This window comes from Lycium barbarum, chromosome 9 (assembly GCF_019175385.1).
Source record: "Lycium barbarum isolate Lr01 chromosome 9, ASM1917538v2, whole genome shotgun sequence".
In the NCBI taxonomy this organism is placed as follows: Eukaryota; Viridiplantae; Streptophyta; class Magnoliopsida; order Solanales; family Solanaceae; genus Lycium; species Lycium barbarum.
This window is the reverse complement of record NC_083345.1, coordinates 7,134,568-7,206,656: the sequence shown is the minus strand read 5'-3', so window position 1 is coordinate 7,206,656 and position 72,089 is coordinate 7,134,568. Positions and strand designations below refer to the sequence as shown.

Here is a 72,089-nt window from a genome sequence, read left to right as displayed (position 1 = left end):
CTTTTGCTTGTTCGAAATAATTATTTTTTATCAAATTGCTATCAACTGTGGTTAACCTTAAAACAAATTTAACTATTTGGATAAAATACGAATTTTGACTCAAACAACTATAATCAGTTCGTGCTTTATTAACCCCTCCCCCCTCCCCCACCACTCACACACACACCACCACCAAAGTGGGTAAATACTTAGTAGAAAATATCAATATTTAAGTTTTATAAGCATTATTTTAAGCGCAGGTTTATCTTGCTTATCTGCTTTTTTATAGGTAAAAACATAATTGTACAATATAATGTAGGCAAACAAGAGACTTAAAGACAACCATTATTTCCTTTATTGTAAATTGTAAATCATGACATATACGAATTAAAAAAGAGAGAGAGATTTCTAGTAATTTACTTATTTTCGAGGAGCTATGTTAATCGAACAAATTACTTTTCAAGTAAATTTACCCTAAACGTAATTTTAACGGAAAAGGGCCAAAATTACCTCTGAACTTTGAGAAATAGTTTATTCATACCCTTCGTTATACTATTGGGTCAATTATGCCCTTACCGTTATACTATTGGGTTAATTATGCCCTTACCCTTATATTATGATCTAAATTTACCCCTAATCTAAACGGACTGCCACGTGTCCTAATCCTAGACTCCCAACCCATTTCCCCACAATAATTTCATCCGGATCAAATAATTCTCCGGATCCGACCCGGATGAAATAATTTCCGTTTTTGGGTGCTGCGGTACTTGTTTTTAACTGCATGGGCTGATTCAGTTTTCTGGAACGTAATTGTTCATGGACACTTAGAGAGAGCTACTGCTTCTGCTTCTCGGTGAGGATTATGGTTCTTTTCTCAAGCTTAGGCCACAGGTTTTGAACCCAGCATCTCCACCTTAGTGATTTTCATTCAGACTTGTCGCAATCTTAGAGCTTTTGAGATTGGACAGGCAATTCATGGTTCTACAATTCGTGCTGGGTATTCAAGTATAACTTCCATCCAAAACTCGCTCCTCAACTTCTATGCTGAATTTGGAATGCCCAAAGTGAGGAGGAAACAATGGTTGCTCTCCAGTTTTTTCAACGAATGATTGATTTTGGGATAACGCCAGATGGGCAATCGGTGGTAAGTGTACTCAAAGCCTGCAGCAAATTGAGGGCCATTAGAATGGGCGAGTCAATTCACGGTTGGTGAAATAATTTCATCTGGGTCGGATCCGGAGGATTATTTGATCCGGATGAAATTATTGGGGCGAAATGGGTTGAGAGTCTAGGATTAGGACACGTGGCAATCCGTTTAGATTAGGGGTAAATTTGGACCATAGTATAAGGGTAAGGGCATAATTAACCCAATAATATAACGGTAAAGGCATAATTGACTCAATAGTATAACGAAGGGTATAAATAAACTATTTCTCAAAATTCAGGGGTAATTTTGGCCCTTTTCCGTAATTTTAATGATAAATAAGATTTAATGTGAAACATATGCATCAAGCAAAGGAAGTGGCAACTTTGCTAATACTTGAGATCATAGGGTCTCCTTTGTTATTCTAGTTCCGAGTTTGATCAAGGGTCCAATTTTCCTTCTATTTTTGTGTAGAAGTGATGAATTTAATCTCAGAATTTAACTTAATCAATCCATTTTATATTTGTAAGTTAAACTAGTAAATACACCCGCGATTCGCGCGGTAAAAAAATATCTTAGTGAGCTTGTTTAGGTGATCATGTAATATAAATTAGTCTATATAACAAAACGAAGAAACATGAAAAACACTTGAACTAATTTTCATCTATAAAAACATCATCTATAAAAACATGTTTAAACTCTAAGCTAATCAAATCTCCTGTTAAGTAACTTGAAGGTATTATAAATTAATAACGTCGACTAAAAGAGCTTCTAAAAATATAGTAAATCACAACAAAACACTTTTTCTGTTGTTGCTCACTAGCTAATTTGTCTCATAAATAACCTATCTAAATAAATAAAAAGATGCGAGAATCCTGAATTGCAAATCTACAGCATAAACATAATCTACTTTCCTCTCATGAGAGTGGAAAGTATCTGCAGTATATAAATGTCACTCTTCTCCATAATATCTATGTCTTCTTTTGACACCATTGTCTTTGCACTGCCATTAATGCACCAAATCTGAAAAATATTAAAGTATATATTATTAATATTTATATACTAATATTAATAATATAAAGAGCAGTCCCTCTACGACTTCCCCATTCTCTATCCACTTCAAGCAAAGAGGATTTTCTGTGAAACATGTCGGCATGGTAAATTTAAAAGGTCTAACCACGAACGACACAAAACACTTTAATTATCAGAAAATAAAATACCTGCTACGTTTTCACTTCCTACTTCAAAGACAAATGCAGATCCTGATGTCCAAGAGTCGTTTGCCCTGAATGAATAGATCCCATAACTTGAATGGATTGCATAAACATATGCATCCTTGGGTCCATTTTGGTGACTAGGATAACTATTTAGAGCACAATTAGTAAGAAATCCCAAATTGATAACAACCAATAAACAAATAGAACAACTACAAATCAAACATATGTAGGATTCACCTTAACTTGTTCCCATTTTGTGCTGGCTGTAATAGTGACTTTAGAGGAGTTTTACATCCTGATGATACGACCCTTCAACTATAGACAAAATGTTGCAAAAAGTATTAAAACAAATATCCAATTCTTTTACATCGATATAACAAAATAGGGCTTTCGATCTTGAAAATAAACTCACAATAGAAGAATGGAATAAAAAATTGTATTTCATGTATAATTTAAATCGGCATGCTTAGGATAGTTGGTGTGCAAGACAAACTTATTGATCTTATGTGTTTACAAATTAACCACGATGATCTGAGATCATTTTCTGTTATACACTAAAGAAATATAGCAGTACATGTTTCTGATGGGTTTTGCACAGTCAACCTAGTACGATCCAAACAACCTTCATAAAGCCAAGATAAGACAAGGTTGCATGATTGATTCGGTCATCAAAACATATGTAACAAAAGAAATCGGACGAAGTACAGTACATGAGCAAACCTAAGCCTACAACCACTTAAAATGTAAACACAAACAGATGCAAGCATTCTAAAACCAAAAAGTGAAACTACTAAAAGAACTAAGTCCAACACCTAGTCCAATATATTAGTTAGAATAGGTTTCAGCCTCTTGTTCCCCTTCTAACTTCAGGAAAAATTCAACTTCTGCATGGCAGCCCATTCCTAAACTTCATTTTCAGCAATAGTGATGAAAGATGAGCAAAGAAAGATGAGTTACTTGTGGTGATGACCAAAGGGGATATGTTGGCCGCCAATGCTAAACTGTGATTCTTCCCTCAGCTAAAGAAAATAGAAAACATAACATAATCATATGGAAATCAACAGAACTGCATGTCAAAGCAACTTCAATCGTTAAACTTGATAAATGTCACTCGACGCATCTCTTATGATCCAAGTAATTCAATTTAAACAGATCTTTTATGATCTAAACTACTGCACATAAAAACATAAGAACTCCAGTCTCTTTTATCTTTGGAATTTGAAAATACTATTCCCTCTGCCCAAAAAGATTTTCCTCCTTTCCTTTTTAGTCTGTCCCAAAAAGATTGTCACCTTTCTATATTTAGAAATAATTTAACTTTATGAGATAATTTACAACCACACAAATATCTAAGGCTTGTTTTGAACCACACATTTCAAAAATCTTTTTTTATTTCTTAAACTTTATGCCAAGTCAAAAGAGGACAATCTTTTTGGGACGGAGGAAGTACTAAATAATTCATTTAGTGCCAAGATTCATCATTATAGAGAACAGGAAAAAAAAACTCTGATAACGACAAAATCAAACTGTACATTCAGATCTTCCTATTCAAAAGAATAGATAAGGGGTAGACACTGCTGTTTTTAAATTCTAGCCTCAAAATAGCAGGCATTACAAGTGGAGAAAGAACTACTAAATGGGAATGCACCAGATTTAGTTTACTTTAATTCCATTTCCCTTCCATCACTATGTCAGTATTGAAAATGTTGCACTCTTTGAGATACGTAGAGACAATTAAGATATTCTTCATATAAGATATTCACGTACACATAATTAAATTTTGTAAAAATGGAGTATTAACGTTTGCTAGAAAGGAGGGAAATCTGTGGCATGCATTTGCGAAAAAATCTACCAGATCTTGCTGGTACGGTAAGAATGATTTCCTCTTATTCTTTGAACTCATTTATCTATTTCCTTTTTCGCTTGGTTCTGTCAATAAACGGCACCCGACGCCGCTGCTACTACTGCCCTTTGGCTTTAATTTTGCCGAAACATTCGACGCCTCCACTGTGTCCTTTGCTTTGCAAGTTCCATTTTTCCGGCGCCAGAAATACAATACAGAGCAAAGGAATTCCATATAGTGTAGGTTTTTTCAAGACTCCATTTTTATGTTTTGGGGTTCAGATCCGTTGGGAAAAGTTTGTTCTTGGGAGTAATACTGTTAGGATTGGAAAAGTCTTCTATTCATAACCAGAACAGAATTACAATAGGAGGAGCAACTCTCACACTCAACTATTAAAAACCAATCCTCAACTGAATACTTATATCTCACTCAAGTATTTTCCTTACTGTTTTTCTCTCTTGCTCTTGATGATGCTACAAATGATAGAAGGTTTCCCTATTTATAGGGATGAAATGAACCTATTGATGTCATTTGTGACTCAAGCAAGCACTTGACAATTTGCCAAATACAAGGAAGATATTTTCTTCCTCAAAACAAGGAAAATGTTTTCTTCCTTAAAATGAGGGAGATGTTTCCTTCCTCAAATTATGGGATGGACCCAACAAATCTCCCCCTCCAGTCCCATACACTTGAAGGAGAGTACACTGGCTTTTAGTTTGAGTGTATGCCGACAAGTTCTTTGCACAATTCGAACTTGTCTCTCGATACCACCTTGGTCAGCATGTCTGCAAGGTTGTCGTTTGTGTTGATCTTGGAGAGCTTCAGTTCATGTTGCTCGACTGCTTCTCTGAGCTAGTGATATCGAACGTCAATATGTTTTGTGCGTGAGTGGTACCTCGAGTTTTTGCTGAGATCCATAGCGCTTTGACTATCACAATGAATTGTGTATTCTTCTTGTCTGAAACCCAGTTCTTGAAGGAAACGTTTCAGCCACATAAGCTCCTTCCCAGCTTCAACTGCGGCAATGTATTCGACTTCTGTGGTTGATAGTGCTACACACTTTTGTAACTTGGATTGCCATGACACAGCTCCCCCTGCAAATGTGAATATATAACTCGAAGTTGATTTCCTGCTATCATAATCTCCTGCCATATCAGCATCAGTGTAACCTTCCAAAATCGGCTTAGCTCCCCCATAGCACAAACATAGTCTGGATGTACCCTTCAGGTACCGTAGTATCCACTTGACAACTTCCCAATGTTTTCTTCCTGGATTTGATAAGTATCTGCTCACAACACCGACAGCATGAGCAATGTCTGGCCTTGTGCACACCATTGCATACATCAAACTTCTAACTGCTGAAGAGTAGGGCACTGCTTTCATCTTCTTCTTTTCTTCTTCGGAAGAAGGACAACTTTCCTTGCTCAACTTGAAGTGATTTGCTAGTGGAGTACCAACAGGCTTGGTAGTTTTCATGTTGAACCTTTTGATCACGCGTTCAACGTATTCCTCTTGTCACAAGAACAACTTATTTGCCTTTCGATCACGAATGATTTTCATGCCCAAGATATGTTGTGCAGGGCCTAAGTCTTTCATATCAAAGAACTTAGACAAATATTTCTTCAAGTTGTTGATCATAGTTGCATCCTGGCCTACTATCAGCATATCATCCACATAGAGCAGAAGGATGATAAATTTTCCATCGCGGAACTTCTTCAAGTACACACAATGATTTGTAGTTGTTCTTTTGTATTGATGTTTCAGCATGAATGAGTCGAACTTTTTGTATCATTGCCTTGGGGCTTGTTTGAGACCGTAGAGACTCTTCCTTAACTTGCAAACGAGATGCTTTTTCTTTGGGATTCAGAAACCATCGGGCTGCTCCATGTATATTTCTTCCTCCAAATCACCATGCAGAAAAGCTGTTTTCACGTCCATCTGCTCAAGTTCAAGATCCATACTTTCCACCAATCCGAGAACCACTCGGATAGACATCATCTTCACAACCGGCGAAAAAATCTCATCAAAGTAGATTCCTTCCTTCTGTTGGAAACCTTTGACTACGAGCCTTGCCTTGTACTTTACGATATTTCCGCTAGCATCTTTCTTGAGCTTGAAGACCCATTTGTTCTTCAAGGCCTTCTTTCCCGGAGGAAGTTTCACCAACTCATATGTTTGATTATTTTGTAAAGAATTCATTTCTTCCTCCATGGCCTGTCGCCAATTGGATTTTTCACGACGAGATTAAGCTTCTTGAAAGCTCTCTGGCTCCCCTTCGCTGGTAAGAAGGATTCATTCTGTTGGCGAGTATGACCTTTGAGGGATTAACCCTCGTGCAGAACGTCGAACTTGATTATTTCCAGCTGCGTCTTGGGGTGAAGGCTCCCCCTGCTCAAGAATTTCTTCGTTTTGATCATCATCAACATCTGACGGATCAATGTTTTCTTGTTCATCATGGACATTATCATGAAGTTCCTCGTTGTTGAGAGGAATGTGTGGTGATTCAGGGACATCATCTGGAGCATGTTAACTTCGTTGCTTGTTGACTGTTGGAGCACACTCATGAAACTGGTTTTCATGGAACACGACGTCTCTACTTCGAATCACTTTTTTTCATTTCGGGATCCCACGGCCTGTATCCGAACTCTTGATCTCCATAGCCGATAAAGATACACGGAGTTGATCTGAGATCAAGCTTCTGCCTCAACTCCTTGGATACATGCACAAATGCCTTGCACCTGAACACTTTCAAGTGAGAATATGAAATATATTTCCCAGACCATATCTTTTCTGGAACTTCAAAGTTCAATGGGACTGAAGGTGACCTGTTTATAAGATAACAAGCTGTCAGAACAGCTTCGCCCCAGAATGGCTTTGGCAGTTTAGCCATACTGAGCATGCATCGGACTTTCTCAACAATAGTGCGGTTCATTCTTTCAGCTATACCGTTATGTTGTGGTGTTCGTGGCACCGTTTTCTCATGTCTGATCCCATGTTCAGCACAATATGCAAAAAACTCCCGGGAAGTATACTCGCCTCCATTGTCGGATCAGAGGCATTTCAGCTTCTTTCCAGTCTCCCTTTCTACCATAGCATGGAATGTCTTGAAAAGACCGAATACTTGATCCTTCGATTTGAGACAATAAGCCCAAACCTTCTGTGATGCTTCGTCGATGAATGTCACGAAGAATTTGCTACCACCAAGAGATTCTTCTTCAATGGGTCCACACACGTCAGAGTGGACAAGGCTCAGCAACTCGGAACTATTCTTTCTGGTGGAACTGAAAGAAACTCTATGTTGTTTCCCGAATAAACAGTGATCACAGGGATCCAAAGTTATGTCTTTATCTATTGAGATGACTTCTTTCTTTGCAAGAGTCGTCAATCCCTTCAGACTCATGTGGCCCAATCGTCCGTGCCACAAGTTTGACGATGTCTCTTCTTCAACTGCATTGAGACTCGGTCGATACAACTTTACATTGGTTTTGTAAAGAGTACCACAAATATGTCCTCTAGCAATAACCATAGAGCCTTTGGACAGCTTCCACGTACCATCCTTGAACAGATTTCCATACCCCTGTCGATCCAGAGCTACTCCTGAGATTAGATTCAATCTCAGATCCGGAACATGACGAACCTCTTTTAACACAAGTGAGCTTCTATTGCTGGTTTTTATGTGCACATCACCAATGCCAACAATGCTCGAGAAATTGGCGTTGCCCATCTTCACAACGCCGTGGTCTCCAGATTTATAAGTACTGAACAAATCCCGGTGTGGAGTGGCATGGAATGATGCAACAGTATCAATCACCCACTCAATATCATTTGTGCCCACGTGTAGGCATGCTTCCTCTCCGCATGTAACAAGCGCAATGTTTGGTGACACGGTGACCATGGTCTCACCATCTTCCTTGCTCGAACTCTGGTTAGTTTGAGGCTGCTTCCGTTTAAGCTTTCGACACTCCACCTTCTTGTGTCCATAGTTGCCACAATAGTTACAATATCCCTCGAACCAAGTGTTGGTATCGACGGAATTTCCCCGCTCTCGTGATCTCCCTCGAACTTGAGATCTTCCTCTACTTTGACCTCGACCCCTACTTTTGCCTCGGCCTCTTCCTCTACCTCCGCTTCTACCTCCGTTGCGTCCACTATTTTCAGAAACAAGGGCATATGATTGATCTACCCCGGCTTCTTTTCTTCGCGATTCCTCGTTTATTAAGGCGTCCGTGACCATCTGCATGGTCACCTCACCATTGGGGGCGGAATTACTGAGAGTGACGACAAGAGTCTCCCAGCTATCAGGTAGAGAACTTAGGAGCAAGATTGCTTGCTCCTCATCTTTGAGAACCTATTCGGCTGCACTTAGCTGGTTCACGAGATCTTGGAACTGACTTGTGTGTTCTGTGACAGAGGTACCGCTACGTAGCTTGTGATTTACCAATCGCCTCATCAACAATGTTTTATTTCAAGCCGTTTTTGCTTGGTACATGCTCCCAAGCTTTTCCCAAAGATTGTAAGCACTCGTTTCCTGCGCGACATGATGGAATACACTATGGTCAATCCACTGTCGAATTTGTGCGACCGTTTTCCTATTCATTCTTGCCCATTCTTCGTCTGTCTTCTTGTCGGGTTTGGCACCTTTATTTTCGAGCGGCTCGACTAAATCCTTCAAATTTAACAAGTCCTCCATACGAGGTTTCCACATGTTATAATTTGAGGATGTTAGCGGAATCAAGGTATCCGATGATGATTTCTCCATGATAAAGTGCACCTAATCTGCTTGTACTGGACTGTGGAAGCAGAATCAGGCAAAACGGGACTCACGGTTGAATCCGGAATGGTCGAAAACCTAGGGAATCGATCTGACCAATCTGAAAACCGGACAAAAACAGAGTGAACCGGGCTGCACTAATTCAAACCGAACCGGGCCGGTTTAACCACTGGCTGGTTGAAAAAGTCAACAAAAGGATGATGTGGCAATTGGACTTTGACTAGATCTGGTTCTCGGGTTGGTCGTATCGGGTTTCTCCGGTCGTCTTCTCCGGCGAGCTGGTGGCCGGAAGGTGGCGGAGCGGCGGCGGCGATGGTGGACAGAGAAACTTTGACTGGACTTTTGGAGGCCTTCCGGTGGTTGAAAAATTCCGAAAAATATATATTCGGAATCCTCGGAATGAGATCTTTCTAATGGTATACTCAGAGCACAATTTTGGGACAAAAAATTTTTGACTAAAAATTTTATGAAACTTTAAAAGATTGGCCTGGAAGATTAACCAAGCTCTTGATACCACTTGTTAGGATTGGAAAAGTCTTCTATTCATAACCGGAACAGAATTACAATAGGAGGAGCAACTCTCACACTCAACTATTACAAAAAACCAATCCTAAACTTAATACCTATATTTTACTCAAGTGTTTTCCTTACTGTTTTTCTCTCTTGCTCTTGGTGATGCTACAAATGATAGAAGGCTTCCCTATTTATAGGGATGAAATGAACCTATTGATGTCATTTGTGACTCAAGCAAGCATTTGACAATTTGCCAAATACAAGGAAGATGTTTTCTTCCTTAAAACAAGGAATATGTTTTCTTCCTCAAAACAAGGGAAATGTTTTCTTCCTTAAAATGAAGGAGATGTTTCCTTCCTCAAATTATGGGATAGACCCAACAAATACTAGAAGGCTGATTAAGAGAAATTAGGGAAGGGGTGCAAAGAAAATGACGGTGAAATAAGGGTGGTTTTTTTCCCTGGCCGCAGTTGTTGGGGTGCAATGGGCGAAGCGGTGTGTGAATTTGCCGTTGTTTAGTTTTTATGCGGGGAATTTGTTTTTTTTCATCAAAAATCTGTAAAAATAGATAAATACAAATTCTGTGTTTTTATGATGCCATATCAGCAGGCTATTTGCCTGCTTATATATATATATATATATATGATTAAAAAATTACTACGATCGTTCTATAAAACACGCGTTTGTTTCGCGCTAGTCAAATAAATTGAAGATGAATTCTGTTTTGGCTGGTAATTTCAATAAATGAATTCCCTTATGTTGATTTGACATCGAATCATTATCATGAAATTACTATATTATATAAGAGCAAATGTGAGGACTTTTGTAGTCCTCACAATAATTTCCCAATTTTTTAAAAAAAATTTAATTAATTACTTTTATGTCCTAATTTTATTTATTTAAGTCAATTTTTTTGTTTTTTGTTTTTAAAGTCTATTTTTCAAAAGCTATCGAACCTGGAGACTTTTGTAGTCCTCACAATAATTTTCAAATATTTTTAAAACTTTTTAATTAATTACTTTTAGGTCCTAATCTTATTTATTTAAGTCATTTTTTTTGCTTTTTGTTTTTAAAGTCTACTTTTCAAAAGCTATCGAACCTCCTATCTCATTTTTCACGTTCTTTGATTTTCTGATTGGTGCTCGATATCCGCATTTGAGCCTAATTAATCCAGAGCAAATGTGAGGACTTTTTTAGTCCTCACAATAATTTCCCAATTTTTTAAAAACTTTTTAATTAATTACTTTTATGTCCTAATTTTATTTATTTAAGTCAATTTTTTTGTTTTTTGTTTTTAAAGTCTACTTTTCAAAAGCTATCGAACCTGGGGACTTTTGTAGTCCTCACAATAATTTTCAATTTTTTTTAAAACTTTTTAATTAATTACTTTTAGGTCCTAATCTTATTTATTTAAGTCAATTTTTTTGTTTTTTGTTTTTAAAGTCTACTTTTCAAAAACTATCGAACCTCCTACCTCATTTTTCACGTTCTTTGATTTTCTGATTGGTGCTTGATATTCGCATTTGAGCCCAATTAATACAGATAATTCGCACTGTATCGCGCCTATTCGGGGGGAGCGCTTCCTCCAAAGATTTTTTTCCATATCCATGTTCGAACCCCTAATCCCTAATTAAGAGAGGAGCAGCTCCATCCGCTGCACAAGTTAAATTATGTATTTTTCTTAAAAGTTCATTAACTATGTATAGATTATTTATTTAGAACTAAAGAACTTCAGAAAATTAGAATACATAAGTTATAAATGTCAAATTCTGCCTCCACATTTGATTTGAAGTAAATAATTTCATCAAAATGGAAGTTAAAATATTAAAGGAATGGAATGAAAATTTTGCTTTCATATAACTACCCGCTTGTGGGACTATAATGGGTATATGGTTGTTGTTGTTGTTGTTGTACACTTGTACTAACACAAATTATATTTCTTTAGTTAAAATATCTACTTTTATATCTTGAGTTTGGGCCCGGGCTTAGCACGGGCCTAACATAACTAGTAATAATACATGAACTACCAAATTAATTCATTGTCAGAATTGAATTGCATCACATAAGAAGTTTTTTATCGTTTCTGTCAACATTTTAGTCATTAGGTGAATTATAACTGCACTATTTACAACTATTGATATGGAAATGCGCGTTACTACAAATGATCAATGACCTACCATAAAATCATAAATGGAAAAAATCCACCAAATCTCGCACGAACTTTTGTCATAAGTGGGATGAATCACGTATGAAGCAAGAATGTTGATCATGGGATAAAAAATATATTTATAGACATTAAATTTGAGAATATTGAATTGCTTCCCATTGCAATTTCCCTTACGAATCTGTTTATATTTATGAAATACTTTTTCCCTCTTATGAGAATTAGAAATTGTACGCTTACTGTGTACTATTTGCTTTAAATAATTTTAACAATTCTGGACTAACTTGTACACTTTTTTCATTTCGTTTAAGGAAACGGTGGTATTTTTAAGAATTTAATTTTTTTAGGTATTCTGTCCCGTTTTAAAAACCAAACCATATAAAAAGTTAACCTTATTCATATGCTTAATTTCAATGTCGTCCATTTTTCTTCAAACTAATCCATTCGGTTAAATTAAGTTGCATTAGTTACTTTGTTTTGTAAAAGTAAAGTCTATTGCTTCAAGCTTTGTCCATCTTTCGAACGAATTTTTTTTTAAATTACACATGACAAAATAACTGGATAACTCCCGATTTACATAAGTGTGAGTAATGTATAATCAGATAATACAGACCAACTCCTACAAAAAATTTAGGATGTGTTCTAGTTTTGAGAGTCACATTCTAAAGATTGTGATGATAATTGGACTAATTAAGTCCCATTGAGCCTGGCAACCATGAGCTATAGCCACCAGCAACACTTCATATTTAAAGATTTTCCTAGCTCACAAAGACAAATTAGATTTCTGAAAGCTCCAGAAATTTAATTTGAGCCATCATGATTTTCTTTTTGTTTTGTTAGTAAATTGGGCACTGTTCTATTTTTTTTTTCAAAATTTCTTGGCAGATTGTAAAGAGCTTCGGTTACCTAGGAAGATTTTTAATATTTGCATTACACAACTGACATTAGTTGTGTGCGACACATTTTCGTCTCACAAAAATGTGGATCCATGTAAGATTTGGTTCACTTCTTTGTGAGATAAAAAGGTGCATCACACAACTAACATCAGTTGTATGAGGCACATGATAAAGTTCTTCTAAAAGGAAGCTCATTAAGTGGAAGAAGGAATTTAATTTCGGAAAAGGGCCAAATATACCCCTGTACTATCAGAAAAGTAGGGGTGGGCATTCGGTTCTTCGGTTCGGTTTTATCAAACTTCAGTTTGGCTATTTCGGTTCCGGTTTTTTGAAGGTGGACACCGAACACCGAACCCAACTAATTCGGTTCGGTTCTTTCGGTTTCGATTTTTTGAAGTTTGGTTCGGTTCGGTTTTGGTTTTTTCAATTCGGTTTTTTTTATATGATATTAGAAGCGATTCCATTTACACTAATTCATATTCTCAAAAGCAACAAAACATAAAACTAACAAATTAAAATCAAATCAAACAAATAGGATACACAAGAGCAGAAAACCATAACCATAATACAGGATTACTAGATGTTATATACGTACAGTAAGAATAATTAAGAAAACACATAAAGGACATACATTAATCCTAAAGACACATCCTAGTCACCTTTCTTTGTTAAGGATATTTGATTTTCTCAACTGAAGTGGAAAATTAGGGATACAAAAGCAAAAGAAAGCTTATTAAAATTGGGTTTTTTTTGGGCTTAAACTTAATGGGTATGGACTATTTTAATTTTTTTTGGGTAATGTATAAATTTCGGTTCAGTTTCATCAAAGTTCGGTTCGGCTATTTCGGTTTCGGTTTTTTGAAGGTGAACACCAAACACCGAACCAAACTAGTTCGGTTCGATTTTTTCGGTTTCGGTTTCTTGAAGTTCAGTTCGGTCAAGGTTTTTCGATTTTCGGTATTTATGCCCAGCCCTACAGAAAAGGATCAAATATACCCCTCGTTATACTTTAGGTCCAAATGTACCTCTGCCATTATACTATAGGTTCAGATATATCCTTTCTCCGTTAAGTTTGTTCAAGTTGGACATCCAATTGTACATGGATGCCACGTGGCATGCCACCTCAATCAGAAGTAGGGGTGGACGTTCGGTTCTTCGGTTCACTTTTTTCAAAATTCGATTCGGTATTTTGGTTTTGATTTTTTGAAAGTGGACACCGAGCACCGCACCGAATTAGTTCGGTTCTGTCACGACCCAACTAGGGGCCACGACGGGTACCCGGGGCTCACCACCGAGCACCGCTCGTTCTATATCCCATCATGCTCATTTAAAGCACTTTTATCAATTTTATACTCAACTCATGAGAAAATCATCTTTCATTTGAGGACATAAAATACTTTTATATACACAAGCCCTTAGGCTATCAAAATAATATATATATATATATATATATATATATATATATATATATATATATATATATATATATATATACACAACAGCAATCTCGTGAGACCATCTAACCCACACTGCGCATCTACGAGCCTCTACTGGAGTGCTAAACATAAGGATGGGACAAGACCCCGTCATGCCCAAAAATATATGTACATAGCTATATACACAAAAGAATAATCATAAGCACCTCCGGAACAAAGGAGTGCTTTCAATCAGCTGACAGCTCCTACGAATCTGGATCAAGCTCACCTCCCTGTCTACCTGTGGGCATGAACACAGCATCCAAAGAAAACGGACGTCAGTACGAAAATTGTACTGAGTATGAGAGGCATAAACAATGAAATAGAACAATGACATAAAGGAAATATCAATATGGAACATCTATATCTGACTGTCAAGTATAAGATAATTAAGTCATGCTGTCTTACTCATACTCGTCATCATATCATGTATGCATAATGTATAAGCTGCCCGCCCATATAGGTACGATGTAGTAATATATACATTAGCCTGCGTCCGGGGTACCAACTCATGCCGCCCACTAGTGGTGTCTGCCCATGCCACTTGGCCATGGTGTGTATAGCTGCTCGCCTTAGTGGTGACTGCCCGGCCAAATAGGCGCAGTGTAATATCATCATCATAATATGCTCGTCATGATGTGCTTATAATAGTACATGTGTAATAGCTCAAGAACAACTATACTTTATCGGGGTGACGTAAGGTCGTGATTCCCCGATCTCATTATGGAACACTCGTCGATAGTCTTGTGTAGCTAATTATGGGCATAGGCTTTTAGCTTTCCGAAATATAGGAACACATGAATACAAAAGAAAATCATGCTATAAGATTCATGCCATAGAAAGAAAGGACTAGTCTCACATACCTTTAACGTTTAACTATTCTATCGCTTGCTTGTTCTCCTTCAATACCCACGTCTCTACCTTCAAGAGAATTCGCATTAACATTAGTTAATCAGCTATAAGAACGTGTTACTATTTCTAGGGAAAATTGGGCAGCATTTCCTTTGTTTCTAAAACTTTTCCCATATTCTATATCAACTCCCAAACACTCACAACAACATTCACAATATTGCAATCAACAATCATCATTTATATACATTGACCACAATCCACCATTTCTCTTCAATTTCTCCACAATTATGATTATAGCTCACTATCGCGTTTTCTCATATATAATACCTATCCCATATTCTAAATGTCATTTATAACGTTTCTACAATCACAATTCATCAATTATCATGACTCAATCCAAACCTTTACTCAACAATGTTACTATTCACACTTTCATGACCCATTTCCTATATCTTTCTACACTCCAAGTGTTTCAACTTTTCCATACCTCAAATAACATGTAAATACCATAAAACTTACCTTAGATGGTGTAGGAATAAGCCTTGAGTGGTATTACTCTTTTTGCACCAAAATCCTAGTTCACTTCTTTTGAAATTTCTTGGCTTGGATGGACTTTGATGAATTTCATACACTTGATTCACTTGAATTCTTGATATTGATCTTTGATTTCCTTTGTTTTCTTGTGAATGAAGAGTGGAGAATATTATAGAGGTTTCTAGAGAGAAGTGGTGTGGAAATGAAATGAATAAATGAACTTGAGTCTCATTTTTAATGACTTAAAATCTGGTCTGTCGGGCAATTCTGCGCCAATTTTGACGGACCGTCAAAATGGCCCGTAGAACTGCCCAGTCGAGTATGAGTCACTGTGACCATTTGACGCTGGCCTGTGTCAATTTGACGGAGCGTCAACATTGGGCCGTCAAAACTCCTACGGACCGTCAAATGGTCCGTAGAAATTCCCTGCTCAGACAGTCTGTCGTAGAATTGCCATAGATTTTGATCCCGATATCGTGTGAGGGCCCACGACCTATGGTTGGAAATATCTTTCAATTATATACAACTTTAATTCTTAGTGTTTTTCCAAATTCCAAACTTATAATGGCGTTTTGGTCCCCACAAGTCAGATCATCCGAAAATGTTTCCTTAAATCGCCCTTTTGGATGGCTTATGCCCATATTTGGCTTATGGGCCCTTCTTAGCACTTGCTCAACTTTCCATGTACTACTTATATATCTCTTCATATGTCCTTTATAAAACTTCGACGTGTGAGCCCACCTGGCTTACAGCAATGAGGCCTTTTCGGCAAATGACATATGAACCAATTCAACCCATATGGTCTCCCAAATGTCATATGTATGTCACTATTACACTCTTATACTATAATCTTTCTCCTTAATCCTCGCATAACTTTGCTCTTTCTCCGGCTCATACTAAGCTGGGTACGACCTTGGTAGCGCGAAATTTTCCAAGGTGTAACAGGTTCGGTTCGGTTTCGGTTTTCTATTTCGATTTTTTTTGGCATGGGCTAAGCAATAGTCACCCGTTAACAATATTCAAACTTTTCCAGCTAATCGAAGTCTACTGTGACCTATCCATCGACCAACAGTCCAACACCGAACCATAACTTGTACTTCAGTTCTGGGCAGCGGCATAAATGTGTCCCAACTAACAGGATTGGAACTGGACAGTAGAGACTACTCCTGTACTATATGCTTTCAAGTTTCAACGTAACATAAATAAACATACGATTAACAGCAGCAACAACAACCAGTAATAGCAGCAACAAAACCATAACAACGGCAGCAAAAAACCATTCCACAAACCAGTCCAGTCGACTCATGTCTGATATATGAGTGGAAGAAAATTCTTGTCAACATATTGCATTCATGTATTAAAATTGTAAACCTAAGTTCCCTAGCCCACTGATAAATTCAGAAAACTGTAAAATAATATTGCATTCATGTATTAAATATTCGGTTAAACCGAAAAACTGAAGATCCGAAACCGAACACCGAATTTGTTATTAAAACAAAATTGGAACCGAACCGAAAAATTGAAACACCGAAATCGAAAAACCGAATTAATTCGGTTCGGTCAGATTTTTCGATTTTCGGTGTTTATGCCCACCCCTAGTCAAAAGCGGATGGAGCACTATAACTAGGGGTTCAATTGAACCCCAAACTTTTGATGCAGAGTATAAATTTATGTGTAAAAATTTACTAAAATTACAATAAATAGTAGATAGGAACCCATAACTTTAGAAATATAATGGTTCAATGCTAAAAAATATAAAAGGTTGAAACTCTAGAGTTCAAATCTATTTGTTCTTCCACCACTAAAATTTTCTTCCCCTCTGCCACCATTGCCTCCATTACCGCCATATAGTTAAAGCTCCGAAAAAATGTTCTTCCAGTGCACTGTTCGAAGCAAAAAGCAGGGCATTTTAATTAATCATCTTCAAAATACAAACAACAGTTACATTCCCTGCACATTCTAGTTCAGTTCATCACATTTAAAGACCAGCACAAAATAGGGAACATAAGTGCCAATGAACCATTATACTTAGGGGATTGGGCCTTGTTATCGGTCCAGTGAATTGTGGGCCATGGACAGGATTCGTCAGGTTGGTCCATTAAGCCTTGGTCCGTCTCTGGAGAAGGCTTTTCTTGATATTAAATTTCAGTCCATGGGCCCTATGTTTTTTTCTTTTTTTCTTTTTTTTATTTCCCTCAATTTTGGAAGATTTATAATGTTATCACACTTCCCTTCCAGCGTGACTCGAACCCTCGACCGGAGGTGCTTTACCAACTGAGCAACCCTCATTTGTCTTATCGGCTCTATGTTAGGTACTCTTTTTGTCTCAATTTATGTGGCATCATTTCACTAGACATGGAGTTAATAAAGAAAGGAAAACTTTTGAAATTTGTGATCCAAAACCAATCTTAGTTATTTGTATAGTCGTAAATCATCTCATAAAGTTAAATTATCTTTAAATATAAGAAAGTGACATTCTTTCTGGGACAAACTAAAAAGGAAAATGTACCACATAAATTGGTACAGCGGGAGTATTGAAATTTGGGTGTTAGCACCAGCCAATTAATTCTCTGATCTTTGGATTTTAACTTCACATCATATGTATGCATTTTTCTAAGGTATGTTAAGTATTTTAATCTTCATCTACTCATCTAAATTAATTTCACACAAGGTTACTAAACTTTTATGTGTTGGATCAGTAAAGACATATAGTCTCATACTCTCATTAAAGTCATTCAATTTTAATATGCTGTACTAGTGAAGTCATTAAACTATTTTTTGGCTCATCAAAGTCAGTAAACTTTATCTATTAAACAGTAACGCACAAAATTAATTTTTCGTGTCGCTAACGTCATTGACCAATGTGTTAGTTGCTCAGATATAATATATAACTTACTGAAAATCAAATTTCGGCACAAAAAAATGACATGTTTTTCCACGTCAGCAATTTAATTATTTATTTTAATAATCCAGCTTGTAATAACTCATATATTAAATGATAAACATCATTTGGCTTGACATGACAATTTTTGGTTCCAAATTTTGATTTACGGTGAATTGTATTTTCTAGTCAACAAAAATATAGTTCAATGCCTTTAGTAAGATAAATGGTTTTATAATTTTATTAATACACAAGCTAAGTAAAGTAGTGACTTTTCTCATTGGGTAAAGTATAGAGATATGTGTGAAAACTAAATAATGATGTTTTCTGATAGAGATATTTTTTAACTAGTCACATCTTACCTTATTAAGCTTGAAAATGATTGATGTATATATATTCCCTGTTCTGAAAAAAATACATTATTAGTCAACAATATTTATGAGATATGCCCCAAACTGCACATCTTGTTACAGCGAGATTAGGCCCTAGTGTACCAAAATTAACTACGCAAAGATATTGTGATTGAGTATCTTTTTTATTTCTTAAAAATATGTTCAGTATTACACTTAGAAAACTATAGTTGGGTTGATGAAAAAATAATTTCTTTGCAGTAGATCAATCTCTAATTTTGTTTTAACGGGCTTAATCTCTCTTTTTCTTTCTTTGTAATTTTATATTACTCGATAAATGTCGTTTTAAAATTCATTAACAAAGCAACAAGTACACCTTTGGTCAATTCTCTGGTAATAATAATATGATCGTATCCATGTTGACGTATGCTTGAAGCTGATTGATGCATGCCTTATTTACCACACATAGAGTACCTTTTCCAGAAAAAATAAAATAAAAATTGGAGTACCCTTTTACAAAAGAAGTTCAAATTTATCGCCAGAAGAGAAAGTAATATTACATTTGGTTGGTACTTGGTAGTACAACCGATTCTTGATACACAAGAAAGTATTGAACTAAAGTACTTTTATTATTATTGTTATTCCATATTTATAATGTTGTACTTTGAGACTTTGAGTAGTAATTATATAAATATCTCTTGTTAATATTTACATATAGAATCCTAAATGTCTAGCTTCAGTCAGTATTCCTCTTCATGGGGCTTGTGTTTATTTATTTTTGTACTAGTTATGGTAAAGTTATAGAAAAATAATTATTGCAATTACTAATTAACTTTTATTAATTCCCTTTCTTTTTCTCGCGGCCCATGTTAATTTCTATTCAAAGGTAAGAACTTGCTCCGTAATTTCCTTTAGTAGGGTTACAGTTACCTCTCCAACAAAAGCTAACTGAGGGTGTGAGTGCGGTTAGAGTTAAGAACTTAACTATGATTAATCTAATAATAGTAAGTTCTCGTATTCACGTAAATGTGCTTTTAGATCCTTGAATATCCACAAAGTTTGATATTAGTCCTTGTAATATCTGGGCAAGTACATTTAGCCTTAGATTATTTGAAATCTGCACTTCTGATCATTCTTCCTGTATAAAAAAAAAAAAAAAAAAAAAAAAGGCATCCTGATGCGCTAAGCTCCAGCTATGCGCGGAGTCCGGGGGAAGGTCTCATTGTTTTATTACGGCGCCGTTTTGGACAAAATTAACAAACTACTAACCGTTGAACATTTAATTACCCATGTTTTATGTTAAGTTTGTACAGCTAATCCAAATTAATTTGAGGATAATAGGTAAGTATCCAAATGTTACAAGTTGGACCGTTTTGGAGGCACCAACAATGGTTGTGGTGTAGTGGCTGGTACTACTCTATCCTTAACCAAGGTCTCGAGTTCGAGCCCCCTTGGGTACGGAGTCACCATTGTTAGGGAGTGCTTTGCCCCCCAAAGTGGGACTATCCGGCACGAATCCGGATTAGTCGGGCCCCAATGCGGGTACCGGATACCAGATGGGAAACAAAAAAAAAAGACCATTTTAGAGGCGGAGGAAGAGAATAACTGTTTATTCCGAAGTTGTTTTCGACGGAGTTCCTGTATGAGTTGGACCTGATGCCGGAGGGCTTTGGACGCCGCCGGCTTTTGGCGCTGGAGTTTTCTCACAAAGAAAACATGGTGCCAGAAAAGAATGTTAAGCTATTTAACTGGTTGACCTAATAAACGAATTTTAGACGAAACACATAGGGGGATGAACATGTTTACTCCACATAGCGGACTTTAAATAGTTATAAGATTGGGCTTTACCTAGTACATATGAGCTGAAATTCAACAATTCCAAGTTAAGCTTTCACGAGACACAGACTTGGGGCCCCTATGACCAATCAGAGGAATTTGGCCCATAGCCCACGGTATATTTTTTACCGAGGGTGTTCGAGGGGGTGCGTGGAGGTGGGGTTGTAAAGGGGTGGGGTGGGGTGAGGGGATAGGGTTGGGGTGGGGGTGGTGGGATGATGGTGAGGTTGGGGGAGGGAGTGGGTCGGTATTTTCTGAACAATATTTTTCTCTAACCAGCCGAACATGAGAAAAGAAATTAACTTATTTTCTAAGAACACATTTTCCAAGAAAACATTTTTCTTCATACCGACACACCTAAAATTTCTAGCGGAAGTAAGGAAAACAAGTTACACAAGTGACATTTCACATTTATTTGTGTCTTCCCCACCTTCAACACACCTCATCTTAATTCACCCCCACCCCATTTCCTACATCCCCACTACCTCACCACTACCCTCACTCCCGTAGTGCACCTATCGAGATTATATACAAATTTTTCTGAAAAAACATATTTCAAGAAAGCATTTTCCTTATTACCTAATTAACATACCTTAGTTAATAGGTGTGCATGTTCTTGGATTTCTTACCGTGTTATAAATAGAAAACACAATTGACTAATTGTGTTAGTTTCTTATCTCAACTGACAGCAGAAATTGAGGTATTTTTTTTATTTTATTTTTAAATTACTCCATATTTCTCGGCCTCGATGCATGTCTTTTTCTTTATTTAGTTTATATTTTTTCTATGGCAGAAAACTTATTACCAACTCATTGATGATAATGCATGTCCACACACACACACACACATATATATATATATATATATATATATATATATATATATATATAAACCAAATAACAGCTACTCAACCACGATATTAATTTTGCTTAGGTCTAGTTGCACTGGACTCACTGCAACAAGATATGTATAGTAGTAGTTTGGGGCTGGAAGAATAGTATTGTTATTATTACTGTTGAGCGGGTGTTATTTTCATAATAAGGGGATGAACACTTTTTCAAATGATATTTATTGAGTTAATAATAATAAAAATACAAAGAGGAAAGAGAGACTAGACAAATATTTCTCAAAATCAAGGGCTACGATCAGTAACTAGGGAATTAGTTGTTAGTGCATGTGTCCACCCAACAATTTCCCCGTTTAAATCTTTCATTAATTTAATAAAACCAATCAACAACTTTTCTTTGATCAAAATTTTGGATTGATGTATATTATAAGGAGACACTTAATCTTAATTAATTTCTAGTTAATATATATTTTTGTTTTATCGTATTCGAACGACATTTTAAATTATTCACACTATATGTTTTTGGTAGAGAAAACTGTAGCCATAATCTTATGTTATGTGCATCATAACAATAATGGCAATAGCCTTGTTTTGATGATCAAGTAGTATTTTCTTACACCTAGTATGACTACTTTCATGCGTGGCTCAAGGATGAGGCTAAGCATCTGCTTTAGGTCTCCAAGCATCAAAGGGCCCAAATTTTGTTGTTATTAGTATAACTAGTTATTAGTATATGTTCAGATAACTTTGTGTGCAAAAAGTTAATATTATCTAATCTTATATAACAATGAACTTTGTCAACACCATTATCCCACGTCTTATTATGTAACTTGGAAAATGCTCTTTTAGGTTAATAAAAGGTTAGTCATTTATTGCAATACAGTACCTTCATTCTTGTTGTCAAAAATCTTATTGGTAGTTATAAAGATTTAACTAGCTTAATTCAAAGTTCTAAAATATCAGATAAATTCTATTGTCATTTAATTAAAAGCATAAAATTTTGAAAAGAAAAGTTACATACTCCTAATGTCATGACCATATAAGGAAATAATGAACTTCTTTAGATATTAATTGTAACTTTTTGATACATATAGTAAGTTTCTAGTGGTTAGAAGAAGGCTTTTTTAATATCAATAGTAACTTCAGATTCAAATGATAACTTGAAAATACCGAAAGAGAACTTAATGCTTTCCTATGTCACTATACAAGAAAATTGTGAATCTTTATATTAGAAGACTTGAAAATGATAGTTAATTCTAAATAATATATAATTTTTCTAATTATATGTTTATGATGGTTTTGTATTCCGTTTTAAACTCAATTTTTCTGGATCAATTATTTTATTTATCTATTAAAAGAAATGTTTGAATCAAGTTATAACTTTGCGTGTAGTCCTCCAAAGACTATATTAAAGCAAATGGAAGGGATGTTTGTTACCCTAAAGAAGAAGGAGGAATTGGAGTTAGATCCTTACATGACATTGCAGAAAGTTTTGGAGCTAAGCTTTGGTGGCAGTTCAAAACAAAAGATAATTTATGGACACAATTTATGAGGGCCAAGTACTCTAAAAGAATACACCCAATGGCAAGAAAATGGAGTTATAAGCACTCTCATACCTGGAGAAGACTGTGAAAAATCAAAGATAAGATAGATCACAACATCTTATGGAGGGTTAACAAAGGGAATTGTAATTTTTGGTAGGACAACTGGATAGGTATTGAGAAGCTTAGCCATTTTGGAGAAGCTTCAACCTCTATCAATACCAAAGTTTCAGAGTATATTGACAATGCACAATGGAATATGGATAAACTCAAAAACATTCTTCCAATGAACATTGTTAATACTATCCCAGAAATACAAATCAACAGCACTGTGAAGGATGATCAACCAATATGGATAGCCAATAGTGATGGAAAATTCAGTTGCAAATCAGCTTGGGAGATAATCAGGCAGAGGCAAATATCTACTTTGGTCAACAATATGATATGGCACCTTGAGCCGAGGGTCTTTCCAAAATAGCCGCCCTACCTTTCAAGGTGAGGGTTAGGTCTGCGTACACTCTACCCTCCCCAGACCCCACATGGTGGATTATACTGGGCTTGTTGTTGTTGTTGTTGGTCAACAAGATGATATGGCACAAGAAGTTGAATTTCAAAACTTCCTTCTTTTTGTGGAAGCTGCTAAGGAACAACATAGCAGTTGACATCAAGCTGACTAAATTCAAAGTGCATTTACCATCCAGATGTTCCTGTTGCAGTAATCCTGCACAGGAGGATGCAAAGTTTGCACAGTAAATTTGGAAATTCTACAACACAATGTTTGGTAATTTGCAGGTAAATGGGAACCTAAGACAACAAATTGTGAGCTAGTGGATGACAAAGCCCAAGAATCCATTACAGAAGATGCTTCTTCAAGTCCTACCAGGAATCATTACTTGGAAAATATGGAAAACAAGATGCAAGCATAGATATGAGGACAAGAATATGAACCTTATCAGTACAAAATATAGCATCAACACTCAAGTCGTCTTGACAGCTCACAAGCAGTTCAAAATGATTAATCCTTTCATAAAAGGGGAAGATCTTTACCAGTTGATGGATCATGCTTCAATCAAGATTACTCACATTCCGGTCAAATAGAATAGACCCCATACAGGTTTTGTAAAACTAAACTCGAATGAATGTGCAAAAGGGAACCCTGGCCCTATGGTGGAGGGGGTATTATAAGAGATGAACAGGGTAATTTGATAGTTGCCTATGGGAAATTTCTAGGTCACATTACAAACAACATGGCAGAGGTTTTGGCTGTGGAAATTGGGATAGTTTGGTGCAAGGACAATGGGTACATGAAACTAGAAATAAAGGTGGACTTACTACTTCTAATGGAATGGCTGCAGGACACTACTAAATCCCCTTGGAATGTTTGGAACTCTATACATAATTCCAGGAAAATTCTTGACCAAATGGAAGAATGGAGTATCAAACACAGTTTTAGGGAAGGGAACAAGGTGGCAAATGGCATGGCAAACTGGGGGCTGAGATGCAATGATATTTCTTGGATTACACAGTTTCAGAATCTTCCTAAGAAAATAACGGGTGCAGTCAATATGGATAAGCTAAATTTTCCCTCCTTTAGGATTAAAAATTCTAAGAATTCCTTTTCTGTTAATAGGAGTGTGTATAGATTTCACTCTTTTGATGTACCTTGAATGGGAACTTCATATGAATCCCATTCAAATTTTTTGAGAGCTAAAATGAAATCCTACTTGGGATTAATTGGAGCTTGTTCCAATTAAGTAGGTCCAGGGAGTTATATACTCTTCCGTTTGTGTACAGTTGGTTTGGATTAATGGAAAGGCAACCACTCTTGAAGTGGTTGAGTTAAATTAAAAAAAAAAAAAAAGTTATAACTTTGCATCTAAAAAAAATTAAAAGAGCGAATTCTAAAACAAATATTTTATTACGTTTTCGCTTTAGGTCACTGGTCTGTTGAATCGCCCCTGGCTACTTCCCTAGCATAAGCTGACTAAAGATGTGGCGTTGGGTTAAGAACAATAATTAAATTAACTAGAGTAATTATTAGGGCCTCTCTTCACCTAGTAATTTCACAAATGGTCACTCAACTATTATTTTACTACATCAAAGTACTAAACCATTTTTTGTAAGATAAAAAATATTCTCCACTTTGTCAAAGTAGAAAGTTACTAAACTATTTTAATAACAAAAAGAAAATCACTCAATTTTCTTAGTTTATATATATATATATATAACCACAAAATCGTTTCATTTTGCCTAAGTATTATATAAAATTTATGTCAATAGTTTAGTAAGCTTTGTGATGATTAGGTGATATTGATGATTTTTTCATTTCAAAAAGAAGGTTAATGACTTTAGCGTAATAAAGTAAAAATTGAATGACTATCTAAAAAATTAACCCCTTATTCATACCCCCTATGATGAATCGTTTGGAAGTAAAAAATCAAAGGCAATAATACTCTCCCAAAATGATAGTAAGAATTACTAATAGCTAAGCTAGTAAAGCAATATGGCAGATGAGGATTGGGGTGATCACGACCAACTGTTCAAAGATTGTGGAAAGAAGTTATTGGTGGTTATATTGTTATTCACCATCATGTGGTTTATGGTACCAGCAAATCTAGGGCCACCTTCAATTCAAAGCTTTCACTAACCAGTAATCAAACTACATATACACTAAAAGATCATTGCTAATTAATTAACTAATTAACTAGCAATTTCAAGATAATGTTTTGTCTCATGAATATTATCTTTTTCCGGACAGAAAAAAAGAACTTGTGGAATTTTAAGTTTTACCGTCACAACAGATAAAGACACAATTACCGTATCACCCTTGAATTCTCTATCGTCATATATATCATGTCTGAATTAAAGAAATAACAAAACCCCACTTCAAAGCTTTCACTAAGCAGTACTCATCAAGTTATTCACTAAAGATTGTTGTAATTAATTAGCATAGTACGTCAAGATAATTGTGGTTAGTAATTGGAAAAGCAAGAAACGTTAGGAATTAGGACCTTTCCATCGATCAGTTAGACTTTTAGCCAAGATATTTGTTCTTTTTTTAACATAATGCCTTTTTCTGCAGCCTCGCTTTTTCTATGACAATGTCAATATTGTGCATGCCGTATTATACTTTTTTTTTTCTCATCAGTAATAGTCTTAGCCCGAGAAAATAAATAAATTTTACTAAAAGTAGTAGTATAAAAATAAATAAACACATGCGTCACGTAACTATCTATATATAGACATTAACAAAAGAAATTGGACGTTTAATTACTGATCTCATATATAATATCATCAATCTTGAATAATTAAGAAAAAAGTACTTTAATTTTAATCTAACTCTTACTAGTACTATATGTTTTCCGCACAATTTTTCTAAGTATATAAAAAAGGTACTCCTTCACAGTATTTCTGCGCTAATATCACTACAACAAGAGATGCATTTTGGGGCTATAGAAGAATAATTCTCATGATTATGTTTGACCAAGTGTAATTATCAAGAAAAAGGATGCATCAATCAGTTTCAAGCATATATACATCAACAATTTACCAATTGTGTACTTGTTGCTTTGTTAATGAATTTTAATCTCAATATATATTTTTTCAAACGAAATTTATAGTAATATTAAAATATAAAGAGAAAAGATAGACCGTAGGGACTTAATTAGTAGCTCAGTTTGTTGGCTACCTGAACTTTCATCTTGTTGGTGAGGATTTGAATTCCCACATTATAATCCCCTCTCCCGTTTCCCCTTCCCCTACCCCTATGTAATAAAAACAATTTTAAAAAAAAAAAAAAAGAGAAAACATAGACCAGACAATGTAGTCGTTTTCCAACAAATGACTATGAAGAATAAATGCATGTGCAACATTAGCCCTATATAGCAAGCAATTGGCTTTCAACCTTTCAGATTTTACTATTTTAAACTCGATTGCCAAATAAAAGAAGTATGCCTAATATCATACCAAATAGTACTTATCGACAAAGTAATCTCACAATGGGTATTAATTTATGGAATAACAACATGACATAGCAAACATATAGTGCGTATTAACATTTAGTAGCTATAGTTTAACTTAATTACTTCTCATAGCAAACATTTGTGTATTAATAACCTGTAGTAACTATTGTTGGCTACCTGAACTTTCATCTTGTTGGCTACCTGAACTTTCATCTTGTTGGTGAGGATTTGAATTCCCACATTATAATCCCCTCTCCCGTTTCCCCTTCCCCTACCCCTATGTAATAAAAACAATTTTTTTAAAAAAAAAAAAGAGAGAAAACATAGACCAGACAATGTAGTCGTTTTCCAACAAATGACTATGAAGAATAAATGCATGTGCAACATTAGCCCTATATAGCAAGCAATTGGCTTTCAACCTTTCAGATTTTACTATTTTAAACTCGATTGCCAAATAAAAGAAGTATGCCTAATATCATACCAAATAGTACTTATCGACAAAGTAATCTCACAATGGGTATTAATTTATGGAATAACAACATGACATAGCAAACATATAGTGCGTATTAACATTTAGTAGTTATAGTTTAACTTAATTACTTCTCATAGCAAACATTTGTGTATTAATAACCTGTAGTAACTATATATATATATACATACACAAATTAGAATACTCATCACACTATTCACTCCCAATCCATCCCTCCCATCTCCCCCCCCCCCCCCTCTTCTCCCCACTGCTCCGCCGCCGACCACCGCCGCCGGAGCTCCGGCGAAATGCCGTGCCCCTTCACCACCATCACTGCCAAGGAAATCTAGAATGTGAACAGCACCACCGTAAGTACCAAATGCAATCATTCGTTCAGCAACAACAATACACGTGGCAACATCACTTGATAGAAGCGATTGTACACTGCCTCCCATCCGTTGATACTTAAGCCTTGGTTCATATTCATCTTCTTCTATTTCTTCTTCATCGGAATATTCGTCTCTTTCATCGTCAGATCTGAAAAAACTAAGATCTATGCCGGAGAAGATGAAAAAAACTAGATCTACGTCGGAAAAAAAATGTCCAGATTTTCGCTGTATTCGCCGGAAATTTTTCCGGTCAGATCTGGAAAAACTCAGATCTACGTCGGAAAAAAAATGTCCAGATTTTCGCTGTATTCGCCGGAATTTTTTTCGGTCAGATCTGGAAAAAGTCCAGATTTTCGCTTTATTTTGTTGTATATTTACCGTGTATATAATGTTTTTCGCTTGTATTTGTTGTATACATACCGGAAAGTATGGCGTATTTCTTAATATTTTGGTGTATCTATGTTGTATACAATATTTTTCGCCTGTATTTGTTGTATACATACTGGACAATATGGCATATTTGTTAATTTTTTTGTGTATGAATGTTTTATACTGTATTTTTCGCCTGTATCTGTTGTATACATACCGGAAAATATGATGTATTTATGTAATTATTGGTGTATATGTATTCAGTTTTTACTCGTTGTATTCATGAATACAACAAGCCAATTTATGAATACAGATAGTTATTTCATGAATATAGTGAAAAAAAATTGTTGTATTCATGAATACCGCTAAAAAAAATTGAATACACATGTGGGAGCTAGGCTGATTTGCTATAGAACGTAAATATTGAAACATTAGCTATGCAGTTTGATTAAACCCCAAATGTTTGCTATTTATGTAAAATGCCCATAATTTATTTATCTTAATATTTAGTTCAGTTAAGAAAACATCATTATATTATATATAGATAAGATTAAACTTTAAAGTTGAGTGATCCTAGAAAAATCCATGCATTGGGTGTGAAATAAAAGTCAAGAAATCTGTTAATAACTAGAAAAAGCCCAGATGTCGATACCAATATTTGAATACTAAATTGGGTTATCAGATTGGGTTTACCTAGTTCATATGGGCTGAAATTCAACAATTCAAAGTTAAGCCTTCACCAGACACAGCCTCAGGCCCGATGAACAATCAAAGGAATTTGGCCAATAGTCCACATTCCAACATGAGAGGTTAATAGGAATAACGCAGGTTAACCACTTTTCAGTCATGAAGTTTGAAATTCCACATCGAAACTTCACGACAATATCCTAGAACTACACATGTAGAATTTCAAACTCCATGACAAATTAACAATGGTTATTTTTCAATTACATGAGATGAAAAGTGGCTATTTATGAAATTTATCCCATGAGTTAATGTTGATAAATCAAAGTGTTTTTTTTTTTTTCATGAAAAGATGGACAAATAGCCATTTTTTAGATCACTATTCAATATTTAGCAACTTATGAAAACTATTTAAACTTTAGCTGTCTTTTATACAAAAATAAAACTTGGATAAAAATACCTCTAAAATACAAAAATACTTATCGTGCTGGAGTTTGAAATGTGCAGTTCAAAGTTCAAGAAAATTTATAGATTTAAACTTCAGAATGGCATGAAATTTCACTTTTATAAGTAGGCGTTTGGACATGCGATTTGAAATCAGCGTTTGGACATGCGATTTTATCTCACGGTTTCAAATCATGGGATGAAATCCCAAATCCTATAAAAAGGCATGATTTGGGGTTTCAAACCATGTTCAAATGACATCCTAAGTTTGATCTCCAAGACACTATGCTGAAATTCAAACTTTTACATATGAAACTTCAGCACACTCAAATTGAGTCATGAAACATGTTGGGCCGGAAAAACGGGTCTTGCTTGGCGAGAAAAGTGCGAGAAATCCATGACATGTATAAGGAGTCTTGTTTGGCGAGACAACAACGAGAATGACAAAATTACGAGAAAGACTCCAAAATTAAGCTCCTAATCAGACAACATTTTTCTCAATTTCCAGCAAAATGACCAAAAATAGTACTATTACATTACTCTCCTAAGCAATACGACATATAACTCTGACCATTTCTTTTTACATAGTATATTATAATACTACTAAACAACGACTATAGCAAAAATCAACCAAACAGTTGTAAGAGAACAATCTCTAATACATTTCTGGAAAAGTGAAGGATGATAATAAAGAAAAAGGATCATACTTTACTCTCCATTTGGCGACAATTAATTAAAGCTTCACCATCTAGTTTTTCATGTTGTATATATTAGCAGATTTCCACAACGATACTACGAAATAATTCCAAATAATAATGATGCTTTGATATGCTTGCAAGGACAAAAGCTGGATATATATATAGGATCACTTTGACATATTCTAGAAAAATCCTCTTTTAATTCATTTTAATACAAACTTAATTAGATCACTTCTCCATTTTCCACGTTTTGCAATTTAACTATCATTTCATCGAGATCAAGTGGACGGACTAGGCTGAATTTGAGTGGATTAAAATTGACTGTGTTCATAAATTGGGCAGATTAAAATGGGCGGTTTGTGATGAATTTTAGTGGATTAAGATCGACTGTATTAATAAATGGGGCTAGTCACAGAAGTTATTTGGACTGAAATAGGCTAAGAAAACTCTGCCCACCCAATTCATACTAAGTTTTAATTTCTTTTCTTTTTTTTTTATAATTTTTTAAAGTAGTACCTACAACAATTTTTCTTTTCTTTTATGACTATGTTAGTATAACACATCAAACAAACTAAAATATTCTCAAAAATATTTTGATAATTTTTTCATGGGGATCAATTTGAGCTACACATCAGCCTAAATTTTGAATGGGCTGAACTGAGAGGATCGATATAGGCCAAGTTAATAAATAAACGGATTGTGCAAGTTATGCTTTCGTTGGCTAGTTTTACCACCCCTAGTCAAGATCATATAAAGCGACCTTCTATCCCTACGTATCGGATGTGGAAACTCAACAATGAATATCTAAAGAAGCACTATCCAGAAAAATACATAGTGTAAGAACTACATTCTTAAGGTAAATGTGCATACAAGAAATGCCAATTCCTCCTAGTCAATTAACTTCTATACTTATCTTTCTAGGCAAATGAAGCCAATAACTGATGACCAGTTAGTCTTTATGAAAAGATTTGATCATGTTCAGATAAAAGCAAAGGGCATCAATTTTCGGTCATAACGAAGAGAGTAGGTTTCTTGACCAACACCACACACAAAAACAAAAATAGCACACAAGTAATTCATTTGTACATAGTACTAAGGAAGAAGAATCAAGAAAATCCAAAGTCTCTAGCAGTTATTTACTAGTCCAAGCTAAATAAAGTAACTCAATAAAATTACATAGAAAACAACTAGCTAGTTACAAGAAAATAATTTTCGATGGCTTAGGAAGAAAGTGAAACATCTACTTCCCCCCTAGTTTCTTCCTATGTACATAATTTTTTTTTATTATCTATAAAATTCCCCACGAGACATCAAAATTTGGAAGCTGGGTGGTTTCCAGAAAAAAAAAAGTATCTACTTCCCTATGATGTAAACTATGTTAAAGCTACAGCTTCTTGTTCAGCTCCTATGCAATGCTCTTAGACATTAATATGAGTTTAATTCGTTGTAACAAATATGTTTATCATGCATGCAGTAGGTGAATAAAGAAGGAATCAAATTACTCTATAAATAAAAACTTTGCAAAATTGTGCCATTTTTTCTGTGTAGAAATATCATTGTGATGTCATTGAACTAGTCACTAGTTGATCCTAGTTTTGTTTCCGAGGAATCTTAGTCTCTTAGAGAAAGACGTATATATGGATGAGTTTTGGGAAGATTCTAAGAAACGACCTTGTTAAGTCCTAATTTCCTAAGGTGGACAAAGCTAAAAAAGAGTGAAATCAGCACTCGTGGTACTATATGATTTTGCCAAGGAATTGAAGCTCTCACACACTAGTTAAGTCCAGACAATCCAAAGAAGTTTCTTTTGCTACTTGATTAAGATCAACATGTATAATACTCATTTTAAAAGCTTCAATAAATCAATAAACCATGCCAAAAATGGACACTTATGATCATGTTGTTTTTCTTAGCTCGGGTGCTAAAATATTATCTATAACAAATTCCACAGGATTAATTCCCTTTTGTGTGTGTGTGTGTGAGGTGGGTGTTTTTTTTTTTTTTTTTTTGGGGGGGTGGGTGGGTGGGTGGGTGGGTGGTGGTGGTGGTGCTTATAAGAAGATCAAGTCCTATCCACAATTGATGTGGGAAACTCAACGCTCCCCGCAAGCCTAGGCCTGACAATTGGAGCGTGGATAATATAATACGGGAGCCCAACTTCCGGTAAACGATTGGGCTTGCTATGAAAATGAATTTTGGTTCTAATTAACACAACCAAAAGTCGCCCAATCCTGACAACTGGAGTGTGGACAATATATATGTGGATCCAATATAGGTAATCAAGAATTGAGATGACTCTGACTCTGATACCGTAATAACAATATAAATCTTGATTTTAACTCAACCCCAAAATCTAGCTAACTAATGAGGTGAGAATAACCCAAAAACATATAAGGAGACCAAGTCCCCATCCCCAATGATGTGGGAAACTCAACAGGCTCATCATCATTACTGTCCATATGAGGACATGATCAAAGAAAATGAGTACAAATTAAAGGTTGAACACTCAAACTATTTTCATGTTATATAATTAATTCCATCTCCCTAAAACGAATGGGATATATTTTTACTTCCAAATTCTTAACAAGTGATTCTCCATGGTGATGGATCGTTTGCGTGGCTTAACTTATATAGAAGACTGCTCCATATACCTAAGAAAAGCACTTCGTAAATATGCAAGGTGATGCAAATGGCATAAGCCTAGGAACATTAATGACTCATTGATGATCGATCACTCAATTAATAACTCATTGAGCATCATCATTTATTGGCACGTGAACATCAAATTGGGGAAAATGATAGAAAATTTGTAGACTAGAAAGTAATCATTTTTCTTACTTAATTCTGAAATTAATGACAAGAAAATTAAAAGAACAAAGTGTATATGATCAAACACACAAACGCATTGAGGCACAAATGTTTCTTTAATATCCACATTGCAAGAGAACAACACACAAAGTATAACTAGCAAATAATGGCCATATAGATACACACAAGCAAAAGAATTTTAGTTTGTGTGTACATATAGATACACATTTTACTCACCCATCGGTTCCCTATTTGCCCTTTTGGCTTCTGAGTCTTTCCACACGCCATGCCCAATACTAGTCTTCAAATTCAAACTAACATAAAAGATGTTCCTTGAACTTGATTTCTGTACACCAACAATTTCTCCAAAATACTAAGTATGGAAATGAAAATTGATCACTAACAATGACTAATTAGTGATTATTATAGCCAAGACGAAGCTCCAAATCGAGTTCACTTTCATCCACATCTTTCTTGCCTCCTTCTTGATCTTCTTCATCACCGTCAATAAGTGTGGATCCGATTCTCAGACTAAGGTTAGCATCATAATAATTGTCATGCAGACCGAAATTATTTTGACGTGAATCACCATGGTGATTAACATGTTGGTAGCTAGGGTTTGGAGGTTGGAAGTAAAATTGGGAGTAATTCATTTGTGCCCTAGAAGTTGGAAAATTATGATGTTGCTCACTTGAAGTAGGTGCATGGTACCTCGAATTATCAAAAGCGCCATTAGCTTCTTGGAATTTTCTTGAATAAACAGAAGGAGAAGATTCTTGATGATGAGAATTTTGCTTGGCCTTCAATTTGTCTTTTCTATGAATATTCATGTGACCTCCTAAAGCTTGAGCATTTGTGAAGCCTCTCTTGCAGAAATTACATTCATAGGAACGTCCTATACCGGTATTATCATCGTTGAATTTCTCCGGTTCGCGATCGGTCATGTCTTCGCTTGAGCTGTCCGAATAATTGGTGTTCTTTTCAGATGCCATTGATGATGAAATTAAGCTAGCTAGCAAGTTGCTCTTTTTTCCGTCTTGTTTCTTGAAAATACACTTAATTTGAAAGATTTTTCACTTGGGGTTTGAGAAATTAGGGATTGCAAATCAAAGTGGTTCTTGTAATTCTTTAGTTGAGATCGTTTTATAAGTGGTGGAAAAATCTTAGGGTTGAGCCTTGAGGAGACAATGACAAGGACAATAGAGAAAATTTTGTAGTTGTTAATTAAGGCTATTTTTTTTTTTTTTTAGTTGAAAGTTGAAACTGGTTCCTGTTTTTCTATTCTCGCCGGCTTGCTCTCAATTATTTGTTGATTTAAATTTATCTACCGTTAAAGTGTATTTTGTCACATCATCAGTTGGTAAAAATTTACCATATTCAATATTTATACAAAATTAATGTTCTTTATCATAATTAAGCAATAAATTATATAAAATACATATTATTTAATTATAGTGAGATGAATATGATAAAAGAGTATATGCAAAAGACACACATCATATATATTAGTTTGATTTAAATATCAGAATAAACTTTTATCTCATTTAACATATTGCTTAACTTATTGTCCAAGTTATCAATTTCACTATTTACAAATGAATATTTGTCATTAATTTTTTTAGATGATTTTTAGTATAAGAATTTTAATCGGTCACCGCATAGTAATTAAATTTTGTTTCTATGTCCCACACATCTTTATACGTGTGTGTATAAATCCCCTCACGTGCACCACTGACTAAATCAGTTAAAAGGAAAAAGAAAATTGACATCAGAGTCACTCTACTCTTAGCAAGAGCTATCGAATGGGACGAAAGATAGTTTACAAGTTTAACTTTTCTTACCCCATAATTTTCCTCATTATTATTTTTAAACTTTTTTTTTTTCATTCTCTAAGTTTGAATTAGAATGAAATAAAACTGTCATTAGCTCTCTTCGGATGTAGTAATCTTGGACATAACAATTATAGAAATATTTCTTTTCTGATCTATTCGTCCTTTTCTTTAGGGCTTTCTTCTTTAAGGTAGTGTACCCTAGCCAAGTTGACTAGGTCAATTAAGAGTTTGATGCTTACACTTCTGTGTAGACTAGTGAGACTTTGTGTGCCCCATTTTGAACTTTAAGGAAAACGAAAACTTAGAAGAAATTAAATAAAAAGATGTAACACATAGTTTAAGCACTTAGGATTAAGTCTATGAAAAATGTTGATAATAACATGTCTTGTTGCGCCTCCATTGCTTTGCTGTTGCTTTATATGATTAAAATGGTTAATCGGCCAATGCCGAGTTTAAATTAAGGATTGAAACTATCAAATGTTATTATAGTTATTTGACAATGTCTTAATAACGAAATTAGTGTTAGCAGACGGCAAATTTAGTCTACTGCAGGCAAAAATGCAAACCTTTAGAGATCCAGTTAAGAGTACAAACATTTTAATATTTAGTGGACAAATCGAAGTATAAGAATCGATGAAAGTTACACAAGTGGAGTTTCTAATGCATCTTATTGCATTGACTAGTTGACCTAGCCCTATAGTGTTCTTTTCTTATTCTTAATTTTCTTTTGCTATTGTTTTGAATCGAGTGTGGTGTCTGAGACTCTGAGGTCTGTAATCAAGATTTTGAGAGTTTGAATTTCACACATTAATCAGAGAAAGAATTGGTAAATGCGGAACGAAAAATAATTACTACTAGTTTCATTTTGTATTATTTAAAACTTGTTTCACATCTCACTAAAGTAACTTCCATTTTTCATATTTTACCTGATAGTATTAATGAATTGGCAAGTTACACATTTAGCTGGTCCGCAAAATATGATTATATTTACTAGCCAAATATAAAAAATAATGCACACTATTATATATCAAAAATATGTAGTTCATGTATTGTCTATTAACATATATAAATTATACATTTGGTGTGTGTTATTTTGATGGGCGGTTATTTATGTCAATTTCTCTTAATTAAACACACTTAAAAAACTTCTATCGTAAAATATGGAAGTGAGAGCATTTTTTTGCGTGGATTTCCCTTCAAAGGCGCTAGTCTTTAATTCTTTCCCCTCAAATTGTTGGTTTTTAATTTTTACCCCTCGCTTTAAAAAGTGGCCGAAAATAGCCTACGGTTCTGAGTTCGAAGCCTCACTCAGTCAAAAAAAAAAAAAATCGCAAGACAAGGCTTTCATGAAACCTCTGCCTTAAGGCCTAACATTTGCCCAAAATTAGGCCTATTCAGACAAAAGTTAGGCCTTAAGGCAGATGTTTGTCTTAAGGCCTAATTTTAGCCAAAAGGTGCCTTAGGGCATACATGTTGGGAAAAGTTTGCCTTAAGGCCTAACTTTTGCCCGAATAGGCCTAATTTTGCTACAACACTATGCCTTGTGATTTTTTTTTTAACTGAGTCGAAGTTCGAAACCAGAATTTCAGAGTATTAGAAGAAGGACAAAAATTAAAGACCAGCAATTTGAGGGGAAAAAATTAAAGACCACCCCCGAATAAGGACAGTCGTGCAAATTACCCAAGTGAATGTATAAAGAGGAAGAACCAAGTAGCCCATCTAGCAACAGATGGTATATGGCAGTTTCATTGTAGAAATTTAGGCCCAATATCGGCCCATATTGTTTAAAGCTCAAATGTATTGTTTGAGTTGACAGATTCACCATTAAGTGTTAAATTTGAGCTTTCCAAGTTTTAACAAGTTATTGCAGTCGGAAAGCCCATAGTCTCCTTATAAAATGTGAAAGTTACACATTTTGGCCGTTCCCCGTAAATACAACAACTAGCCATATATACTACTACCAACAATTAAGTAAAAAGTATGTATAATATATGTATATATACATTAATATACAAAAAATATACATTTCCTGGCTATTTCTTAGATGGACAGCTATACAGTGTGAAAATCCATTATAAAATTGCACTTTTTCCGAAATTGATGCTTCTTTTTTTTCACTATATTTGATATAATGAAAAACATTTTTTTGAAATTATATATGGTAATAAACTTTAATATCAAATAGAAAAAAATGAGTTCTCTCACTTTTTGGCGGAACCTTTTTCCTTCACGAACTGCGATAGCAACTCTTAACTTCAAATCACCATTTCAACCAACATTTAGACATTATCACTATCAATCTTTAACAATCAAAACAACAACAACAACATACCAACCCAGTGTAATCGCACAAGTGGGGTCAGGGGAGAGTAGAGTGTACGCAGACCTTATCTCTACCTCGTGGAGGTAGAGAGGCTGTTTCCGAAACATTCTCGACTCAAGTATAATCTTTAACAATCAAAAATTTCACAAAAAAACCACCGGACTTTACTACATCATTATCAATCTTTAATAAATGATTTTTTTTTTCAAAATTACTTTTCACTCCAACCAAATAGAAAATAATTTAAATCATTTTCAAAAATATTTTTCCCCTAGTGGCAACACTTCTCTCTGAGTGGGTGTTCATTTGTTACTGAAAGCAATGCTTTAGTAAGGCTCAATTATTTGCTTGAAGTAAGCAAGATGTTGATCAATTGCTCTACCCTTTTTCATACCTTTTCATTTTCAGTGTCACTATAGTGTATTACAATTCAGCATCGATTTCCCAGCCTTAATATCCCACCTCGTGATGAAAATGAAAGGGAAACCAACACATTAACAAGACAAGAAAAGGAACAAAAGAAAAGGGAAATTATGTATTATTGTTCTTTTTGTTGTATAAGAAAGCGTAAGTAGTAAATAGTTTATATTAACTTTTTTCCCCTTCTAGCCCTAATATTGGATTAAGAATGCATGATTAGATGTGTTATTCCAATAACAGCGAGAAGAGCTCCGTTAATTCAAAAATCAGATAAGTAGGTTGATTTACCTGAAGAGCTATTTTTTATATTTGAGTATTCTTCGTAAGTATATTTGTCCATTTCTGTCCCAAAGATATGCATACATTAATACATACTATATAATGTCTTTCTCTTTTGGTGTTTTTTGGTATGTAGCATGAAATATTTACGGAGTGTGTTTTCCTTGAAATAAGTGACTTTTTTACTTGGGATTTTTTGTCTTACTTAATTAGTTTATGGTTTAGGTACTAAATAAGAAGAAAATATTATTTCAGTACCAGCATTTATGTATAATCCATAGGTTTTGGTGGGCAGGATAGGGAGTGCGGGAGTTGGAAGTTGAGGATGAGACAATCAACATGAAATGTCACCTCCAAAACTTGTTTTCCTAACTATCTACTTCTAAAAGAAAAGTCATTTTGTAATTTGTAAGGAGCTTGTTTATATGACAATTTTGACCAACCCAGCATGAGAAATTGGAAAATATTTTCCTCCGTAACAAACACACCTTTGTCTCTCTGTATTTTTCTTTTTTCTTTCGGTTTCATTTTTAACAATACTAAAAAGAAAAACTAAACAATTTAAAGGCCAGATGGAAAGCAAGTAATTCCAAAAGAGCATTTTTTAAAATGTCTGTTGGAGTGTTTGTTGAGAATAGCAAGTTATAGAGTGAAAAACACATGGTATGATGAAAGAACACATGAGACATGACGTTTGGAGGGTCAGAATAATTCAACTGGTGTACCCTGTTCAGAAATCGTTGTCATGACTATTAAGTCGATATATATCACACTCACAAATTTGAATGTGCTTTTTTGCATTCAATTTGCTTGAACTCATCATTCATCACTTCGATTGATTAGGCAAGGCTTCTTTTTCTTTGACCATCACTTGTTTTTCTTGAGTTGGCGGGTTGGGCTGAACTATAGTAAGCTAAAATGAGATGAATTAATAAATAGGAGTGTCATTTGACGGGTCATTTGCACTTTTGTCCCTATTTGTGCTGGTCTTTAATTTTTGTCCTTCAAAATCGAACTTATGCCTAGAGAGACATAAGTTACGCAACATAATATGCACAAGTTAAGTCCGCGCCTTTAAAAAACTTATGCCCTACTAGGCATAAATTCGATTTTGAAGGCAAAAATTAAAGACCAGTCCATTTGAAGGTCAAACCATGCAATTACTTGTCAATTGACCCGTTAAAAAGTTATTTGGGCTCTCATAATAGGACTCCCTCAATTCTTATTAAGTTTTAATTTCTTTATTTGTTCTTTAATAACTTTGTAAGTACCTAATAAAACTTTTTTTTTCTATATTTTGACTATATATAACATATCAAATAAAATAATGTCTTTATAAAAAAAATAATCACAAGATGTATATTTGTCAGGTTGCCCGCCTAAACCGGAAGTGGTTATAGATGCTATAAGAAAACTTCATAAGAAAATATCTTGTGAATTTAGATATATAAAACAAAAATGCTCCTTAATCTCTGTCTTATAACTACATTTTAATCAAAAGAAGAACGAAAACATACATTTGAAGACCTTCTTTGTGTTATTATGTTTGTCCTATTTTGTGTGACTAATCTTTTTCCAGTACATTAAAAATTAATTAAACTTGACCATCGTGTTAGTAACAGCCCATCTTTATTTCATGAGACGAGCTGAAATGCGCTCATAACTAAAGGTCATGAGGGCCACTTTCCATCCATAAATCTTGTTTTTATTTTGCCATTGCTTGGCCTATATATAGCATCTTTTGCTATTTTGGGCGAAATTTATATTTTTATGTTTGTTGTCCTTTGCGCTCCATAGTTTGGAAAATTGATGGTAATGTGTTAGGCTTATTTTTAGGCCGAATTTGGTAATTTTCTTAGTTACAGTTGATAATACTTTAGATCTAGGATTGACATATAATCAGTTTTTGTCAACAATTTCTTCCTGTTATTGAATAGTAGTATCTATTTGACAGCTTCCGTCAAGATTAGTATTGCAATCCTCTCATAATTTTGTACTCAATTAAATACCTTCACATGAAATTGGGACGGATCGATGAAGTATTTTATCTCCTGAAATCCTCACAAATGAAAAGAAAAAATAGATCGTTCACAAATGAAAGTATAGTCAGCACTCAGCATAGGATTTACAGTGCTGCCATTGAATAAGGGTCGGTAGGTCCTATACATTAAATTATGCTAGTACATAAATAAGAGAATGAAAAATGCTGAGATAGGGAAGCAGTACATGGAACGACCGTGATAACGAGGTTAAGGTCTGAAATCAGCAAGTATGCAAGTGCCCCCTTTGTACCAATTAAGGAAAGTTACTGTGCTTCTTTTACTTCCTTGTAATGCTTTGAAACTGACCAAACAGCTCCCTCCCCTATTTTAGGAAATGTCATCATGCCCTTTGACACCCCAGAGGTTGTCGGGAACATGCAAACTATCAGATTTTGGGAAAAAGTGTCTAATGACCAACTCTAAATCATTGACAATATCTCTACCACCCCACCCCCGCGCCACGCCCCACCCCACCATATATACGTGTAAGTTTTATTTTATTCAATCAATGTAAAGATTGTAATATAAGGTGTAAACTTATTTTACTTTATCTGTGAAATTTTATCAATAGCAGATTAGTTACTAACAGTGGCGGAGGCAGGATTTCAGTTCAGGGATTCAAAAAATAAAATAAGCACGCTTGTGTTGGCAAATGAGCGGGTCGGATCAGGAATAACTTAAATACATAAAGTATGCTTAACGAAGCACATAGCAATGGAAAGTCAAAAAGCAACTAACTTGCATGAGAGAACCTTAATAGTCCAATAATATATAAAATTTGGAATATAAGTAATACCTTGCAGACTTTTATCTAAATCACGCAGTAAGGCATACTTCCTCCGTAAATGGTTCGGAAGAGCTTCTATATCTGAGACAGTGTCATCAATGTAGCAAATTGTTAGAAATCAAAGTAGAACTACACATAGGAACTAATTCCTATATAATAAATCAAGCATCACTCTTGCACAGACAATACTAAAAGTGCTCGAAGGCCAAAGCAAGAATAGTGTTGTCAAAGGCCTGCTTGAGGCGTACATAAACCTCGAAGTTGGGTGAAGGCACCTCCGCTCATGATGAAGAAAAATATCACAATAAAATCCCACAATATAGGTAATAAACTAAGCAAAAGCTAATAAAGTAAGAAGTTTCCATTAAGAAAGGCAACTTGAAGATGCCATATTACAAAAGTAAAAGCTTGGGAGCTTTTGAAGCAAAAACAAAGAAACTAAGTTAGACTACACAAGCAAGACCATGGAGTTCTACAATTGTACTCTACGAGGTTTCATATCTTGAAATGTCTTAATAATAGCATCATTAGAAACATTATCAAATACATCTTTTTCTAGATAAGGCACCAAACAATCGCTAAAAAAATCATCACTCATTTGACTCCGCAAGTCATTCTTGATAAACTTCATTGTTGAAAAAGCTCTTTCAACGGATGCAGTGGCAACCGGCAGAAGCAAAGCAAGTTTCACTAAGCGGAATACAAGAGGATAATTTGAATGCTTCTTTGTCTGAACTAATTTTTTTGAAAGATCACAAAGCCCTTTTAGATTGTAGAACCTTTCATCAACATCACGAACATCAATAATGTAACTTGCAAGTTGATTCTCAAGAGAACCCATATTGAATTCATTAAAGTCATCAGGATATAATTTAGCCATTTTCATTATTTTCCTGATATCAAAACTTGAAAACAAGTCAATTGGATTCAAACAAGAAATTCCATGAAGCAAATCAGTCGTCGCTTCGCCAAAACGATCTTTAAGTTCTTGAAGTTGCCAATCAATAATATTGCAAAATACCTCAACACGATAATGATGAGAGACTTTATTGTCACCAAGTCTCCTTCGTGATCTTAAAGAGCTAACATATGGCTTCTCAAAGTTAGGTACCAAAATTTCATGCTTGATACAAAACAAAGACACCCTAGCAATAAGAGAATCCCATTCTTCATCCCTATATGCTTGCAACCTTATTTTTGCTACTTCAACAAGTAACATGGCATTTGCCAAATCTTGCTCCTTTTTTTGTAAGCATTTATTAAGCTCATTTGTGATTGCTAAAACGTCACTCATCAAATGCAACATGAACGCAACCTCATATGTTCGACAAGCTTCAAGATATCCCATGCCTTGGCTCTTTCATCCAATAATCGTGCATCAAGAACAAGTGATTCAAGAACATTAAGAATAGAGCCAAACATAAGAATAAAATTGTTGAAAGATTTAAAATGAGATCCCCAACGCATATCACAAGCTCTTGAAAGACCAAGTTCTTGATTCAAGCCACTACCGGTTGTAAGCTCACCCAAATCTAGTGCCTCTTGAATTCTTTCTTTTTGAGAATCTCGAAATTCATCCATACGCTTAAAAGAAGATCCCAATACATTCAAAATATTTGAAACCAACACTACAGGTTTTCCCACTTCAATACATTTTTTCGAGACCGCAACAAGAGTTAGTTGAAGTTGATGAGCAAAACAATGAATGGAATGGGCTGATCTACTTTCTTGCCTAATCAACATTTTAAGGCCATTGATCTCACCTTGCATATTGCTTGCCCCATCGTAACATTGTCCACGTACATATGATAGACTTAAGGAATGTTGAGCAAGTAAATTAACAATTGCCCTCTTTAGAGATAAAACACTAGTATCTTGAACATGAACAATGTCAAGAAGCCGCTCCATCACAAATCCATTTCTATCAATATATCGTAAGACAATAGCCATTTGCTCCTTGCGTGACACATCAAAAGACTCATCAACTAGTAAAGAAAAGTAGTCACCATTTAATTCCTCAAGAATAGCTTTAATTGTTTCTGTCTTACAAGCACTCACAATATCTTTTTGAATCATTGGAGAAGTCATTTGATCATTTTGAGGAGCATGTTCCAGTACATAATCACGAATATTATCACACCTTTTCGCATACCATGAGAGAATTTGAAGAAAATTACCCCTACTAAGTGATGATTTAGATTCATCATGACCTCGAAATGCCAATCCTTGAGTTATAAGAAGTCTTACTACATCAACGGAAGCACTTAAGCGGACCAAATACGCATGCTTAAATTGACTAAATTGCATCTCAAGTGCAAAATGAATAGACTGTTGTACCCGCAATAAATCATGACATTTCTTTTTTGACTGGTTATGTGGGCTGTTCGGTAGACCAATATGTTTTCTAAGATTCTTTTTTTTCTGCCAACTCTTAAACCCAACAGTTGAAAATATTTCACCCCCACCTTGATTGGTGTTGTAGCCTTTAAATAGATAACAATACAAACAATAGACTGCATCTTTACTAACACTATACTCCAACCAATCATGATATACATCATCAAACCATTCAGAATTAAAACGGTGCATTGATCCAGAAATATTCGTTTGAGGATACTCATGCTGAAGCAATCGAGGTTGACAAGGACCATTAATAAGGTATGCTCTTCTAATAACATCACGATGATTTGGATGATAGTCCAAGATTGGGGTTCTTTCACCCGGATCATAATTTAAAGTACTCAAATCAAATACCTGAGAAGAAGGTAATGGTACTTCTGAATGGTTGGCATTTGCTTCCTGGTTAGGTTGACTAGAAGAAGCTACACTTGATTTCGGTACTTTCGTAAAATAGTTCTTCACTGAACGTTGAGACTGAATCGTAAAAAATAAGAATTTTGTTAGAACTTAAAAGAAATAAACAATTATGTAGACAATTTTACTCATTTAGTTCCTTCTTCCTAGAATAAATTGTTCTTCCTAAAATAAGTAATTTAAACACAACAAGACATTTTCAACTATCATATCTCCAAATACAAAAAATATGAGACAGTCTTTAAGTTATCCAAATACAAATAGATCCGCCCCAAATTGGTTTAAGTTATAAAAAAAAATATTTGAAGTTAAGAGAAGGCATTTGTAAGTTAATTTATGTCCTAATTTGTCTTTTTGCTGCGATTAGTGAGAACACTGAGATATATTCATTTATATTAAAATTACAACTGAAAAATTGCATCTGAAAGTTGACTATCATATCTCCAAGATTCCATGGGTATAATCTAAAAAGCAAGAGAGAAAATTTTGCAATTGACCAATTCTCAGTCACTCTGGGCAAATTTGAAGCAATCGAGCTAAAATTTATAGCAAATATACAAAATAACAACAACAACAACAACATACCCAATTACCCAGTATTTTATTCTCGCAATAAAGCATATATATAGAATTTTAGAAAAGATAAAAAAAAATGGAGAAAGGAGGGATCTAAGAACTTACCGAAGAAGCCATGAACGGAGACCAGAGAGCAGTGGCGGAGGCAAACAAATCAGCAAAAAAAACTGAGCAAAAAAAAAAAAAAAGAAAGAAAGGTGTTAGGTGAGGTGACTTTGACGGAAGAGAAGAGAAAGAAAACATTTGGTTTGTTGATTTGAATCCAATTAGATTTGTCCCCTACAAAACTAGGTCGTTTTGTCCATTTATTTTAATTAAATATAACGTTACTAAACTACGTCGTTTTGTCTAATGAACAGCTGAAATAAAATGTTCAGGAAAATATTGCAAGTGGGGCTGCTGGGGTTCGAACCCGCGTGTAACGGGCAACTCTGAACCGCCTGCGCCACTGAGCTGCGCCTTTCGTTTGTTTTGAGGGGGTTCAATATTAAATATATACACATAAAATAAAAATTTGGCCTTATATAAATAGTGTAATTTTTCGACTGAGGGGGTTCGGATGAACACCCTGGGATATACATAGATCCGCCCCTGGTTACTAAGGAGTCGTTTTCTACGGGATAACTAATCTCATCATTTTAGTCTAAACGTTATTTCAGGATTAGCTAATACTCCAAATCAAACATGAGATAAAGTTAATTTCAAATTTTATCCATAAATTATTATTCTTATCCCATTATCTGACAACCCCTAAGTATTTTATTTGTTTCTTCAATTTGTTAGACATAGTTTCATTCGCCGTGTAATTTAAGAAAGAAGTGAAGATTTTTGAATAATATGATCTCAATTCTCAAATACGTGATCATTTTTGTGCGGTTATACGACTTCTAAAGTTTATAATATTAAACATGTCATAATATTTGTGTGTTTATAAAAATTTCTCACTTAGGAAAATATAAAATTGTTTTTTTTTAAAACTGATTAATAAGGAAATAGTATCACACAATAAAATGATGAGAGTACCATTTTTGTCAGAATTAATATTTATCAAAAAATTTATTTATACTTAACTAAGACCTAATTATATAAATATCTTTTACACCGTCACGATAGATAATTAAACTGTAGGTAAGAAAACGTATAAAGGACACGGTACAATGAATATTATTCTATATGGACCATTTAATGCATGACTTATTCTAGCTCCTCTTCCAGTAACTTCATCAGATAGAATAGTCATTCTTGAATTAAAGCTTTCACAGTGGTTAAGGAAATATGAAAGTACAATACCATTATTCAGTTGGTCCTTATCTAAGCTACATGAATTTTTGTAAAGGGCAGAGACATTATTGAATGTTCTTTTTACATTATTAAATGTTGGAAGCCATTTTTATATTCATATATTGCATAAAAACATGACATTCTGGCTAGCTCCCACTTAGCTCGCTACAGTCTGCAATATGATAAAAAGCAATAAGACTTTAGAGGCAAAAACTTCTAAGTACCTTTTCTGTGATTATTTATTATTTATTATCATTATTTTTCAGTCAACTAGACTAGCCCAAGACCACAAAAAATAAAAAAATAAACTATACTAGCCCAACATCATTGCCCAGACGAAGTACTTCAGTAGATATGATAAGTATTGGTATATATGCACTACTCTAAAGTACAATAGAAACTTTAAGTAGTCACTTTTGTGTTTTGTTAAGTACCTACACTTTGCTTATGAAACAGTAATAAACAAACAAAGGGCTTTTAAGAAAGCTGAGCGCTTTAATTTTTTGTACCAGCCATAAAATAAGCAAAAGATTTAGTTTTAAGTATTTAATTCTGGGGATTATGTGAAAACTTCCCCATTAGAATGTTTTGATATTTTGCTAGGCTTCCATACTTTCGTTGTACTTTGAGACAAATTAAAAAGAATAGGTAAGTCACATAAATTGGAGATTGTTCCATCATAGTAGAGTCCAAGTCTTGATAGACTTCACTTCAAATATAGACTTAAGGTTTCAAATAAAGATTGTTGAAGTTTATCGTCTAGATATATAGAGTTTCAAGTCTAAGTGGACTTATCATTTTGCATATGGTAATAAAATTTTAGTCTTTCCGTGCTCAGACGAAAGTTGGACATAAAAATTGGGTCGGAGGGATTAGGGAGTAGCAAATATTTAATGCAGCAATAATAAGCATCTGCTTCAAGCTTAAGTTACATAGTTAGATTTTAAGTTGATGAGTTGATTATTTGGTTAAGAGTTCCATATAAGAAATTTTTATACCATCAGGTCATTTTATCAGTTGTACGTAGTAGATAATTTGTCTTAATTTTAAGATTATAAATCTCACATTTAAGGAGGCTTACCTATAAATATAATTTGAATAACCTAACAGTGTTAAAAAAATATATACTAGTGTATATACATTAAATTCGTTGGTTAATGGTTCAATCTCGAAGGCTTTAGTACTGAACATCAAAGTGAACTTTTCTTGTAATTTAAACAAAAGGTGGTACTTCATGTCAATTCACTTTCCTGATAAATGCAACATATTTCCATGCGCACCCATGCATTTTACATGCATGCTAGGCCATATAAATGAAATTGATGTCCTTTCTCAAAGTTTGTACTTAAGTGAGTATTACTTAGTGTAAAGGAGTTCATTTAGTTTACTTGCTTCGCCCAACTTTTATCTAATATTTATTCCGAATAGAAAGTAAAGTAAAGCATCAACCATCTTGGTAAATAGTCTAAACATAAGTTGCAAAAGAGAGGGGAAAAAAAAGATGATATAAATATAGTCAATCTATCTATGCAGATGTCCAAGAATAGTACGGTGCACAAAGTATTCGCGTTCACACATGAACGGATGAGATGTAAACAATCTACCTTGACGCAAGCATAAGTGGCAACGGCTTGACCTATATGTCACATGGAGACAACTTAACCATTGGCTTCCCTTCATGTCTAAGTAGACTTACTATGTATGAATATGCATATATCTTAACTATGTTTTTCTAATACCCTAATTTCTGGTAACGAAAGAAATTTCATCTTTCTGACAATTAATAGATCATAGACGCAGATCGACTGTTCTTCTTTGTTTGACAACATTATAGTATTTCATAGTATTAAATAGAGGAAGCAGAGACTCTTTTTATCTGTCTTTACGCAAAATCTTCTCAAATAACCATTTAAACCCATTAATCATCACATAAAATCATGAGACAGAACAAGCAATTAACATCATCACTCATTCAACAGATGATGATCTCAATACTAGATGAAATTGAAAACAAAAAAGAATAGATAGAGGAGAAAGAAATGCAGCTGAAGTACTTTAGATTCAAAAGATTAAACCATATATCTGCATTCTGAAAGAAAGCAAAAGAGACAAGGTTAAGAACTTCAATAAAAATATTACTTATTTATATCTAGAGAAGACACAGTAACTTTAGAAGGTTTACTAAAGCACAATACCTACATAACATGGACAATATTAAGAATTACATAAAGGAATTAAACTAAAAACAACAACATTATCTGGCTGGCCATGGTCTTCATGGCAATCACATCAATTTGGTCCTGTGGGCTTTTGAGGAGTGGGAGAAATGATTGGAATTCTATGAAAGATTCGCGGGAGCCAGGACTTTGCATCTTCAATCTCCACATTAAGAAATCTACCATAGGAACTTTTTCTTAGACTTTCTTTCATTTTCTTTTTTCAACTTTTTCCCTTCTCTTTTTCTTGAACTAGTAAAAAGCCAACAAATCGAGCACGACAAACCTTAAAGCAGTTGAAATTTGGTCTATATGTAACCAAGTCTAAGTTCCAAATCCAAATCATCCTTTGATTCACTACTAAGCAAGCCAATTCCCAAATCCAATCTCAAAAATTCAGCCCTCTTTTTCACCACTTCACTACATTCTTTTCCATTTTTCTCAAATTTTGCACTTCCCATTTTTGTCAAATCTCCATTTTTCATCTCATTAGAACCACAAGCAGTAGTAGAAGAAGAAAAGGAACTAGGAGATATTAATGGGGGTAGTGTAGAAACAAAAGAAGGGAATTTTTTTGAAGGTGAAGATGGTGAAACAAAACTAGGGTTAGGGTTAGGGTTAGTGTTTGGAAGAGAATAGTGATGAGTAGCACCATTATTATTATTAGTATCTGTTGGGGGTGGTGATGATTGAAGTCTAAGCCTGGCTCTATCTCTTCTATGAACATTCATGTGACCACCAAGAGCTTGAGCAGATCTGAATTCCCTTTTACAAAAGCTACATGTGTAGGATCTTGGTGGCCATAAAAACCCTCCTATTAAATCTCCTTCTCCATAATTATTATCCCGTGAATATTCTTTAACATTCTTGTTGTTGTTGTTGTTTTCATTGAACTCCTTCATGGTTTGGTGTTTGAAGTACTTGCTGTTGAAGCTACTACTTTTCTCCATGCCTATGAGGATCAAGAGGGGACAACTAGGAAAAATAATGTAGCTTAATACATCTTTTTACCAATAGTTTCTATTACTTTTTTTTTGCTTGGAGGGGAGGAAGATATATAGAGTTAAATGGGAGAGTCACTGGAAGGCATAGGTGATGATGCTATAGAGTTTACATTTGGGACATTGTGCTTGTATTTGTGAGAGACAAAATGGCAGTGGGGTTTGGAGCTGGTGGGGTGGGGTGGGGGTGTTGCAGAATTGAAGAGCTGGAGCCATAAAGTTCTAAGCAAGTAGAAAAAAATTCCATAGGTGAGCAATATTTAGGATACAAAGTTTAATTTTTATGCATTGAAAGTGTAAAAAATATTTATACATGAATTGCGAAATTCTATGGTTTTTGCATAATTTTTTAATTTATTTAGAAGTAATTCGCGAGATTATGAATCTGTCTTTCATAGCAATTCGCGAGATTATGAAAATGGTACAATTATTGTTGGTCTAGCCTATTCTTGAAACTAATAAATACCACTAATTAACTTGCAACACTACTCTTCCGGAAAAAAAAAATACACCAAGCAGTATATTTAAATTTATTGGATTTGGGTAATTATACGTAAGTTTCTGTTGTAAATATTCGTAATATTATCTGATAAAAACACTAACTAACTTCCTAGCATATGTTAAAATTTATTAATAATGTATTTATTTTACAGTATATTTATATATAACGTAGTTGTTGGGAGGAAATATTTCCTATCTGGCTTTATCCTGCCAGTTTTAGCCTTTTGCTTATTCTAGGAAATAGAACAGAGGATGTTCCTCTGATTTACAATAAATACAGTTTAAACATTATGTCATCTTTCATTTACATTTCCAACGCTTAATTCAATAATTTAATTCAAAACAACAGAGACTTATAAGTGGCACCGATTGTGATTGACTTTCTTATTAAACAGAAGGAGGTGAAAATGTTTCGGATATATTTTAGGGGTTTAATTAAGGAAGAAAAACTCTAAGAGGGTTATTAATTGAAGTCTTAATGCCACTTAATTTGAAAACCGGAACTTTTAATATTTTTCACTCTTGAGCGTCCATATTAGTGGATTCCATCTATTATATACAAGTTTATGAAGTTTTCTTTTCTAACACAAGGTCAAAGCATTTGGTTCAATTTCAAAACCTATTCCTTTGATCATCTCAAGAGTTGATGCATGTCAATATATGTCATCATCAATTTTTCTCATTCTATTTCCTTTCCGCAATCATTATTTATGACAGTTGGATTTTTAAAAACTAGTACAGTTAGATTCATAAATTCCTTGTATTCTTAAAATAGAAATCACAAAAGACTGATTTTACTCTAAAAATGATAGTATATGCTCAACAACTGATAGAGAAAGACGATATCTCAAGTGAAAGGCTGTTATTTGTTTAACGGGACATGCTATATACCTTGGTTTTAATACATAAAAGCTAGTCGTCAATATTCTTGATCTTGATTAATAACGAGCAGTACTCCCTATATTCTAATTCATGCAATGCACTTTTTTTTGTCTGTTCCAAAAAATATACTTACCCCTATTAATTTATATGACGATATATTTGACTATACATGAAATTTAAGAATGAAAAAGAAACTTTTGAAATTATGATTTGAAACAGGCTATAGATATTTCTATCGTTATAAATCATCTGATTAAAGTGAAATTATTACTAAATATAACAAGATGTCACTCTTTCTTAGACAAGCTAACAAGGAGATAATGTCACATACAAAGTACTTTTTTATAATTAAAATAATTTAACTTTAAACTTATTTAATGAAATCAATGAATTATAGACACAAAAATAATTATAACTTGTTTTGAATCATATTGTTCTTTTTTAAAAAAAAAAAGAATCTTTGTCCAATTAAATTGTAATCAGATAATTTGAGAATAACTGTTCTTTGCTACTTGGGAACTGCATGCATGTAATGATGGGTAATAAGTAGTAGTTCGTCACGTCGCCCTTGGATTTATAATTCCAAAGAAGAGGAAAGAAAAATAGGAAATCTAGCTAGAGATATATAATCTCAGTGAATTTTATCCCAAGATTTTTTTTTTCCATTTACAACAAACAAAAAGGACTTTTTTTCAGAGTCACTCAAACAATACAAAAGATCGTACCATGTTTAGCTCAAGATATATGGAATGACTGGTGGCCAATTAGAGGCCACCACACACCCCACCCACCCACCCACATAGTTATCTAAAGTGTAAATCAGAGCCGAAATTGCAGAGAGTACTTTGTTTTTGCTTTTGCCGTCTCGTCTATTAAAGGGTTTAGTATGCTAATGAATACTTACTATGTTTATGTGTGACAAAAAAGATGGTCAAGAAAGATATCTTCAGTGAACACTGATTCCAACCATCTGCCTCACAATACTCATGGTTTCATTTACTTAAATACAATTGATGTGAAGTACTAATTACTAGTGATTTTATTTTTTTTAAATATAGGTTGTGGATAGGTTTTATAAATGAGGATCACTTACAAAGACTCTCCTACTTTGTAATTTTAAAGGGATCTTAATATTCTTATACAGACGGCTTAAAAAGTTTTCGCTCACCCTAGCTGTTATCGTTTATAGCCGTAGCTGATATATATTCTGTGTATAAATAGTATATAACTTGTATATAATCAGTATGTTATACACAGATTATACTGGCTAAAACTAGTAGTAAGAAAAAAGGATTAGGCTGTGTATAGTGTAAAAATTAAGGTTTGGTGGGGGGTGGGGTGAGGTGGACCTCCCTTCGTCCAAATTAAGTAACGACATTTGACTGAGCATAGAGTTTAATATAATAGAAAAGTTATGGAACATGTGGTCTAAAACAAGTTATAAACTTTTGTATGTCTATAAATCATCTTATCAAAAGATAAACTAAAAAAAAAAAAAAAACTGAAAAGTTTATAATTAAATTATCCTTAATAAGAAAATGTGACATTTTTTTTGGGACATGTGTAATTGTATAAAACGTAAAAGAGAAAAAATAAAACAAGGGTGATAAATTAAATACACTAATAGAATTATTATTTTTTATATTACGTGGTATATTTTAATCTATATAGCAAGTAATCTATCATATTTTTCAGTTTAATAATCTTAGTTTCTGTGAACAATTATCTATAATATTTTGGGGCAGCTTGATACACAAAGCATCTCGGCCACTTTAGCGGAGGAGAAGGACCGCATCTCAAGAGGTGGTAAAGTTGATTATTCTATTCAATTTTTAATAATATCATACCAAAAAGCCCTAAAATATTCTTTCTTTTTGGTGTTGGTTGCTGATGTACGCGTAGGTAAACAGAAGTACATCAATCTCTGTTAGGATGAATGGATGGAATAGAAATTAAGGAAACAGTGGAAGACATGGGAACTATCAAAAAGCCAGTCATTTCCTTTCATTTTCTTGTTCTCCTTTGTATTTTGTAAGTATTAGTTTGTTTGTTTGCTAGTAATTATGCGTACTTTTGTTTTTAGTAGAACTGACGACATGTATATATTTTTGTCTTTTTATTTTAATGTTAAAAGGATATATATAGTGTTTGTGGTATATAGAGCATCTTACATACTCTCTCGTCCCAAAAAGATTATCTTACTCTCTCGTTCCAAAAAGATTGTCTTACTTTCCTTATTAGTTTGTCCCAAAAAAATTGATACATTTCTATATTTAGAAATAATTTAACTTTATGAGATGATTTACAACCACACAAATATCTAAGTCTTGTTTTGAACCACACATTTTAAAAGTCTTCTTTTATATCTTAAACTCCTTGTCAAGTCAAACTAAGACAGTCTTTTTGAGACAAGAGGAAGTTTTCTAGGACACAATTATTTTTGTGTAGTACTGTTATGGATGTTTTTGTTTTTCTTGACACTTTTTACTGTTTCAGTCCGTTTATTTTACATCTAATATCTAAATGATGCACTATCTGGCTTAACTTTTCTCTTATCTTCAATACTAATATCGGGAAATCAGAAAAATGATTAGTACGTTACTTCGAGTTTCAATTGGTTAGAGTTGAAAGAAGAAAGAGTAATGAGCAAGAAGTACATTCTGACTTTTTGACTTTTGACAGCTGTGTGGAAATCCTATATTCAACTTGAATTTTCTCCGATCTCAATTCAAAGTTTGTTTTCCTTTAATTATATATGACCAAAGTTAAGTATTTCTAGTGATGGACTTAGAATTTTGACCAAGAAAATTTAAAATGCATTGACTTTTCATGTTCTAAACATAGAAGAGATACTTCCGGAAAATTATTATGGACTATTATGCACTTTTCTTTTAGCAAATTGCTAGTAAAATTGAAGTGTGTATTTTATTTTTTAAGACAAGTTAAGAGTGATTTATGCATATCTCCCCCGGGCTCAATGTTCCTAATTTGCTAGACTTGGATAAACTTGTAAATCATCATTTCTACCTACCTACACAAAGAAGTACCAAGCTGGGGTTGGATCGATCTCTTTGTAAAGGTAGGCAGCTTACATATGATTTGGTTTGAAATGGGAAAATCCAGCCATGAGTTCTACTTGGGCTATGTAAGCCCAATAATAGCCTAGGAAAGGGCCCATTATAATGATCTGTCCATTCTTGGTATTACGCATTGTTATGTTAAAGCCCAAGGAAAAGAATGGCCCTAAAATATTGGCCCAGCCTTAAAATACTGCCTTCATGCTACGAATTTGAAAATGAGTAATTTATGTCCGATTAAGCAGACAAAATCATTGGCTGATTTATGCAAATGTTCCCTTTCAAGCCATTATTTAGATTTTGTTTCTACATTTGAAAGTTGTATCAATATAGTCCTGAAACTAATAAAACATTAGATTGTTGTGTAACGTTTACAAAATTTTAGATCATGGCCTATCATTTTTCATAAAATTTCCAGTTCCTTTTTTTTTTTCTGCGCGGATTGCCCTTCATTTGGGGTGGTCTTTAATTTTTGTCCTACGCCTAATACTCTGAGATTCTGGATTCGAACCCCAGCTCAGTAAAAAAAAAAATGAATTTTCGCAAGGTAGAGTTTTGCCTTCAATACTCTGTCTTGCGAAACCAAACTCTACCTTGTGAATTTTTTCTAAATTTTTGACTGAAGGATTTTTAGCGAAGGGCAAAAATTAAAGACCACCAATTTGAGGGGGAAAAATTAAAGACCACCTCCAGCGAAGGATAATCCTGCAAATTGCCCTTTCTATTTTACTTAAAAGTGTTTTTTTTTTCACCATGATCTTGAAAGGTCCATAAGCGTTCATTTACTAAATAGTTATCCCAAAAAGGTAGAACCGACAAAAAATCTCTAATGATTATCATGAACAAGATCAGCCCATTATCGATCTAATTAATGATTAAGAGGCCACAATATTGGATTCGAATGTCAACTAAACCTTTAGGTCTTCCACGTTAACTAGTCAAAAGATCTTTATATGTCAATAAGGCAATAGCACACATACGTATTATGAGTAATCTAACAGAATAAAATAATTCTCTCTCTAAAAAAGTATGCTTTCCGTACAAAACACTTAACAGCTATATTGCAACGACTATTTTTCATCAAACCAGCGATTGAACCCGCGCTCCGTCCCCATGGGGACGACGGAGCCACCGGAAACAGCGCGTGGTGGTGAAACTGACAAAGCTAACACCTCCAATGAACCAATTACCCAACAAAATCAGATCACAAACAACTATGCGAAGGCAATTCAAACACCTGCAATCCAAATCCCTAAAAAGAGCAAATTTGGGGATCCTGCTATTAAGGCGAATTACACCAAACATAATGGAGTACCTGCTGTCCTTTTCAAAACAAAGGAATTCTATGGAGCTATGGCTGAAGAATGCAAGTTTATGCTAGTTGGAAAATTCATCAGAATTCGTCCTCAAATCGACAAATTAAGAGCAAGCTTCTACGAAAAAATTACTATTAGAGGTACGGTTCAAATCGGTGTTTATGATCATCGTATTGTTTTCTTTGAATTTTCTATGAAGATGACTTTAAAACGGTGTGGTATAAACGATCAATTGAATTTGATGGCCAAGTCATGTGGCTAGAAAAATGGACACCAGATTTCAAACCAGAGGAAGATTCTCCGATAGTACCAGTTTGGGTGTTACTACCGGATTTGCCTTTCCATTGTCACACATGGAATTACTTGAAACAAATAGTTGCCCCAATTGGTAATCCCCTAATGATGGATGCGGCTACTGAAAGAAGAACTAGGCCAAGCATGGCCAAAATAAAAGTAGAGGTGGACCTTACTAAAAATAAGCTTACCTCTGTTTTTGTGGGATCTGAGGATGTGTCATGCCTAAGAAAAGGTTTCTATCAGAAAATTGATTATGAAAGTGTTCCAAAATACTGTAGACATTGCAGAATATTGGGACATTCGATACTGCAATGTAGAAAGGTGGAAAACAAGAAGACGGAGAAGAAGGAAAACAATGAGGACAATAGACATAATCAGAACAAAGTTGAAGATAACAGAAAAAAGGGTGAAGAAATGGTTAACAAAGAAGAGGGGGGCATCACCAAAGATAAGGAAAAAGAGCAAGTTGAGGATGGACACAGTGAAGAGGAAACAGAAGTAGTAGAGAAGCAAAATGAAAGGGCTGAAGGTAGGGTGAATGAGGAGGGGTAAGAAAAGCTAGAGGCAAGAAGAAAAAGCAGAAAGGATGGAAAGAAACTAATAGGAGAATTGAGAATGATTCACAAAAAGAAAAGGAAAATCAGAAAATATATCACAATAAAAAGAAGGAAGTAGGAGGTCACGACCAGTCTACTCTTAAGGAAAGATTAGACAAGATAAGAAAAAAGAGGAAGAAGAAGCTACCAAAAAAAGGACCAATATAAGGGTCAAGATGAGTAAGCAAATAAGCAAGGAAAAAGATGGCAAGGGAGCTGAGGAAAGAACTATAGACGAGAGGGAAAAAGAAAATGATACAGAGGAGCAGACTGTTCAGTCTAAAAGGCAATCTGATATGGAGAAAAATCAGCATATGAACTGTATTCAGGAAGAATCTTCTAATATTCAACACATAGATCCTGGAGGAAACAGAGGTGATTTAGGTGGGGAAAATCAGCAACATGAAAAGAGCAAAGAGGAGGGGACAGGTGACAACATGTCTAACAATCCTGACGAGTCTGTTAGTTTACCAACTGCTATCAAAAACCATCCGGGAATAAATTTGATAGTTGATCTTAATGACAATCTGATAGAAACCTATAACAGTAATGGAAAAGATGTGGAAGATGGAAGACATGATGGAAACATGGAGAATTTGAATGAACAGGAGAAGGAAGAAACAGTTCAAGAGATGAGCCAAGAATAACAAAAACACCTCAAGGAAGTTAGTGACATAAATGGTTTGTCTCCAGGTAGAAAGGGAAGAAACAAATAGAAAAAAGACATCAGAAATGAGAGAAGCAGCAGCAACATTAGAGCTTTGTCCTGTAAAGGAGAGAGGAGAAAAGATCAGCAAACTCAAAATGTTTCTCATGATTAGTACAATCATATGGAACATAAGGGGGGTTAGATCCAAAAAAGTTATCCAAATACTCAAAATATTAGTTAATAAATACAAAGTTGACATGGTTGCAATATCAGAACCAATGGTTAACAAAAACAAGGTGGAAGGGTACAAAAGATACTTGGGATTCAATCACTGTCTTGCTAATAGCAATGGGAAAATATGGTGTTTTTGGAGGAATAATTGTATTGTAGATACCATCCAAATTCATGATTAGTTGGTTACTCTGAAATTCCAACAGAATGGTTCAAATCAGGACTATTATGTGACTATTGTGTATGCTAAATGCACAATAGCTGAAAGGAAAGATCTTTGGAAAAATCTTGAAGACTTAAACAATTCTATAACTAGTCCTTGGTGCATAGGGGGGGGGGGGGGGGATTTCAATGTAATTCTTCACCCAGAGGAAAAGCAAGGGGGCAGACCTCACAGAAATTCTAGGAGTTTTTTTTTTTTTTTTTTACAGAATGTATGGACTCTTGTGGGATTGCAGACCAAGGATACTCAGGGGCTAGATTTACTTGGTGTAACAATTGGAGACCCAGTAAAAGGATTTGGAAAAGGCTAGACAGGATTTTTGTCAATGATCTTTGGGCTCAAAAGTTTAGTTCTAACATTGTGAGACATTTATCTAGGGTAGGGTCAGACTATAGACCTATGCTGCTTAAATGTTTCAATAATAACTCAGTTGGCATTAATTATTTCAAGTTCTTAGACTTCTGGACAGATCAAGAGGAGTTCAAAACTCTTGTAGCTGAAGAATGGCAAGTTGAGGTAGATGGCAATCCTATGTGGAGACTACAAAAAAAAATTAAAGTATCTTGGGAGAAGACTGTCTAAATGGTCTAGAGAAGAGATTGGGGATGTTCATGAGAATGCTGATGAATGGGAAGATAAAATGGAGTTTTTGGAGGAAATGGACTCAATTGCTAAATCTGAGTCTAGTAGAGAAGAATTGAATAAAGGGCATGCTGAATATGTGTATTGGCTTAATAAGCAGGAGAGTACTTTGAAACAAAAGTCTCACATCAAATGGTTTGAGGAAGCGGAAAGGAATACTAAGTATATTCATGCGGTAATCAGAGAAAGAAAAAGGAAACTCCATATCAGTAGAATTATGAACAACAAAGGTAAATGGATATCTGGGGAAGACAAAATTGCAAACAAGACTGTTAGACATTTTGAGAAGCTCTTTAATCTCAAAGAATCTAAGGTAGATCCCCGGATATTGGATTGTATACCAGAGTGCATCACAAATGATAATAATTCCTATATGATAAGCTGTCCTGAAGAAGAAGAAATTAAGGATGTTGTTTTTAATATGAGCACTGATAGTGCTACTGGGCCGGATGGATACTCTGAAAAATTCTATCATTGTTGCTGGGACATTATTAAAAGGGAGATGGTAGAATTTGTTCAATTTTTTCTTCATCAAAGGAAAACTTACTAAATTCTTCTCACACACTCTTCTGGTGCTTATTCCAAAAGTGGAATCACCTAGCAACTTCACATAATTCAGACCAATTAGCCTCAACAATTTTTCTAGCAAAATTATTACCAAGCTTATTTCCAGAAGGCTGAATCCAATGCTACCACTTATGATCTCTGAAAACCAAAGTGGTTTCCTGAAGGGAAGGCTCATTACAGAGAACATTCAATTGACTTAAGAAATTGTGCAGAACATCAAATGCAAGAACAAAATGGGTAATGTGGTGATCAAATTAGATATGGCAAAGGCTTATGACAGAATGTCATGGCCTTTCATCAAAGAAGTGCTCAGGAAATTTGGGTTCTCTAAAGAAGTCACAACCATGATTATGGGCATTGTGGCTAATGTCTGGTATTATATCATTCTCAATGGCAAAAGGCATGGGTTATTCACATCATCCCAAGGATTGAAACAGGGAGACTCTCTATCCCCTTCTTTGTTTATCATTTGTGCAGAAGTTCTTGCTAGATTGCTTAACTGTTTGATTCATAACGAGCATTTTTTGCCTTTCTCTATGTTAAATTCTGGTCCAATTATTAACCATTTGTCTTATGCAGATGATATTGTTATATTCACTAGTGGAAACACCAGGTCTATTAAGATGATCATGAAACAAATTCAATGGCATATGAGAAGCTCAGGGCAGAGAATGAATAGAAACAAATGTTTCTTTTATACAGCTCCTGGCACTGGAGCTAATAGAATCAATAAGATCAGAGAAACAACAGGATTCTATGACAAACAATTTTTTTTTGAATATTTGGGATGTCCCATTTATGTTGGAAGTAAAAAGATAGAATACTTTGAAAAAATGCTTTCCAAAGTCATCAAAAGACTCAATGGGTGGCAGAGTAATATGTTGTCTCATGGGGGTAAGATGGTGTTGATTAAAAGTGTACTTCAATCACTGCCTATCTACACATAGACTGCTCTCAATCCCCCTAAAGGCATTATAAAGCTGATAGAGAAGCATTTTGCAAGTTTGTTTTGGGGATCTAGCATTGACAGAAAAAGATACCATTGGAGTTCTTGGCAAAATATGTGTTTTCCCAAGGAAGAAGGAGGGGTGGGAATAAGGAGTATGTCAGACATTTGTGAAACTCTGAATATGAAAAAATGGTGGAGATTTAGGTGCCAAGACTCTCTATGGGCTAGATTCACCAAGGCTAAATATTGTATTAGAGCTCATCTAGTGGCCAAAGGTTGGGTATATAGGAATTCTCATATATGGAAGACTCTTACTAAGATTAGAGGCAAAGCTGAACCTCATATACTTTGGAAGATTCAAAATGGACAGAGTGGTTTTTGGTGGGACAACTGGACTGGACATGGAGCTATTGCTACCTACTGCCCAGAATATGTTCACTCCATCAAGACAAAAGTTAGCCATTTTATCTTAGACAAGGAATGGGATATTCAAAGACTGGTAGAAATCTTACCTGATTGGCTACTTCAACATAATACTACTATCAATATAGGATCAGAAACAAATCAGGACTATCTAATATGGAAGCCTGCTACAGATGGAATTTTCACTAATAAAGAAGCATGGAATGACATAAGAGAGCATAGACAGAAGGACTTGTTGATCAACAAGGCTTGGCATAAGAACATCCCTTTTAAACTTTCTTTTCTTACGTGGAGATTAATTAAAAGTAAGCTACCTTTCACTAATAACTCCGCTTGCAGGTTTGTGGACATGCCTGTGGATTGCTTATGCTGCGCAAATGCTCAACCAGAGACTATTCAACATTTTTTCATGGAAAGTGAGCCTGCTCAGTTTTTATGGAAGCTTTTTGGGCAGCCTTTGGGCATCAAGTATCGAGTCAAGGCAGTCAAAGTGTTCCTAACAGAATGGTGGCTTACCAAGAGCAACAATGGAGTGCACAAGATGATAATTCATATTACTCCAATTATCATATGTTGGGTAATGTGGAAAATGAGATGTTTGTGTAGATATGGAGACCAAAGGAAGTTCTATAGGAGGAGCATGGAGCAGCAAGTTAAATGGATTCTAAAAGCAGCATTGGAACAAGCTTTTCCTAAGTTCAAGTGGGAGATGCCTTGGCATCATTTGTGTACAACTGTAGATAAAATGAAGCCTATAATACATGCTACACAAGTAACTTGGGACATGCCTCCTGCTGGAAGGCTTAAAATAAACACAGATGGAAGTTTCAGAGATCAAGGCAGAGAAGCAAGAATCGGTGGCATAGCTAGAGATGAAAATGGAATTCTGATTTCTGCCTTCGCCATCCCAAGCCAAGGTACAAGTCATAATATAGTTGAAGCGGAGGCTATTAAATATGCAGCAAATTGGATTAAGCAAGGAGGACACAAAAAGTGCTGTATAGAATCAGATGCATTGATGATAGTGGAAATGCTCAAAAGCAGAACCACTAAAAATGCCACTATCAGGGATACAATAGAGGAAATTGTGGAGATTGGAGATCACATGGAGATCACCTATAAGCACTGTTATAGAGAAGGAAACCAAGTTGCTGACTTCTTAGCAAAAAATGCAGCAACTCAGGAAAATCCCTTCCTAATCTATCACAGCCAGCAACTACCAAGAGGGGCGTATGGTGCTTACATGCTGGACAAGAATCAACTTCCTTCTATAAGATTAAGATATGACAAGGCTAACATTCTCTTTTTTGCTAGATTGTAATGCAATCAGTGCCTGTATATCAAGGGTATGGTCTAGCCCTCCCCTTTCTCAATAAATGATATGCAACACCCAGGACACTTATCCTGGAATTAAAAAAAAAAAAGGCAATAGCACACAGATTGAAGTTCAGTAGTTTAATTTCTATTATAAGTAGAGGCAGATCTAGAATTCAAATTTGATACACTCAACTATGAAGGGTTTTACCACTAATGAGCCCGTCACACTTTTGAAATTATGAATTCTAACATTAATAATTATTGGGATTTTCGCAATTGTGAACTCATGCTGCATGCGCGTGACTATCCTATTCTATTCAAGTTGCGAAGGCAAATACGTGCTATTCTAGATTAATAATTAATGAGAAATATAAAACTAATTAGTTAATTACCTAACAGGTAATCAAAAACAAAAAAGTTGTTGTACTTTCCCGTGTATGATTAAGAAATCCTGGCTACTTTGTATAGAAAATCTTTTATAAGATGTGTATATATGGTTGAGTCAAGATTTAGAAAGAAGGGGTACAAGTGTCAAGTGGGCCGGGTCGGGCCGAGCCATTTTAACGTGGGCCACAAGGGGCCGGGTCGGGGACAGGCTGGGCCGTAAGTTAAGAGGCTGGGCTGGGGGCTGGGCTTGGAGAGGGAAAAGGTGTCCGGCCCAGCCCACCTCGGATAGGGGCTACACCTCGGGCTAACCGGGCCCGTTAGTGGGCCGGGCCGGGTTTTAGTTAGTGGGCTGAGCCGGATTTTAATTATTTTAAAAAAAAATTCTAATACTAAAATTTATTAAGTTTGATACTTTAAAATCTAGTTGTTGTCAACTTTATTTTAACCATCAAGTTCCTTAAATTATACTTTGGCCGTATTTTCAATCTATAAATACCATTCATTCCTCTCCATATTATCTCACAATTCCCTACTCTCCGCTTTCTCTAAACTTCCTACTCATCTAAATGGGAACTAAATGGGAACAATGCACATGAGTTTTGATACTAAACCAAAGTTCTTAATTTAATTATCTCATCTAATCCTAAGTCCTAAAGTCATGTGCAGATTGTCACACCTCCATCATTGGCGGAGACATTTCAATAAGCTAAAAAATATTTAATTATTATTATATATAAAATATTTGAAACTAATAAGATTTTATTAATATATTATTATTATTATATATATATATATATATATATATATATATATATATATAACTAATAGTTTATATTATTATATACTGTATAACCTATTGAAATATTTTTGAACTTGTGTAAGCCAACAGCAAGATAGTAACTTAAAAGGGGTGTTTGATTTATTTCACGCATCAGCAATTTCAGAGGCTTGTCATTTCACTGATTTTGTCAGCCTCTTATAATGTCTTGTTGCTTTTGGGCACTGATCAATGTTTGTCCACTAGTTTTCAAACGTTGGAAAAGGTCACTGCCCACTTTATTAATTTTGTGGGGCTCAGCTAACCAGTGACCACTATTTTTTTTTTTTTAAAAGGAGAGCTAATTAGTTTTCATTTAGTAGCAATTAAATATTAACGGATCCGACTCCTCTCCATTTTCATTGTCTCCATTTTCCCCAAGTTCTTACTTGAATAAGAGACACATTACATGAGTTAAAATTAATGGTTAAGTTTTAATTAACTAAAGTAAGATTCTAACTATGGTTTGAATAATTAATAAATATTTCATATATTTGCTTCCAAAATTTTAAGAATCCCACAATTATAGCTACAACTATTTTATTGAGATACAATGTTTTTAAAATACTTATTATTAGTAATAAATGTAGTACTTATCTTTTTATTTATTTATTTGAAGTGGGTCAGGCCGGGCGCGGGCCGGTGTCCCGGTGGGCCATCACCCGGGCTACTGGTGGGCCAGACTGGTGGGCTGTCCATCTTGTCCGGCCCAGCCCCCTAATAAAACCCACCTAGCCCAGCCCCTTACACCTCTTAGTGAGCTTGGGCCGGGCCGGTGGTGGGCCGGGTTTACTAGGCCGGGTCCGGGATGGCCCGGCCCACTTGACACCCTTAAGAAGGGGTATGATATATCATAAAGAAAATTGAGGCCATATAATTATGTCATTTTCAATATTTCAAAGATATATTTGGTCCACTTGACTAGCAGTAAGGATATTTTTGTGTAAAAAATAAATGGAGGGCATAATTAATCTGTTTTGATTAATTCAGAGAGACATCTTTTACTTGTTCTATAGTTGACACCTGCTGGTTAGCTAGCTATATGGTCTATGGATACTTAGTTTGAACCGTCGGCCGAATGAATGTGTTCTCCATGGACGTTCCTTAGATAAAAACCAAGAACAAAAAAAGAAAACAACAATTAAAGGGGAAAAGTACTACAAAAAATTGATCGTTTGAAGTTGATCAAGTCTTCACCTTACAAATGATTGATCGTTTGAAGTTGATCAAGTCTTCACCTTTGTCATCATGTTTTTTGTCACCATTCTCAACTTTCTACAAATACATTATTTAATTCCGGTTAGATAATATGACATTTTCTCAAGAAAATCATGTCTTATCCGGCTCTAAAAGAGAAAATGATCTCCAATAACCAAATACAGTTGGAATAAAAGAAAATAATCCAACAAATTTCTTATATTTAATTTATGTACCAATCTTCTATGTTGCATTTTACGAATCTTCTGTGAAAAAGGTTATATAAATAATGTTTACCAATCTCCCGCACTAATAATTTTTTAGATAATTATCAAGTGAAAATGTATGTAAAAATCTCAAATTGATTTTTGAACAATTGTCCCGAGATATCAGTGTCACAATTACTTCCTAAGCTAGATTATTTACAAATAGTAATTAAGCTCCATGATTCTACTGGGTAGCTTAGACTTCATGGTGCCATTACAAACTGTTTCTTGGATAATCAACTTTGTAATAATCTCCCGCACTAATTAAAACCATCTTCATGTTGTGTAAAATATTAATTAATATCCACTTGTATAAAATATATACAAAAGTAATCCAACTTGTTAATAATTTTAGTTTCTTCTTTCCTTGGTTCTTACAAAGCTTGTATACATATATACAAAATCATGGCTGCCATATTATTATATAAATGAAGGCAAGGAAACAGAGGGATTCTAAGATTATTCATGGAGAGAGAGCAAAAAGTTCCAACTATTTTACTCTTTCCATGGTTAGCACAAGGCCATGTGACACCGTATCTGGTCCTAGCCAAGAAATTATCAAAAAGAAACTTCCACATATATTTTCTTTCTACCCCTATAATTCTTGAATCCATTGAGAAAACCCTAGCCAAACAATCTTCAACTCTCTCAATACAATTAGTGGAATTTAATTTACCTTCTTTGCCTGAGCTTCCTCCTCATTATCACACAACTAATGGCCTACCTCCTCATCTTAACTTTACCCTAATAAAAAATTTCCAAATGGCTTCCTCCAATTTTTCCACCATTATTGACAATCTAAACCCTAACTTTCTCATATATGATAGCTTCCAACCATGGGCTGGAACTATAGCTTCTTTACGTAATATTCCTGCTATTCATTTATTCACTTCTGGCATAGCTACTTTTTCAAAATTCTATCACACTCTCCATGAGAATGTTAGGGCCATGAATTGTGAAATGAAGGAAATAGCTGCCCAAAATTTAGATGAAATAGATAGGCAGAAAATTTTAGGAGGGATAGCCCTAAAAGCCTTTGAACAATCTAATGATATTGTTTTGGTCAATAGTTCAAAGGAGATTGAAGGCAAGTATATTGATATTCTTTCTCAGTTGTCCAAGAAGGAGATAATACCAATTGGTCCACTTATACGCGATACCATCGATGAAGAAGATAATTCAGAGATCATGCAATGGCTAGACAAGAAAGATGAATCTTCGTGTGTTTTCATTTCTTTTGGAAGTGAATATATCTTGTCAAATAAAGATATCGAAGAAATAGCTAAAGGGCTTGAGCTAAGTCTAGTGAACTTCATTTGGGCTATAAAATTTCCAACAGGTGTGACTACAACGATTGAAGAAGTTTTGCCACAAGGGCTTCTTGAAAAATCAGAGAAAGGAATTGTTGTAAAGGGATGGTTACCACAAGCCACAATTTTAGGACACTTTAGTGTTGGTGGATTTGTGACTCATTGTGGGTGGAATTCTTTATTAGAAACTATAAGTTTTGGTGTTCCTATAATAGCGATGCCCAAACATCTTGATCAGCCCACAAATGCAAGATTGATAGAGGAACTTGGCCTTGGTGTGGAGATTTTGAAAGATGAAAATGGAGATATAAAAAGAGAAGAGGTGGCTAGAGGAATAAGGAAGGTGGTGGAGAATATTGGAGAAATCAAAAAGACTGTAAGTGAGTTGACCGATAAGATTAGAATAAATGGAGAGAAAGAGATAGACGATTTAGCTAAAAGACTTATAGCTATGATCAAATAATACAGTACGTCTCAAACCACAATATGTACAATTTGTTAGTATAGAGTAGCCATTACTTCTTGAATTGGGAGTTCTTTAGCAAAATTTCGAAATTCCCTAATACGTATGAAAATCAAAATTTTGGATGTTGACTTCAAATCCCAATAAGGTCTTTAATATGACAATTTTATCCAACGTAGAATAGTTAGTATAAACGTGCAATTTGCACGTTATTTTCAGTCAATCTCAATCATAGTAAAAAATATTGTAATTATATATATATTTCTTTTATGAATTACAAAAATATTACTCTAGTACAGGATTGTATCTACTTAATAGTTCTTTGAAATTTATGTTCTCGGTATTTATCTTTTTCTTCTTTTTCCCTATATAGAAAATATGTCACGACTAAGATAATTTAATATTAGAGATTACGTGATCATAAAGCCTGCACGTGGCAACCACCGTCTAGAGGTTAATTAAAATTAGATAATTCACTTGTCTGTGACCATATTTTATAAATTCAATTGTTAATCTTTAATCTAGATTTTAGGTTAAATTTTCCAGAAAAAGCTATATAAAAACATAAAAATCCTTCGAGAAGTTTGCCGAATTTTGTTATTTTCTTTCTGCAGTGGTAGTACCAAAGCTTACGATGGAGAATGAGGAACAATGAGCTTTTTTTTAAGTGTTTGGCTCGCATATCCAATTAAAGTGAGAGTACAATTCATTTAAAAAAAAAAAAGGAGTTCAGTAGAAATAAAATTAGTTAGTAAGTTAGTAGTAGTAGACGTTGTTATTATTATTAGTACTCATTGATGTTTAGGTAGTTCCATAGAGATAGAATTAGTAAGTAGTAATAGTTAGTAACGTTAGATTAGTAGTAACAGGTTAGTAGTAATAGATGTTATGTTAGGTAGTTCATTAGAAATAGGATTAGTAATTAGTAACGTTAGTAGTAATAGTAAGATATAAAAGTAGTTCAATATTTGAATGATATTTTGGTCAACTAACATTTATATTCATACTTTTAAAATAGTATAGATAGACAGATAATTGATTGAATATGAAGATTTGTCTAATTATGATCTCTTTTAAGCTGTCTAATTTCTTACTCTCTTTTTTTCACAGATAAAAGGCCTTATTTTCTAAAAAAATTGAGAAATTAAACAAAATTCTATGTTAGAAACCTGAACCTGTATAAACCATCGACTATCGTTACCTCAATATATTCATAGTCCATTACATATTGTGTGTTGTTGCCAATATGTAGTTGAGAATCAAAGATTTTAACCTCAATCCGGTCATCTTCACTTAGCCTGATCTTGGGTAAAAAATCGAAATGACCCTTTAAATTCTAAAAACTGTAATATAATCAACATTCATTTTTTTAAAACTTAATTTTACGTTTGAAACATATTTTTATTAATATTAATGTAACTTCTTAAAAAATTAGTACTCATCGAGTCTGGTACTTAAAGAAACTAGCAAAACATGCGCGTGCGATGCACAGGCTGAACATGTCTATTTACTTTAATTAGTCAGTCTTTAAGGTTTTTATTTTGAAAATAACTTTTAAAAACATTCTAATTGCTATTATATATAACAACATATACAAAATGTATTTTATGTACCATCACTTTAGTTATAATTAAAAAATGGAGTTGATGGAATTAAGTCTTTGAGATGGAAAGAGTCAGACTTTTTTCTCATTATCATGACAATGAAAGTTGTTCATCGATGTAAAAGAGAATTAGTAAGAATATGAGGGAAAAATTAATATTTTGATTCTAAAGTGTTTCTTTTAAATTCTTTAATATTTTATATGTATACTGACAGGTTGATATCCATTTTAATTAAGTAACTGTTCAGATCCAAACATAAGAACCATTGTTGTATATATTGGATTTTTTAAAAGCAAAATTAATAAAATATTTTTATTAAATTAATTAAAAAATATATTATAATTTTTTATATTAACAATTATAGATAAAATAAATTGTTACAAAGAAATCAAAATTAGAAAGATATATGTTATATCGTTAATCACCAAATTTTAATTCGAAAATGAAAATATAAAGTAATACATTTTATAAATGTAAAGAAACAATAATCAAAGACTGCAAAGGAGAGTAAATAAGTAAAGTATTGACAATGGAGGAATAAAAGTCACTTTCTCCCTTCACTTTTACTTGTCGACATTAACATATCAAGAAAAAAAATTCTTCTTCTTATTTTACCCTTCACATAAATTATTCCTTTTCAAATCATTTCTGAGGCTATTGAGATTATAAATCAATAAATATGGATATTATGATAAAATATATACTTTATTTATTAATTCTCGAAGAACGTGAAAAGTCAAAAGTGAACAAGTTATGTGTAGGAGAATTAAAATAACTTTTGGTACAAATTTGCATTGCTATTGTTCGTCCTCTCTTCACGTTTAAAGTATTGACAAAGAAGGAAAACGAGGATAAAAGTCACTCCCTCTGTTTACTTTTACTTGTCCATGTTAACATATCAAGAGAAAGAAACTAATATGGTAATTATTAATTAGTATGAAATTTCAATTATGTTGATTCTGTATAAAGATAATGACTACGCATATATTATAGGCGTACATAATTGTATACATGTCATCCTTTTTCTTGTATTCCTTTATTTATCATGGGGACCATCAAGAAGAGTGGGGAGAATCATGGAATTAATGAGTGAATATTTGTGTGTTCTTATTATTAATTTTACCCTTTAATTACTCATTTTCAAATTATTTTCGAAGGCTATTGAGACTTATTGTTACACCTTGGGGGAAATTCATGTTATTCACATGATGAGTAGACTACCATGAGCCTAGAGTGTCCATGGAGCCCTTACAAGTAAGAAAGGATACTTAAAAACTCTAATTAAGATTCCAAAGACATTTGAGGCAAAAGAAGAAAGCTCGTCCGAGAAAGTTAAGGTAGAGTCATGTTTGGGAGAATTTCACATAATTTGAGTTAAGAATTTCTTAGCATCACTTTGAGGAGAGATATAGATCCCCTTGGATGGTTAATGAAGTTTTATATAAGTGCCAAAAAGGTTTCCTAAAGATTGGAGATCAGACGAATCAAAGAGAGCACGATTGCATGAAAATCGGGAAAATTGGGGCAGTGTGCGCCCGCACACTGGGTGTGCTGAGCCGCACACTGTGCGCCAACTCCCTAAATTGGGAGAGCTCACTTCCCAACACCTCCCCTAAGTGGTGGGAAGAGTGTGTGACCGCACACTCAGTGTGCAAGGTCGCAAACTCTCTACCAACTTGATTTTAAATCCCAAATGACCCTAAGTTCATTTCTAACTTTTCCCACTTATTTATCCACCTCTATAGACACTTCCAAGGAGTACTTAAAGGTTCCATACCACTCTACATCCTTCCATAATCATCTAAAGAGAGAATCAGCATTAACACCCTAAGGTAATCCAAGAAAAGTGATTGTTCTTGATTTCTTTCAAAGTTGGAGTGAATTTGGTCTTGAAGGGAGTTGAGCCAGGAGAGGTTCCTTGACCATAAGGTATGTTTTCCATCTTATTTATGTGGTTGGATGTGTGTAAAGGCTTAGTGACCTCTTAGAAAGGAAAAGAATTAAAGCGGAGAAGCCATGGATGTTGTAGTGGGGAAGACGACTATGGTGCAAACTTGAAAAGGGGATTTTGGTTGAAACTGATGTTAAATTGAATATAATTGCTTGAATATGATATCATGGATGTTGATAATGTAATTTGGGAGTTGTTTTATGATATGGCGAAAGTTAGCAAAATAGAGGAAATGCTGCCCAAATTCCGTTAGCCTCTAGTTACTCTAAATTGATCTTAAGTGTATTTTTCATAACCTAATTTTAGTACGGATTCTCTTGAAGGTAGAATTTGTGAGCTTGGAAGGAGAACATTTAGTCGATAAGGAGACATAAAGGTATGTAAGGCTAATCTCTTTCTTTCGTAAAGACATGACTCTTATATTACTATCTTCTATACTTTTCCATGACTTTCTTGCATCCTAAAAGCTGAAAGTTTATGATTCTTAAGAGTTTCTTATGAGCTAGAGAAGATATATGTTTTATGATAATGATAATGATGATGATGCTATTTTTATAATTCCGAAGCTTATGAGATGATGTCATTATGAGCTTGATAGCCCTATTTCATGATTTCATTGGTGCTATTTCTTGTTGTTGTCTCACCTCATGATGTTAGTCCCTTCAAGGTGAGACATAGCAATGATTATTATTCCATAATATAATCGGATGTTACCGACCTTACGTCACTCCGATAGAGTTATGTTTTTTTTTACTCGAGCTCTCATGCATGCTTTATGTTATGTATATAATGATGATTACAACATGCCTAGTTGGCCGGGAAGACACAACTACGACGAGTATAGTGGGCAGCTATGATGATAATTACACCGTGCCTAGTTGACCGGGCAGACACCACTAGTGGGCGGCATGATATGGTTACCCCGAACGCGGGCTAATGATGATCACACCGTACCTATATGGTTGGGCAGTTTATATTTGTACATGTGATATGATGTTGTTTTAATATAAGAGTTAGCATGCATGACTTCGCCTTAAGAGGCAATCAGTCACAGGTTACCTCTTCATCTTATGTTCTCTTATTTCTTTATTATACTGTTGTACATGCCTTACATACTCAGTACATTGTTCGTACTGACGTCCTTTCTTTTATGGACGCTGTATTCGTGCCCACAGGTAGACAGGGAGACATTCCGGATTCCTAGGAGCTTTCTCAGCAAAGATACAGAAGCACTCCACTACTTCAGAGTTGCCACTTCTTGGTATATTCTTTTGTGTATCTATTGGGGCATGACGGGGTCCTGTCCCGTCCTTATGATTACAGTGTTCCAGTTAGAGGCTCGTAGATACTTATGTGTGGGTAGTAGATGTTATGTGATCTCTTAGTGTATATCCGGTGTATCATTTTGTAGCCTCGTGGGCTTTTGTATATGTGTATATATGTATGTGTTTTGAGAAGCAAATGAAGGTCGTTTCAAAATGAACTTTGTGTTGAGAATGGTGTACGCTTAAGTTGGGTTAAATGATAATTGACAGGTGGTTCTCGGTAGGATAGCTTAGGGTACCCGTCATGGCCCTCTAGTTGGGTCGTGACACTTACAGCAATAAATATGATCAGAAGTAAAAGATGTATTTTACTATCTTACCCCTATCTCTCTCCAATAAATACATTCTAATCAAAATTGACTATTTTCAAGAACATTTATTACTAAGGGTAAGATGGGAAAGATTTAATTAATTTTATCTTGTTATTATATCTTGGTTTTGTAAATGAACAAGTAATTTGGACATATATTTTTAGTAATGTGGCCAAGTAATATGAGACGGAGAGGATAAGATGTGAAAGATTTAATAAATTTTATCTTGGTTCTGTAAATGAACAAATAATTTGGACATATATTTTTAGTAATGTTGAGTACTTCATTTATGAATAAGTAAAAGTGCACGGACGAAATAAATATGTGTCGGACAATTAAAATTGAAGTGCATACTTGTATACATGAGCAGAGAATAAATATTCAGTAAAAATGTAGTTTAGTAATATGGCCAAGTAATATGGAATGGAGGGAGTACTTCATTTATTAATTCTTAAAGAACTTGAAAAGTCAAAGTCAACAAGTATAAGTGCAAGGAGAAAATAAATGTGTCAGAGAATTAAATTTGAAGTGCATACGTGTATACATGAGAAGAGATAAATATTCAGTGCTATGACATATGACCACGTGGGATAAAAAGGTAGTTGGTTAAAATGTACAATTTATATAGCTTGTGGTACAAATTTCTATTGATGTGTTAGTCCTCTCTTCACACTTAGATATATTAGAAATAGAAAAGAAGAAAAATTATAATAGAAAAATAGACATATATTTTTAGTAATGTGGCCAAGTAATATGGACTAAGGGAGTACTTCATTTTATTAATTCTTAAAGAACGTGAAAAGTCAAGTATAGTAATGTGACAAAGTAATATGGGACGAAGAGAGTACTTGATTTATCAATTCTTAAATAACGTGAAAAGTCAAGTAATGTGGCCAAGAAATATGAGATGGAATGAGTACTCTTAAATAACGTGAAAAGTCAAAAGTGAACAAGTAAAAATACACGGAGAAAATAAATATGTGTCAGATAATTAAAATTGAAGTGCATACATGTATACATGGGAAGAAAATAAATATTCAGAAAAAACGTGAAAAGTCAAAAGTGAACAAGTAAAAGTGTACGGAGGAAATAAATGTATCGGAGAATTAAAATTGAAGTGCACACGTGTATACATGAGAAGAGAATAAATATTCAGTACTATGACATATGTGTACGTGAGATATAAAAATAGTTAGATAAAGTGTACAAATTATATAAATTATGGTACAAACATTTATTGCGTTTACAATTTGTGAAGCTCATGGTACAAGCTGGATGAGCTGTGTTCGTCCCTCCTCCATGCTTATATATAATAGAAAATATATAACTAATAACAAGAGTGAAGCCAAACATCATTCTTTGTCTTCCTAAAATGGACACGTGAAAAAGGCGAAAGAGATCATTGGCCAGAGCATCACATGGATTTGCATACAATGGGAACCTAAAGTGAGTTGGATCATCTCACTTAACATAATGCCCATGAAAAACATATTAATTACTAAAGTGCGGTGTTCGTCCTCCGTGTTCGTCCCTCTAAGTGTCATTTCTATAATAGTAGAGATTAGAGGAATTAAAAAAAAGTCGAAATTTAATTAAACCAAAAAAGAGCCAACTAGGATTAATAAAGAATAGCAAGTAAAGAGAAATTAAAGAAATAGAAAAAAGAGAGAAAAGAACTGAAGTAGATACCAGTGTTTTAAAATGCAGTTTCAGGACTCGTCCCGGAACTCGCCTCGGGGCAGGGCACTAGCAAAACACCCCGAGGCTTAGTTCCTGTGAGGCTTGCACCCTAAGCACCCGACTGTATGCTCTAAACACGCCTAACGCCCAACGCCCGGGGTTCGCCTAATAATTCTAACAAAAATTATATTTTAAATTCCTTAATTAAAATCATTCACCTTTATAATTGTTTAACAAATTAATGATACTTAATAGTTTTTCATCTATAGAAATAAGAAGATTGGGTGTAACTCAAATAACAAGTCGTAGTATTGGATATTTACTATTTGAGAACGTCGTGAGGGTGAATATCACTTAATATTTCTTTTAAAAATACATAGCGGAATTGTATATTTTCACCTGTCATTGGTCTTCAGTCCTATGTATCAGAATTATCAGATAATTTTATTTTTTCTTCATGAAGAAGTTACGTTTTAATTGTAATATTGATAAATTTTATTGATTATTTTAAGGAGATAAAATGAATAGTATGATAGTAATAGTGTTTTAAGAAACTGTGATATTTTCAGTGTTTGAAAGTTAAGATGTTAGAGTTGATTTGCATTTCATAATAGTTTTTATTTCGTTGTGTTGTTTATACTTGTAAAATTATGTTATATATAATTACAAGTTGTAAGTGGCGTATAATGGATTGTTTTGATTAGTTTTTTTTCCGCCCGCGCACAAACATGTATATATATATATATATATATATATATATATATATATATATATATATATATATATACACATACATATATATTTCATTTATGTACAATTTTTTTATTTTTATATAATTTTACCTATTTAAAAATATTTATTGTAAATATAT

The 72,089-nt window shown here is 34.4% G+C and overlaps 5 protein-coding genes across 5 annotated transcripts; 1 reads left to right on the top strand and 4 right to left on the bottom strand.

The window, feature by feature from the left end:
• Positions 1 to 33,079: 33,079 nt before the first annotated feature.
• LOC132611591 (transcriptional regulator TAC1-like) lies at positions 33,080 to 33,658 on the bottom strand. Its single transcript, XM_060326001.1, has one exon. It carries the CDS (start codon positions 33,656 to 33,658, stop codon positions 33,080 to 33,082), a length of 579 nt encoding a protein of 192 aa, XP_060181984.1.
• Positions 33,659 to 40,821: 7,163 nt separating this feature from the next.
• On the bottom strand, positions 40,822 to 41,643 carry LOC132611590 (uncharacterized). Its single transcript, XM_060326000.1, has one exon. It carries the CDS (start codon positions 41,641 to 41,643, stop codon positions 40,822 to 40,824), a length of 822 nt encoding a protein of 273 aa, XP_060181983.1.
• LOC132611589 (uncharacterized) lies at positions 41,643 to 44,328 on the bottom strand. Its single transcript, XM_060325999.1, has 2 exons — positions 43,845 to 44,328; positions 41,643 to 43,223 (listed from the first exon to the last, which is right to left on the bottom strand). Exons 1-2 carry the CDS (start codon positions 43,980 to 43,982, stop codon positions 41,643 to 41,645), a joined length of 1,719 nt encoding a protein of 572 aa, XP_060181982.1. The 5' UTR covers positions 43,983 to 44,328.
• Positions 44,329 to 47,148: 2,820 nt separating this feature from the next.
• On the bottom strand, positions 47,149 to 48,300 carry LOC132610833 (transcriptional regulator SUPERMAN-like). The gene has a single exon (XM_060325243.1). It carries the CDS (start codon positions 48,184 to 48,186, stop codon positions 47,545 to 47,547), a length of 642 nt encoding a protein of 213 aa, XP_060181226.1. The 5' UTR covers positions 48,187 to 48,300; the 3' UTR covers positions 47,149 to 47,544.
• A 14,739-nt stretch (positions 48,301 to 63,039) lies between these two features.
• LOC132611588 (UDP-glucosyltransferase 29-like) lies at positions 63,040 to 64,347 on the top strand. The gene has a single exon (XM_060325998.1). The coding sequence runs from the start codon at positions 63,040 to 63,042 to the stop codon at positions 64,345 to 64,347; it is 1,308 nt and encodes a 435-aa protein (XP_060181981.1).
• The last annotated feature ends 7,742 nt before the right edge of the window (positions 64,348 to 72,089 follow it).

Bases quoted from the DNA above. Each gene is read 5' to 3' on its own strand.
- LOC132611591 (XM_060326001.1), bottom strand. From the start codon at position 33,658: ATGGCATCTGAAAAGAACACCAATTATTCGGACAGCTCAAGCGAAGAC.
- LOC132611590 (XM_060326000.1), bottom strand. From the start codon at position 41,643: ATGAGTGACGTTTTAGCAATCACAAATGAGCTTAATAAATGCTTACAA.
- LOC132611589 (XM_060325999.1), bottom strand. From the start codon at position 43,982: ATGTTTTCTTTCTCTTCTCTTCCGTCAAAGTCACCTCACCTAACACCT. The intron at 43,224-43,844 runs GTAAGTTCTTAG...TTTACGATTCAG, and splicing joins CTCCGTTCATGGCTTCTTCG to TCTCAACGTTCAGTGAAGAA.
- LOC132610833 (XM_060325243.1), bottom strand. From the start codon at position 48,186: ATGGAGAAAAGTAGTAGCTTCAACAGCAAGTACTTCAAACACCAAACC.
- LOC132611588 (XM_060325998.1), top strand. From the start codon at position 63,040: ATGGAGAGAGAGCAAAAAGTTCCAACTATTTTACTCTTTCCATGGTTA.